This window comes from Podarcis vaucheri (genome assembly GCF_965113315.1).
Source record: "Podarcis vaucheri genome assembly, chromosome: 1".
NCBI classification, from domain to species: domain Eukaryota; kingdom Metazoa; phylum Chordata; class Lepidosauria; order Squamata; family Lacertidae; genus Podarcis; species Podarcis vaucheri.
In genome coordinates, this window is record NC_138759.1 from 20585335 (window position 1) to 20657423 (window position 72089).

The window sequence follows — 72089 nt, forward strand, 5'->3', positions numbered from 1 at the left end:
GGGATGGGGAGAAACTTGAAAAGTGAACCTACGGAATCAACACTTTCCAAAATAATACACAAACCAAAATGCAGACATCCGTTGAAATTCGCACTTCTCTGAATTTTACAAGGCAGGTTTCCAGCCAACTAATGTGTACAAAAAAAGGGAATATACTGGGGGTAAAATATGTGTACAAATGGACATATTAGTGAAAATTAAAATACAAAAATGCATTATATTGAGGGAAATTGCTTTGCAAAGATATTTGGGAAAATTGCATGCAAAACTGTATATATTAGGAGAAATTAGCACTAAAATGCTGGTGACTTCTCATGGGGATTATTAATTTTTTAATCATGAGGAAATGTAGAAAACTGAGCTTCTGATTGGAAAAATGAGAAATTAATAGAAACCAAAACTGACGTTCACACACCCCTACTTTAAAGTAAACACCATAGCCTACAAACTGGTACTTGCTCTCAATTGCTCGTGAGTGATATAATCATCGCACAGCCAAATCTATACAACTATATACTGTTGTGACATCAGCCTGCAACCTACACTAACTCTAATTGGGTAGGACTAACCAATGAAGGAAAAAGTTGCAATGGGAAACAACTAGAGAAAAGGCAACTGAAGCCAATAGAAAGAATGTTGCATAATAATATCAACACAAAATATTTGCACACTTTTGGCAGGAGGGCAACAAAATCTACCTGAAAATTAAAACACAAGTTTCTACCTGAAGATTAAAGTTAAATGTTGCTCTAATATATACTATGGTGCAGTGGAAAGAAATTAGAGCACCTACTATTCTTAGGAACTGCAATTGTCAGCTGATTAACAAATTTGAAAGTGATTAATGATTATACTTTTTACTGCATAACCAGTTAATTAATTCATTATATTTAAATAAAGGTGAATATTCCCAAACCATCAACACAGGTAGGTATCCCTTGGAGATAGCAAAATAAGCATGAAATAATTTACAATTTAATAAATCTATTTTCTTTGTTTAGTATTAGAAAGAAGAAAAGCTGCTCTTAACACTTTCATTTCATTACAAGAACCAAAATGGCCTCAGAAAGGCACCCACTAAGTATGCTCCACTGATTAAAAGTAGTCCCTAATTTAAGGAACATTGTTGTTGATCAGTGTACTTTTATTAAACTAATTAATGCTTGCAGTCCAAATAAGAGGTAAGTCCAAAATATTCAGGGGAAATGGTCCAAAAATAATTTACTTTAAAATACACCTCCCACCTTTTTATTTCATGCAAACATTTGTGTAATTGTCCTTTCTTTTGCTCTGCATATAGTCTCTCCAGTGGTCTGCATTCCACAGCCTTCCCAGGAGACCATGGTTACAGGACAGCCCAGCCAAGGACATAGTAGAGTTTTGAGGACATACTGAATGGGAAGGTTTCAGACCTTTCCAAGATAAAACTGTGCAATGGAAGAGAACAGTCACTCTCACCTCACACACCCTTTGGCCAGCTCAAAGTAAGGTACCGTAAGTGAAAAGTGTGCTAGAATTAATGTCTCGAGTGCCCTGAGAAAGAGGTGGAAGGGCAGAAACAGCTTCTTTTGCAAGGGGAGAAGATTATCTGGGAATCTGAGTTACAGGTAGGTAGCCATGTTGGTCTGCCATAGTCAAAATAAAAAAATTCCTTCCAGTAGCACCTTAAAGACCAACTAAGTTAGTTCTTGGTATGAGCTTTCGTGTGCATGCACACTATCTGAAGAAGGTATCTGAAGAAGTGCACACTATCTGAAGGTATCTGAAGAAGTGTGCATGCACACGAAAGCTCATACCAAGAACTAACTTAGTTGGTCTTTAAGGTGCTACTGGAAGGATTTTTTTTATTTTGGGAATCTGAGGACATAGTAGCTAATATACACAATGGCTTCCACCCAATGAGATGAATTAAATCCCACTGGTTGAAGGATTCCAACCCTTCAGTTGACACTTTTTAATGGTTTATCCAGAGTAGTTGATGCCAATATAAATGGACACCACTCACTGAAGTTCAAGTCATATGAACCAACTTAGGTCAGCCTCCTGTTGGCTAGGGCTGATGGGAGTTGCATCCAGAATATCCAGAAGACACCAGATTGGCTGAGGGCAGCTTCTGTCATCTGACAATTTGGCCAGGTTTATTCATCTCATCTGATGATTAAAGAATTCGTGTATCCTGTGTTCGTAAATCTTCGCCCAAACTCACTGCCCATGGGATTACAGCCTTAGTTGATCCATCATATGACTTAGTCAACTAACCAATTCAGTCACTCATTCACTCATTCTGCATAAACATATTTTGAGTAATGGAGACACATCATAGCAGCTTGGAAGAGTCACTCTCTTGCGTAAGGAACGTTGCAGTCCTCCCTGCATGATTGTTACATGAGTGCATTTTTAAAAAGTTTTAAAAAATTGCTGCCCAGTGAATTGGGGGCACATATTCTGTTGATCATTCTAACCCATTAAGAAAAAGAGCTGCAAGACTGAGCTGATGCACAGTAAATTGATCTGTTATATCCAAATATACTGCATATGCAATATCTGCAACAGGCAAATCTTGAAGGGCTTTAATGTGCATAAAATACTATTGCCATCAAACATTACTGCCTCAAATTGCTCATTTTAAAGTTTCACCTAATGCTTTCCTTTGTACATAAAAGTGCACACAGAAACAAAACATCATTTGCCACCAGCTTCCTATAAAAGGTAAAGGGACCCCTGATCCTTAGGTCCAGTAGTGGACAACTCTGGGGTTGCAGTGCTCATCTCGCTTTATTGGCCGAGAGAGCCGGTGTACAGCTTCCGGGTCATGTGGCCATCATGACTAAACCGCTTCTGGAGAACCAGAGAAGCGCACGAAAACGCCGTTTACCTTTCCGCCGGAGCGGTACCTATTTATCTACTTGCACTTTGACATGCTTTCGAACTGCTAGGTTAGCAGGAGCAGGGACCAAGCAATTGGAGCTCACCCCGTCACGGGGATTCGAACCACTGACCTTCTGATCAGCAAGCCCTAGGCTCTGTGGTTTAACCCACAGCGCCACCCTTGTTACTATAGCTTACTATAGGAGAGGCCTAAAAGGCATCCTCGTTCGGGTACACAGAAATGGAAACCGAAGCACACGATTATACCGTGTACTTGCCCCATCTCTATACTTGTCATTCAGAGACAAGTACATTCCTCGTTGCTGTGCCTGAACCACAGTACCGGCAGTCTACAGGTTAATGAACAAAGCTGCTCTCACATATGCACAGAACAGATAATTTCCTTTACCGCTCACGATAAGTTGAAGGAGCTTTTGAGTGACAGGCCAATTTGTCAATCAAATACAAAGTATGGAGGGAGCCTCCTCTGCATAATTCTACACTACAGATCAAATATAACCTCTGGTTGTACACCAGGTAGGAATGGACAGCTAAGGTTACCGAGTCCAAAAGGAGTCACAGAAATCCTCCACAACTTCTGAGTGCTATGTCTTTCTGAGGTTATCATTGCATTAAATTAATCACTGTTAAAACGGGGGCTGGGGGGGGAGAAAATGAAAGAAAAGAGGGGGAGGGAGATTGAAAAGTCCCTTTTTCTAGGAGTTTGAATACCGGCAAGGGTGTCTGTATAAATTTGTTACTGAGCCTTTACGTCTGTGTTTTTATATTATAGCCGGAATTAAGTTTTTAGGTCTCAACACTAGCCCCTTGTAGAGCAACATCCCATGTAGGCTTTTCCCCCTCTCCCCCCACTTTCTTGAAAGCTGTGTTTGAACAGCGGTTCCCTTCATTTAATATTAGCCACTTCAGTTGATTTCTTTGCTAAAACCTGAATTATGAAAATCGCTTGTCAATTACCCCGGATACCTGTGTAAAAGAATTACTGCACATTCACAGCAAACTTTATTTTCACCACTTTCCAGTAAAAGCTAATTCAGAATAACTCCATTTAACAGTTATTTTATGCTGAAATACTGAATACCTCGGGGAGTCTTTTAGGGATTTTAAAGTCTCATTATTTATAAATGATTCATGCTGCATTTTCAGAAAAACCTACAATTAGTGTGGGTAGTACATAGACTCCTTTGGGAAAGGTAGAGAATAAAAAGCACAACAAAATATACATGCATTATATACAGCCTTTTTAGCTTTATTGTTTTGCAGTGGACTATAAAAAGAAAAGAACCGGGGGAAAGTAGGGAGAGTGAGGGGAGGGTTTTTTCTCTTAACCTTTTTAATATATATCCCAGCCGACAGTCCTTGGTGAAACAGGAACCCTTGAACGATTTGTTCAACCCACAATATTCAATTTGGATACAGGTTTCCTTCTGATTTTTGCACTGCCCAGCTGTGGGGGCAAATGGACAGGGTACTGACAGCCGGAAACTTTTGATGACCGAATGGGGCAAATTTCTCCATCGCTTCCAGTCTCGCGTGTGCTTGAGGAGTCCACAATGTTTTTGTGCCACAAGAGCACTAGCAGACAGCAAGAATGGATGGATGAGTTGCGTTCTACAGGGGCCTCGCGGCTGTAGAATTATTTAATGGCCCCTCACAATTGCAGAAGAATGAAATGGAGATTGTAGGGCTGGAAAACACTCCTGATGGGGATCCTGGAGAGCCACTCAGTACAGACAGTACTGAGTAAGATGGACCAATGAGTGGACTTGGTGTAAGACCTGGGCTCTGGGCTCCATTCATGCCAAGGAACTGGGATTAGGCATATTCATTGAGGATAAGACTATCAGTGGCTAGTCAGTCACTGTGACAACAGGATACTGGCACTGTTAGTTGCCAGTTAGTTTCTGGGCCCAATTCAAAGTGCTGGGTTTGACCTATAAAGCCTGAAAGAGCTCAGGACCGCAATACCTCAAGGACCGCCTTTCCCCATACAAACCAGTCCAGATCAACTGAGGCTCTGAGATCATTTGAACTAGCCTGAAACAGCAGGAGAGGAACCAATGGCTTCAAGATACAAGAAAGGAGATTCCAACAAAACATCAGGAAGAACTTTCTGATGGTAAGAGCTGTTGAGAGTGGAAAGGTCTCCCTCAGGAGGTAGTGGATTCTTTCCTTGGAGGTTTGGAAGCAGAGGTTGTATGGATATCTGTCATGGATGCTTTAGCTGAGTGTCCTGCAGGAGTAGAATCTCCTTTCTTGTAACCTGAAACCATTTGTTCAGGTCCTACCCTCCGGAGCAGGAGAAAACAAGCTTGTCTTCTATGTGACTGCCCTTTATATCTCTGTAGGAGGCTATCATATCTCCTCTCCCCTCAACTGTTTCTCATAAGCCTTGGTTCCCACATCTTTGATCATCTTGTTCACTATCATCTGTACACATTCCAGCTTGTTAGTATCATTCTTAAATTGTGGTGCCCATAACTGGACACAGTACAGTCATACCTCAGGTTGAAGTAGCTTAGGGTTGAGAGTTTTCGGGTTGCTCTCTGCAGCGACCCGCAAGTAACGGAACGTGTTACTTCTGGGTTTCGCGACCCATGCACATGTAGACACAGGTTGTGTTTGCTTCAGGATGTGACGGAACAGATCCCATTTGCATCCAGAGGTACCACTGTACTCTAGGCGTGACCTGGCCAAGGCAAAATAGAATGGGACTATTACGTCCTTCGATTTGGAGACTATACAGTGGTACCTCAGGTTAAGTACTTAATTCGTTCCGGAGGTCCATTCTTAACCTGAAACTGTTCTTAACCTGAAGCACCACTTTAGCTAATGGGGCCTCCTGTGGCTGCTGCACCACTGGAGCACAATTTCTGTTCTCATCCTGAAGCAAAGTTCTTACCCTGAAGCAGTATTTCTGGGTTAGCGGATTCTGTAACCTGAAGCGTATGTAACCTGAAGTGTATGTAACCCAAGGTACCACTGTACTTCTGTTGATGCAGCCTAGAGTAGCATTGGATCTTTTTGCTGCTGCATCACACTGTTGACTCATGTTAGCTTGTATATCCTTTGATCCTGTAAATTTGTTTCTCTGTGTGCAGTACAAACATTGAGCCATAAGCACTCGTATACATGACCATAACGTGGGCTGAATCAGTATGTGCTAAGGTTTTCCAAATCTTTGAAATATGTGCATTCCCAAACATAACAGGGGGCATGTATCTTCACATGGGTTTGGCGATTATCATTAAATTGCCTCAAACATGATGTACCCTATTGGTGACCGTAAAATATACAAAAGAATGCACTTTGGCATTGTCCCAGTTGCCTGGATACGAATCAGCAGGAACCAAGAAGGAAGCTCTTGTATAAATGGGAACATCAGCAAGAAGAAAGGCATAGCTTAGCGGCCAGTAAAAAGAGAATTGGTAACATAGTGGTATACCCTTTGTTTTAAGGGTTTTAACTTACTTGATCAATTTGTTCTTAATTTATTGCAGAATCCTACACCCCAGCACTAGGAGGTATATACAATGTGCTGCTTGTTCAATGTGGCTTTCAGAGTAACACCAAATCTGGAGATCATGTACATTTGCAACTCACATCATATCCTCTTTATGAAGTGGCAGAAAAAAAGGAAAAAAGAAACCCATTGAAAAGCCCATTTTCTTTCTTTTGAAGCCGACAAAATGCACAAATTATGGCCTGAGCTTAATTCTATGGTTTATACCTTCGCATAATCAGATAAGTGAGCTTGAACTCTATACTTCCAGTTTATAGCAAGGTAAACTTAAACATACAGTCGGATCCAGAAATCCAGGAGGAGGAGAGAGGGGAGAAAAGACCCTGAACAGCAGAGCTCTTTTCCAGGGAGTGATGGATGCTTCACTTCCTCATTTCAAGAGAAACTGAGCACGGTTGCATCTCCGGGGGAACAAGCTGCTTCACTGCATAACCTCCTTTCTTCCATAAGCCTCCTCCAGTAGACTATCCCTACACTTAAGAGTCAAGCTTATAGCCATTTCAGCCCATGCAGAAAAACCATCACAGTATCTGAAGCAGAGATGCATGCCTGCCTGCAAACAACAAAGTAGGCGAGCAAGCAATAGACAGGAGCAAGCCATAACACTGGTCAACAACAAATTTGTTGTCTGCGTTTTTTCAGTAGATTTAGGACGAATCTGATGCGCTGAATCCAAAAATCACATTGGTTTTGCTCAATCAGGTCAAGTTTTTGAGCTATGGCCACATGACTTTTTTTACGTTTTTGTTCACATGTACGCTTGTGTGGAGCATTTTAGAAGAAGTTTGTGGAGGTAAAATGCCATGTCGAATAATTGTTTTGATTGGAAATGATTATTTTAATGACAAGAAGTATTCAGGTCCGATAGTTCTGGGTGATTATGTTGAAAAGGGATCAGTTTGAAGTCATAAAACCGAAATCTTCCATAAATTGGTGCGGCAAAGCATAAAGTTGGCGGATCAAAACTAAGTTAATGGGGCAGCTGCCCCACAAAGTGTATAGGAAACTCCATGCCGAACTGTTGGCATCCAGATTGAAGGAAAAAAACCTCCTCTCTGACAGTGCTCGCATCAGCTTCTTCCACAACAGGCATCAAGAGTACCTCCGTTTTTTCTCGGAAGAGAAGGACTTGGTGTACTGTGCAGATATTGCGCAGCTTCTGCTCAAGCTTGGAGTGCCACAGTACGAACCCAGAGATTGGAGACTGTTCATTGACAGCAGCAAGCGATCACTGAAATGTGTTCTGCTACACAATGGCAACCAGGTTGCCTCTATACCCCTGGCTCACTCGACTACACTGAAGGAGAACTATGAAGGGGTGAAGTATGTGCTGGAGAAAATTGGTAATGATCAGCATAAGTGGTTTATTTGTGTTGACCTGAAGATGGTGAACTTTTTGTTGGGACAACAGTCTGGCTTCACCAAGTACCCATGTTTTCTGTGCATGTGGGATAGTAGGGACCGTGCTCAGCATTACACAAAGAAGGACTGGCCTGTGCGGGAGGAATTGGTGCCTTGCAGAGAAAGGAACGTCATCAACGACCCTCTGGTGGACAGAGACAGAATACTCTTCCCACCGCTGCACATCAAGCTCGGCTTAATCAAGCAGTTCACCAAGGCTCTGGACAAGGATGTTGACTGCTTCACTTACTTGTGCCAGGCTTTTCCAGGATTGACCATGGAGAAGTTTGAAGCTGGCATCTTCGACGGTCCTCAGATCCGTCAGCTCATCAGAGATCCAGAGTCATGGCGTGTTATAATCAGCAAATACCAGAATAGTGATGATGAGAATACAAGACACACTCATTTATTTATTTTTAATATGCAGGGAGATTGCTTAAAGTGAGGAGATTCTTTATTTATCTTGTGGATTAAAAATAGCTAAATAGTTACCCGTCGCCCTCTCCAAGGGAACAGTTAAAAGAAAATGTGATCATAGAAACATATTTCAGTGTTATCATAGTTTACTTCAAACATGGACCTTTTTCTTTTTGAAAAGCAGCGTTGCTTCCCAGATGTTGGAGTTCATGTACCACGTGGGCTATTTCAAAAAATATGTATTTTATTCAGATATACAAAGCCACTAATTAATAACAAGAAGGCACAATGGGAGTTTTCTGGTTGAAACCACAGCAGAAAACTGAGTAGAATAGTGCATATGCTTGAGGAAAAAAATTATGCTGTTCACCGTCCTAGTGGTTCTGCTATGTCATCTAGTATCTGTCACAAGGTGCGACATAATGAATTATGACATGAAATAACCATTGCGTTGACCCACCAAGGCAAAACCAAATGCAAAATTATTCATTCTGACCAAGCATGTCAGAAATTTTGAAAAAGTCATCCTCCTCACCCATTTATTCATGAGGCACATTCTGTCATAGATCCAGTTAAAGAGTTCTAGCTAATGGGCATACAATATTATTATTATCGCCTCTCATTTCTGCAACACTCTTAGGACGTGTAATGCAGTGCACTGTAGAATTCTTATTTTATTCCACTTGAGGTCAGGGAAGGGCCATAGCTTAGAGGCAGCACATCTGCTTTGCATGCGGAAGGTCCCGGGTTCAGATTCTGACATCTCCAGGTAGGGCTGAGAACGAAGCCTGTCTGAAAATCATTCCTTCATTCAAATAATATGCCACCTTTCCTCAAAAGACCTCAAGGTGGAGCTTACAGTTCTCCCTCTTCCTATTTTATTCTCAGGACAGCCCTATGAGGTAGGTTGCCCATCTCTGCCTCTTGAGATAGGTTGCCCATCTCTGCCTCTTGCCCACCACTAGCAAGCAGACCCTAGAAAATTCCCTGGAAAGAAAGTTCATCTCCAAACCCGTCGTTCAGCCCAGATACTGAGATCCAGCTCTGGCGGCCTTCTGGCGGTTCCCTCACTGCAAGGTTACAGGGAACCAGGCAGAGGGCCTTCTCAGTAGTGGCGCCCACCCTGTGGAACACCCTCCCACCAGATGTCAAAGAGAAGAACAACTACCAGACTTTTAGAAGACATCTGAAGGAAGCCCTGTATATGGAAGTTTTTTTATGGCTGATGGTTTTCTGTGTTTTAATATTTTGTTGGAAACTGCCCAGAGTGGCAGTTTATAATAATATAATACTATTATTTATAATATACTACTACTACTACTACTACTACTACTAATAATAATAATAAAAATAATACAGTGGTGCCTCGCAAGACGGAAATAATCCGTTCTGCGAGTCTCTTCGTCTAGCGGTTTTTTTGTCTTGCGAAGCAACCCTATTAGCGGTTTAGCGGATTAGCGGCTTAGCGGCTTAGCGGATTAGCGGCTATTAAAGGTTTAGCGGCTTAGTGGCTAAAAGGCTATTAGCGGCTTAGCAGCTTAGAAAAAGGGGGGGAGTGAAAAAAATCAGAACACTTGCAAGACGTTTTCATCTTGCGAAGCAAGCCCATAGGGAAATTCGTCTTGCGAAGCAGCTCAAAAACGGAAAACCCTTTCGTCTAGCGGGTTTTCCGTCTTGCAAGGCATTCGTCTTGCGGGGCACCACTGTAATATAATTTAGAATTAAGTTGTTGTTGTTGTTGTTGTTGGAGCCTTAGGCTGAAACAGCTTCCCAACCCCTGCCATAACACTTCCTCAGTCACAGCGCAATTATAAAACAAGTACAGTGGTACCTTGGGTTACAGACGCTTCAGGTTACAGACTCCGCTAACCCGGAAGTAGTACCTCCAGTTAATAACTTTGCTTCAGGATGAGAACAGAAATCATGTGGTGGCAGTGTGGTGGCAGAGGGAGGCCCCATTAGCTATAGTGGTACCTCAGGTTAAGAACAGTTTCAGGTTAAGAACAGATCTCCAGAACAAATTAAGTTCTTAACCCGAGGTACCACTGTAACAGGTTTGGCGAAATGGGAAGAAGAAGAGGAAGAGTTTGGATTTGATATGCCGCTTTATCACTACCCGAAGGAGTCTGAAAGCGACTAACTTTCTCCTTTCCCTTCCTCCCCCACAACAAACACTCTGTGAGGTGAGTGGGGCTGAGAGACTTCAGAGAAGTGTGACTGGCCCAAGGTCACCCAGCAGCCGCATGTGGAGGAGCGGGGAAGCAAACCCGGTTCACCAGATTACGAGTCCACTGCTCTTAACCACTACACCACACTGGTTGGAGGGATAGGAAGCAGGAGAAGGAAACTGAGGAGGGTCTTTCAACCTGACCTGCTGCCTCGCCAGGAAGGGCAGCTGTGTATGGAACCAAAAGTCTCAGAACATCCTGGCATATCCCTTTTTGTTTCAGATTTGTTTCACTCCATTCACAACACTGCCAATGTGTTTTTTATGGTTTGTTTTAAGAAAGGCTTGCTGCTGCTACTTCTTTTTTAATCAATTAGGCTGCACTGTAAACTCTGTTGGAGCAAGCACACATCAAATTGTTTTGCCCCTCGCTACTTTTGGTCCCCCGACCCCGACAACCTGCACTCCCAACTCAAGCCAAAATGCACCACAATATCATCTAACAAAGGTCATGGTTGTTGCTGTGTTTTTTTTTAATGGCTGTTCTGCCCAACTTCAGATATTCCATTTCCTCTGGCAGGTACCAAAAGGCGATAGTAACATATATGAACTTGCTTTACCAGATCAGCTGCTGAGAATTACAGCACAGAAGGGCCCGCACTCATGTTCGTACGTGGGAATAGCTTAGTTAATTCAATGACTTATTCATCTCCTCTGTGGCTGAAATCCATGGTATTTGAAGATTTGCAAACTATAAGAATTTGGGTGTGGGGTGATTCCTTTATATTTAAATAAGGCCTGAAGACTTGGACATGGGGCCTGTTTGGCTCACCTATGTGCCCCCTTGGCCTGTTTGGGGCTGGGGTGTGGTGAATTCATTGTTACACGAGGGGCTAACATGACCATTCTTGATTAAAACTAAATACTCTGGACCCAGAACTATATGACCAGAGATGGAATTTTCTGAAAATCTCTCAGAGATCTTTTGCATCCATACTATGTGTTCCACCAACGCGCCCAACATTTCAGCAGCTGCTGCCAGTGGCATGGCATCGGATGAACACTACGGCTGGCTTGGCTTCCAAAGACTGTGTTGCTGGCAGAGAGGCCCATCCCATTTCACTGCCTGAGGCAAAGCGGGACAGTATTGTCTTGCACATGTGCTTTGTTGTTGTTTAGTCGTTTAGTCGTGTCCAGCTCTTCATGACCCCATGGACCAAAGCACGCCAGGCACTTCTGTCTTCCACTGCCTCCCGTAGTTTGGTCAAACTCATGCTGGTAGCTTCGAGAACACTGTCCAACCATCTTGTCCTCTGTCATCCCCTTCTCCTTGTGCCCTCCATCTTTCCCAACATCAGGGTCTTTTCCAGGGAGTCTTCTCTTCTCATGAGGTGGCCAAAGTATTGGAGCCTCAGCTTCACGATCTGTCCTTCCAGTGAGCACTCAGGGCTGATTTCCTTCAGAATGGATAGGTTTGATCTTCTTGCAGTCCATGGGACTCTCAAGAGTCTCCTCCAGCACCATAATTCAAAAGCATCAATTCTTCGGTGATCAGCCTTCCTTATGGTCCAGCTGTATGGGCTGCAGAGGTGCTATTTTTCCACCTTGTCTTTCCTACCAAACTTTCTACCTGCAGGACAGTCTGCTTTTCCCCATCCTCTGAAGCAGCACCAGGCGGAACTGAATCCTAGCTGGTAGGCAGTAGGATCCGACCCTGCAAGGGGCCGCTTCCTCTGCAGGGCAGCAACTGACCCTGACCAGGATCAAATCCTCCTGCTTACCAGCTGGTAAGTGAAATCTTAAGTCGTGTGTGGAGCCATTTTCTGTGCCTACCATGAATGGCTTCCCTGCCAGGAAGCCAACCACAACCGACCAGCACAACCTGAGGATTGAATCCAGTCAACGGCAGGATTCAATGCTTTGTGGTTCCTGCTGCAGCTCCTTCCCATGTGCAGTCCACCCCAATTGCCATCCCCGCCTCACTTACCGGAGACCTGCACACAATTTTGCAGGGCTCTAATGAGATCTTTCCAGAACCAGAAAGCCACCACAGCTGCTTTGCTTCTCCGGTGGTGGCATAGCTGTCAACGTTTCCCTTTTTTAAAGGGAAATTCCCTTATTCCAAATAGGATTCCTCACAAGAAATGGGAAATGTTGACAGCTATGGGTGGTGGTGGTGGGGCACCCATAGAGTTGCCCCTCAGATTCTACCACCTGAGGCAACTGAAGGAAGGAGAAATCATTATGGGTTGTGTTAGTGGTGTGACACATTGCCAGTGAAGTAATAATCATGCTATAGATTCGGGGTAAACCCTAGAAATTAACAAATGCCAGGGTTTTGATTATTTGGGATATGTGCAGAACTATGCCAGACTAGGGAATCCATGAAATTCCTGGGCTGGCTTATGAAAACCAGCTTGCCAGGCTTACTGAAGAATAAACCTGTTAGCATGTCAAAAGGTGTGGATGGGCCACTGGGGAGAGGAATCCTTTAGCCTGATGCCAAGGTGATGGGGTGTGATGGAGGAGACAGGAAAAAGGAGTTTTTGAGCAAGAGTTGCTGGAAGAGAGAAGGAGGAAGAAGAAGAGCTGGAATCCATCTTTGGGTGAGGCTGGCTGCAGGCAGCTTGTGCTACTGTCTCTTGAAATGACCATGCTATAAGATCTGGACTCCCTCCATGCAGACTGAAGGTGTAAGTACTTGAATAAACCATATTTATTAATGTCACAATAGTCTCTGCCATGTCTTCCATTCTCCAAAGGGACACAAAGCCTGTGTGGATGTCTGGGCTCCTGCACTGCTCAGCAGAGAGAGTGGCAGGCACCTGGCTTTTGTAACAATAAGAACAAACCTGCTTCTGAGATATACTTCCGACCACAGAACAACTCACAACCTCAGCTTCAGGGGGAAATGTCTGAGTCAGTGGTCAGAATGTCTAGGCAAGCATAAGCTCTGGGCTTTAGAAATCCAAAACATTCGAAGGGTTGTAGGCTGAGGGAGGCTGTTCAATCTGCTCCCCCAACAACGTTAATAACGTAGCAAACCTCCTTTGTGTCCCTTACTGTGGTTTTTCCCCCTCCTAAATTAAAAAGTCCCTTTTTGTACGTGGAAAATGCAGAGGCTTGAACTATTTCTGGTTAATGAGGAATAGGTCTCATTCTTACTTCCCAGTGTTTTTAAAAAAGAAATTCTGCCTTTTCCTGATCAAAATGTTTACCTTGTTTGTATTCATGTCAGGAAAAAACTTGTAAGACAGCAAACAAAATCTGATACCACCTTCGTCTTTAATCTGAAGAATGCATCACTGCATGCATGGATTGTGTGTTTCAATATATATTGTTTAAGAGATCGGTTGCCAGAAATCCTAGGTACAGGGGCTTAACAAAAGTTTTAAAATGCATAAATGCTAACTCAATAAATGCAGATCGGAACGGAATATGCAATAGATACAAACCTCAAAATTGAGGCTAAGACAGGCTTATTGATGGCAAATTTCTGTAGCACGGCATTATGGTCTTGCTCCTTTTACATATTTTTTGTTTCAAGAAAGGGACCAGGGCAGAAAAAAAGGGGGCTGGTTCACAATTTTCCAAAGCCAGTCCCAGCCCCCTGGGTGGGTGGGTGGGGATCATCAATTCTCATCTGGAATCAGCCTAGTAATAATTTCATGAGGCAAAGCATCTCTTCCTGAGCATCTTTCCCCACAAATAAGTATTCTATATGGGGAGGGGGGAGCTATGATCCCTAGGTGAGAACTCCGTACAATATCCTCCTGGATGGAATTTAAACAAAGTATCCATCTGCTAAGATTAGCTTCCTTATTAGAATGCTATAAGGATGCAGAATCCAAAATGCTGTCCAAATGCAAACTTTGATATGCTGGGGGGGTGGGGGTGTTAAGAGAAAGGGTTAGGACCGAGAGGGAAGGGAAGGAGGCAAATTGTGCCATGACATTCATGCTCGACTGATGAAAACTTTCTCGAAACCTTGCTGCCCCCTCCCAATATTTTACTTACTTGCTTATTTATTTATTTATTTATTGTAATTCCAAATCCCTAACACTCTACAACAATGTCGCATTTTAATGTAATATCGTCTCCTCCGATGCATATTCATGAAATAAAAATCTTGGCAGTGGCACAAGAAAAGGGGGATGAAGTGTGTTTGGCGGAGTGCGTCACATTTCCAGACCAGCGGATTTTTTGATTAAAGTCCCTTATCCGTTTTATCATGCATATCCACTCTCTGATTAAAGTGATCTGGAGCTGACACTCACAATGTCAGAATGCACTGAGACCCTTCACACAAAACATGGTTGGAATTTATATCCTTAAAGGAAAAAGGAGAAAAAGAAGGAGGGAGGGAGGGAGAGAGGCCAGCAAATACTTGCTAGGGTAATTTAAGCATATAGGTATATAGATAGGTATTGAAGTAAGAATTTCAACTAGTGGTAAGCCCTATATGCTCTCACTTTAATATTTGCTTTGCGGGGGAGGGGGACTTCTGAGATACAGCTGAATGAGTTACTGGAGAAGAATAAAGCCACCTCGCCAAATATTCACAATGTCAAAAATTACTGGGAGAAGGCTCACCTGGCTGAATATTTGCAATTTTACAAATTATTGGGGGAAGGGGGAAATATTCACTTCAACAAATATTCACAGATTTACAAATTACTGAAAAAAGAATCACCTCGCAGAATATTCACAATGTTATAAATTAGGGGAAAACAATTCACTTCGATGAATAGTCACAAGGTTTTAATGCTTTTGTTCTCCTGGCAGTTGCTTCCTTCCTGATCTTGAGATCCCGTGCAGACTTACTTGGGGGTAAATCTTTTAGGAATTATGCCCTGTTGAATGCAGTGAGGGATCTCCCAATGCATTAGGCTGGGAAAGGACTCTTTGAGAAGCACTAGCTAGAGACAGGATGCCGTGGAGCACACCAAGAACAAGATTTCAGGGTTGAGGAACTTTGGGCCTTTTCTAGTAGGACTCCAACTCCCATCAGCCCAACCAACACAATCAATGATGAAAGAATGATTGGAATTGTAGTTCAGCAGTATCTGGAGGGATGCAAGTTCCTCACCCATCTTCCTTGAGAGGGAGGTTCATAGGAGAATTGGAGGACCTTATGATAACCCAGTATGCACCTTAATAGAACACTACCTCCAGTCGTATCCTAGCAGAAGAGTGCCAACTTGAATAAAATAATGGGGGGCAGGTAAACCCCAACCAAAAGCTGCCACACACAAGCACCATTTGAATGGCAAGGCCCATTGACTTTGGGGGGCAACCCCCTCAAATATTGGGGAGTTGAATTGATCTCAGATTTGGTTCCTATGCCTGACAGGTAGCTTCAACCTCCCCTCCCAGTTCTAGGAACTAAGCCAGATATCCATCAGTCTCCATTACACAAAAACCTGCAGCTCCCTAACTACACAATATGAGGTCACCTTTCCAACTTTGCACAGCAGCATGTCTCGTAATTTGCCCCCCTTCAGACCAGCAATGAAAGAAACATGGAGGAACCCAGACTGTGTTTTATTGTTCGCTATTGCATATGCTTACACTTTTTGGATTTCTCCACAATAGCAAGGAAAATGATGATGGGTTTGGTGATGGACGAATAAAAGTTAAAAAGGAATGAGCAACTATATTTAACGGTGTGTGGGTACCGCAGTGCAGCAGACTTTACCAAGTCAGTTTATTGCATTGAACACATTAGTTCATCTCTCCTTAATTGTTTGTTTTGCTTTTGTTGTTACAGGTGGTCTCCATAATTGTGTACCTTATAATTTGCACCCAAATAGAGACATCTCTCCCCCCCCCCATTTATCAGCAGACTTTAATAGCAGAGATAGCATTCATGGGCCATATCACTGTTAATTAAGACTGAAAGCATTTATCAATTAATCAGTTCAATTGATCTACTAATTCATTAATTACAGCGTTTTAATTGAACCTGTCTCCTAGTAAAAAGGTGTTTGGCGCTGATGGCGGTATTATGAACAGTCTATGTAACATGCTTAAATGCATGGTCCAGATCATTCAACAAAACTGCTTTCCAGGCGTGGAGGGAGAAAGCTCTGAGAAAAAGGTTTAGCCAATTAATTTTTCTGTCTCAGAATAATGTTACAGGCACAAAGGTATGGCCAGTGTAAAGCAGATTATCCATCTTCAGGGAGTAAATGATATGGCTCTAGTTCAGGAATGAGGAATCTCAGGCCCACAGACGACAGGTATACCCTCTAGACTTTTCCTTCTGGTCCTCAAAAGTCTCCCCAGGTCACACACCTTCTCCCCTGGCCACAGCCTTCAATGGTCCTGCCTTACATCCCATGATCATGATATTATTTATCACCTTTGCTCGTCTTAAAGTGATTTAACAAAAGAAAATACAACCACATCAAACCAGTTTAAAAGCCAAATTTAAAACAACGTGCAATGTGCAAAACGCCCAAAATGCTGATCCAAAATTCCTAACAGAAATTATATGAGGAAGCTGTAGAACAGAGAGGAACACTGGTGGATCAAGGGCAAAAACTAAATCCCCAGACAAGGCTCAAAGAAATCAGGTGTATGAACAGGAAAATGGCATCCTCAGCAGCCTAATTTCTCCATGTTGAAACAGCAAGTCTCACATCTCTTGTGTAACTCCTCAGACCATGGACCTTGTCAGTGATTCTAAGGTGTGATCTTCCCATACACTACAGAATATATGTGTGTGTGTGTGTGTGTGTGTGTGTGTGTGTGTGTGTGTGTGTATTATTGGTGCAGTACCTTTCTATTGCATTTAAAGAATGCTAAAGTGGGTTTGGGGTATTTTTCAGTCACACCTTTTTAAAAATTACAATAAAATGCCAGGCCCAAATAATTACATTTGGGGTAGATATATTTGTACAATGCAATGCTGCAATCCTAAGTGCATTTGCTTGGAGGTATGTTCTCTTGAATTCCATAAGGCTTACTTCAACACAAATGCATTCAGAATTGCAGCGTAAAGGCTCTCTCTTTTGATTTCTAGCTGATTTTCAGCAGAGGGCTGATGGGGAAGGAGGGGAGCTGGGTTATAAATCCTGTTTTAGTGTTTTGCTATTTATGCAAATTTCCAAATAGAAAGGCATATGGCGTCAAAGTAGCATTAACTATCTGCTTTTCACCAGATCTCTCACTGCCGCATTAGAAGGAAAAGGGAAATGACTCAGGGGAGGGGGGTGTATAGAGAAGTGGAATGTCATATCTAAATGTCATATTGGATTTCTATTGTCTCTCTTAAGCGCCCCGGGTTCTCTTCAACTGCTGTGCTTTCAGCTGGCTGGGCCCCTGGTGAAAGCCTCTTGCACACAGAGGTCGTCGACTGCCACCATCAAATTCCCCTCCACATGCAGAAGAATTTCCCTTTCTGGAACCAAACATTTCATCCAATCCTATGCTGCAGTTATTGGAACAGGTTTTGCATTCTTACAAATGCAAAACTGGCATAGAAAGCACCCTTGCCACAAGCCAACCACCAAGGATGCCCTTCTCTAAATAAACTTTTTTAGTTTATTTAGACACATTTATGAACTGCATTATCCAAAATAATGATACAAATAATCTCTAAGCAGTGTACAAAAAAATGATACAATACAATAAAGGACAGATAAAATCAGAAATCAAGTATGCAGAACTCAGTCAGATGTCTGGGCCCAGCATAACTGAAGGAACGTCTCCACCCCCATCGTTCAGCCCAGACACTGAGGACCACCTCCGAGGGCCTTCTGGCTGCTCCCTCACTGCAAGAAGTGAGGTTGCAGGGAACCAGACAGAGGGCCTTCTTGGTAGTGGCACCCACCCTGTGGAACACCCTCCCTTCAGATGTCAAGGAAATAAACAACTATCTGACTTTTAGAAGACATCTGAAGGCAGCCCTGTTTAGGGAAGTTTTCAATCTTTGATATTTTATCAAAGAGAGCCAGTGTGGTGTAATGGTTAAGAGCGGTAGTCTCGTAATCTGGTGAACCGGGTTCGCATCTCTGCTCCTCCACATGCAGCTGCTGGGTGACCTTGGGCTAGTCACACTTCTCTGAAGTCTCTCAGCCCCACTCACCTCACAGAGTGTTTGTTGTGGGGGAGGAAGGGAAAGGAGAATGTTAGCCGCTTTGAGACTCCTTCGGGTAGTGATAAAGCGGGATATCAAATCCAAACTCTTCTTCTTTATTGTGTTTGTAATATTCTGTTGGGAACCACCCAGAATGGTTGGGGTATAAATTATTATTATTATTATTATTATTATTATTATTATTATTATTATTATTATTATTTCCAGCGGACACCTAAAACAGTATAGTGAGGATGCATGACTAATAATAATAATAATAATTTTATTTTACCCCACTCATCTGACCGGGCTGCCCCAGCCACTCTGATATCAATAGACAGAGAGTTCCAAACCATAGGTATTGCTACACTAAAATATAACATTGTATAACATGATGCATGTTGTAGAGAAAGTTGATAGAGCCTAGCTTTTCTCCTTCATCCAGCGTACAGTGGTAACTTGGGTTATAAGCGCTTCAGGTTACAAACTCCGCTAACCCAGAAGTAGTTGCTCTGGGATGTGAACTTTGCCCCAGGATGAGAACAGAAATCGTGTGCCGGCGGCATGGCAGCAGTGGGAGGCCCCATTAGCAAATGTGCCCCTCAGGTTAAGAACAGACCTACGGAATGAATTAAGTTCGTAACCCGATGTACGACTGTACTAGAATTTGGGGACATCCAGTGAAGCTGAATATTGGAAGACTCGGACAAGAGAAAGTGCTTTTTCACACAGCACATGTAGTTAAACTATGGAACTCGCTCCACTAAGCTGTATTAATGGCCATCAACTTGCATGCTTTTAAAAGAGGATTCAACAGATTCATGGAGGACAAGACTATCAATGGCTACTAGTCACGATGGCTATATTCCATGGGTAGGCAAACTAAGGCCCGGGGGCCGGATCCGGCCCAATCGCCTTCTAAATCTGACCCATGGACAGTCTGGGAATCAGTGTGTTTTTACATGAGTAGAATGTGTCCTTTTATTTAAAATGCATCTCTGGGTTATTTGTGGAAACTGCCTCGTGTTTTTACATGAATAGAATGTGTGCTTTTATTTAAAATGCATCTCTGGGCTATTTGTGGGGTATAGGAATTCGTTCATATTTTTTTCCAAAATATAGCCCAGCCCTCCACAAGGTCTGAGGGACAGTGGACCGGCCCCCTGCTGAAAAAGTTTGCTGACCCCTGCGTTCCAACTCCAATGTCTGAGGCGGCATGCCCCATAGTACCAGCTGAATCACAAGTGAAGAGAGCACTACTGTGCTCAGGTCCTGCTTGCAAACTTCCCAGGGGCTTCTGTTTGGTCACTGTGATAACAGAGTGTAGGACAAGGTGGACCATTGGCCCGGTGCAGCAATAGTTCCTATGGGATAGCTCAGTCAGTAAAGCATGAGACTCTTAATCCCAGGGTAGTGGGTTCGAGCCCCCACATTGGGCAAAAGATTCCTGCATTGCAGGGAAGATGGACTAGACGACACTGATGGTCCTTTCCAGCTCTATAATTTTATGATTCTGTGACTTCCCATACATAACACATTGTATGTATGGGGAAAAGCTGACATTATAGAGCCACTGTGTAGGTACTGGAACAGGAAGTGGTGCTATTTTTTGGTCACTTACTGTAAGGGACTGGCAAGGCTCTGATGAGTGTGTAGCAGAGCTATTCCGCCTGGCTTTGAATTTGAACTTAGCCTGATCTTTTATTCCCCCTTCCTTCCCTCTCCCTCCCCTTTTTATGAAGATAACCCGCTCTGGGATCCCACAGCTAATTCTCCCCTGGTCTCCTCGCTGACCCAAATAGGACTAATTTAGCCAGCTAGCCCTGGTGATCATCTAATGTATATTAGATGGATTTTCCCCCTAAATTGATTTTTGAATTCTGAATTTGTTATTCACGTTTTATACTGTATTTTATGCTGTTTTTGTTGCATCAATCAAGTGTTTTAAATTTGTTGTTAGCCACCCTGAACCCAGTTTTCTGAACCGGGAAGGACGGGGTATAAATAAATTATTATTATTATTATTATTATTATTATTATTATTATTATTAACAGAGGCAGGGGGCGGAGGCTGACCTAAGAAAGGGGTCAGAGATACTGAAAAACAAAACAAAAAACCTGTTTATGCAGGCTACGACCACAGCCAGGATGGAAATAAGATTTTGTACCAAACCAAGGAGAAGCAGCAGACTAAATTAATGGACTATGCTGAAATGGCAATACTTATGGGAGCAATAAGGAACCCAGAGGAAAAACAATTTATAAAATACGGGGAAAATACGTGCATTATCTAAAATGTTATTGTATACACATATAAGTTCATTAGCAGGATTAAATTAAACCTAACAGCTAAAAAAATAACTAGGGAGTAATTATTAATTGGAGTAAAGAAGGAGATGCAGTGGTATAAATTTAAAAAAATAAGAAACTGCAAAAAGAGGGGGGATTCTGTTTGTTTGTTTGTTTGTTTGTTTGTTTGTTTGTTTTCAGAGACATCCCTGATTTAGACAAGCCATCCCTGTTTCTGATTTGACCCTAGAATATCCCAATTTCCCTTAGGATGTCCCTATTTTCACTGGAGAAAGGTTGGAGGGTATGGAGTTGGAGGGTATGGAGGGTATCCGACGCCCGAGCTGTCTGAAGGCAATCCTGAATACGGAAGGTTGTTTTTTTTAAAAAAAATGTTTTATTATGCTTTTATATATGTTGGAAGCTGCCCAGAGTGGCTGGGACAACCCAGTAAGATGTGTGGGGTATAAATAGTAAAATTATCATTATGGAATGGGATGTCCCTATCTTCAGCAGAGAAATGTTGGGGGGTACGCTCTCCTTCTTTTGAAAGAACAACAGAGAGAGAGAGAGAGAGAGAGAGAGAGAGAGAGAGAGAGACGCTTTGCATTATGACAAGGGAAATGTCACTTAGTCTACAGACACTGCTCTGGAGGGCTGTAAAGTTAAGAGTGGAAGATCCACGTATGTAATAAGAATGGGCGGTAAATCAGAACAGGGGAGGGAGGGAGAAGAGTGAAAAAGAGCAAAAATGTGCTCTTGTTCCCCATCCCGCCCCCCTGAAAAGCATCCACATTGTGTGGGTTTTGGTGTATCCATTTTGCATTCTGCCCGATAATGTACCATGCCCACTGCAGTATTTGAAAGCAGCAGGGTTATTTTCCCCATTCTAATTGATGAACAGCTGTGCGGTAATAGACTACAAAGCACAGCTTCACTGATCTCTCCTCAGGCCACTCCAGGAACTGAAAGCTCCACAGGGAATCGGAGGAGAATGAAAGGCGTCCCCCGCCTTCCCCTCCATTATTATTTTATTTTTAAATAAATAAATACATTTTCAAAATGTCTCCCCATTTTCTCTCCCTCTCTCTTTCTCCCTCTCTATTTTAGCACTTCATAACAGCAATAATTAACTCCAATTTCTCCTTAGAGAGAAAGCAGCTGCTCTGGTTCGTCCCACAGCATAGCACCATCATGCTTTGCACCAGTCAGAGGATGATAGTGGGATGATTTCATTCTCTTTCTTTCTTGAAAGAGAACATCGGGCGTTTTGATTGCTAGCTGGCTGTGGCATTTATTTATCTATTTGCTTGCCTATTTGTAGGTATTTTGCTAAGTATAGGTGGCCTACCTTTGCCAAGTGCCCAGGAAAGGAAATCCAGGGGCTTGCAGATTAGCTTAAGCCTCTGACAGACAACTGCTTCCTATGCACATCACTGAAGTCACATGGGGACTGGGCGTGCCAAACTGGATCCCAAGAAACTCTTGTATGAACTGGGCCTCTGAGGATGCCTCTCTGTAAGCCCTCTTCCCACAGATCTGCCACACAAGTGTAATTTGCGCAAATGATGCCAATGAGAGCGTGCATACTCTCTAACATTATTACTCCAATGAAAATAGGAATGTCCTATTCCATCCCAGTAGTGATGTATGAAAGTGAGAGCTGGACCATAAAGAAGGCTGATCGCCAAAGAATTGATGCTTTTGAATTATGGTGCTGGAGGAGACTCTTGAGAGTCCCATGGACTGCAAGAAGATCAAACCTATCCATTCTTAAGAAAATCAGCCCTGAATGCTCACTGGAAGGACAGATCCTGAAGCGGAGGTGCCAATACTTTGGCCACCTCAGGAGAAGACTCCCTGAAAAAGACCCTGATGTTGGGAAAGATTGAGGGCACAAGGAGAAGGGGACGACGGAGGACGAGATGGTTGGACAGTGTTCTTGAAGCTATTTACATGAGTTTGACCAAACTGCTGGAGGCAGTGGGAGACAGGAGTGCCTGGCGTGCTCTGGTCCATGGAGTCACGAAGAGTCGGACATGACTAAACAACAACAAATTCCATTATTACTATTACTATTACTATTACTATTACTATTACTATTACTATAAGAAGAGGAAGAAGAGTTTGGATTTGATATCCCGCCTTTCACTCCCTTTAAGGAGTCTCAAAGCGGCTAACATTCTCCTTTCCCTTCCTCCCCCACAACAAACACTCTGTGAGGTGAGTGGGGCTGAGAGACTTCAAAGAAGTGTGACTGGCCCAAGGTCACCCAGCAGCTGTATGTGGAGGAGCGGGAAAGCGAACCCGGTTCCCCAGAGTACAAGACTACCACTCTTAACCACTACACCACACTGGCTCTCTATTACTACTACTACTACTACTACTACTACTACTATTATACCCCACCCATCTGACTGGGTTGCCCGAGTCACTCTGGGCAGCTTCCAACATATATAAAAACGTAATAAAATATTACACATTAAAACAACAACGTCCCTGTACAGGGCTGCCTTCAGTTGTCTTTTAAAGGTTGTATAGTTACTCATTTCCTTGGCTTGGGAGTCACATAGCCATACCTTCCAACATTTCTCTGAGGAAAATAGGGGCATCCTAAGGAAAAGCAGGACGTTCCAGGATAAGCTCAGAATCTGGGATGGCTTCTGTAAATCCATGATTGCCCCTGGAAATTAGGGGCACTTGGAGGGTCAGAAATTATACATGTTGCTCAGCGCACCTTTGCTTATGACCCTGCCTGCCACCAGCAGTGAGCAGGTTGGGAACCTCGTCTCCTCCCTTGTTATTCACCTCATGGGTCATCACAAGCAGGGAGATGGGAGTGAACACACAATGGAAGGGAATTGTGGCTTCACAAGTCCTCAGCCTGTGTTTTGCTCGTAGCTTTGCCACTGAAGCAGGGTGAAAGCATCTCTGACACTTAATGTCCTGCAACTGCCATAAGCCCTGCAATTCTGGCACCATGAAACTGTCAGCAGAGAGGGTCACATAAAGCCCTCAGACACCCTGAAAGAAGACATGAGGGATCACACAGCCTTGCCCGACCTTCACCATAAGAAGAGCCTGCTGAATCAAGCTACTGGCCCATCTTATCATAGAATCATAGAATCATAGAGTTGGAAGAGACCACAAGGGCCATCGAGTCCAACCCCCTGCCAAGCAGGAAACACCATCAGAGCACTCCTGACATATGGTTGTCAAGCCTCTGCTTAAAGACCTCCAAAGTAGGAGACTCCACCACACTCCTTGGCAGCAAATTCCACTGCCGAACAGCTCTTACTGTCAGGAAGTTCTTCCTAATGTTTAGGTGGAATCTTCTTTCTTGTAGCTTGGATCCATTGCTCCGTGTCCGCTTCTCTGGAGCAGCAGAAAACAACCTTTCTCCCTCCTCTATGTGACATCCTTTTATATATCCTTTTATATATCCAGCATCCCATTCTCACAGTGACCAACCAGATGGCTGTAGGAAGGCCCACAGACAGGATCTGAGCTCAACACCCTTCCTGCAGTTCCCAGTAACTGGTATTCAGAAACATTAGCGCCTCCAGCTATGGAGGCAGATCATACCCATCAGGTTTAGTAGCCACTGATAGCCTCCATGAATTTGTCTCTTTTAAAGCCATCCAGGTTTTTGTGGCCATCACTGCCTCCTTTGGGAGCCGGTTCCATAGTTTAACTATGCGCTGTGTGAATAAGTACTTTATTTTGCCTGCCCTGACTGTGCCCCATTTGTACACACTCCACCGCAGCCACACGCAGTGGAAACGCTTCCCAGCTGACCGCATGCTCAGATGAAATGTGGATGAGCTCTACACACCTAGAGCTATTTCGCATGAAGAGGGACCCTGGTTGGGCCACATGCATAGAGTTCTTTCCCATGCCAGCTGAATGAAGGGGTGATAAGGAAGCATTTCAATGGTGCACTGCAGTTGGCACAGTTGTGGCACATGGTACCAACACGAAATAGATGTCCGCGTAGCAAATAGATTTCTTTTTGGAAAGGGAATTCTGGACATCCATTTATAAAATAAAGCAAAATCCAACACCGTCAAAAGAAAGCACATTGAATTAATAAATAAACATCTCAAACATCCCACACAGTGATGATAATCACTGTTCTTCCATGTTCATCCCAAGTACATAGATGATTCAAATCATGCTGCATTTTTTCCCCAGCTGGGGAATAACTATGAACAACACACCCCAAAAATATCTTCCTAGGGTCTTGGTTTTTCATGAATGGTCTGCAACCAGATGAATATGAGTATGAACCCTAACTTACTGACTGAAGGAACTATATATTACACTCATTGGAGAGGTTACCATTGACTTCATTAGGCTGTGGGTGTCAACCCAGGCCACTTTTTCTTTCTTTAGCCTATCCTTATCATGATTTATTTAACGCAAGCTTGGGAAGGAGTTGTGAGAACCTGAAAGCTGCGGCCCAGCCTTGCTCTGCTAACCAGAGAGGCTTGCTAAAGCCTACATCAGCCATGACAGGGCCCTATAATAGAGTCCTGTTCGAAATGGAGTGTCTGGATGAAACCTGTCTCTAGGACTCAGAATTCAGAGCAAGATAAGAACCTAGTCAGCTAGGTCAAGCACAGATAAGGGTCTGGAGTAGAGCTGACGGTGACAGATTGGTACCGATTTGGCCAAGTGATAGAAGTGATGAGACCAGAGCTGGCAGCTGTGAGGAAGAGATTAACAGAGAAGGTCACAGAGGGATATAGTTCTCAAGCTGCGGTTACTTCTGCTTTAATGCAAAAGACTGGAAACAGTGGTGAAAGGATCTTCCAAAATGGCACACCATGAGGAGGAGAATTCTGATCTGACAGGCTACACTATCTCATGGTATTTGATTCTCAGGCTGAGTGGAAATTTCATTCCCTCAAATGTCTTTCTCCAAAAGGGAGCCAGGGTCCTAGATTCCCAAAGGCCAGAAGACAACGATGTGATAGGTGCCCCAAGATGGTACTCTGCACGTAAACGAATCAAGAAACCATTACACCTACAATGTCCAAGTGACCCCTAATGATAAGTAGTTGTGGGCTGTGAAGAATAGTCTGGAGAGAGTCGGGTGCTAGGAACTAGGAGTCCTAGGGCAAAGCAGGAAGTAGAACAGGACAACAAGCCAGGAGGCAGGACCAACACCCAAGCCTAGACACACAAGAGCTCAGGTAGGCCTTGTTGCTCAAGCAAAGCACCAATGGGACACGAAGCTCTCTTACAGGCCCCATTTCCCCCCATGCATTTAAACCACAATGCTACCACTTTAAACAGCCATGACTTTCCACAAAGAATCCTGGGAACTGCAATTTGTTAAAGATGATGAGAGTTGTTAGAAGAACCCTATTCCCCTCATACTCAAACTCAGGATGCAAGGGAGAAACATGCTAAGAGGAAGACACACTTGGCAAATCCACACCATGATCAACTCCCACCCAGAAATCAATGTCCCCACAGTGGAAGGACGTGTGGATCCAGAATTGGCCTCCACAGTCACTTACGGACTCATTGTTAAAACCGTGTTTATGGAAGACAATCTTACTCGGCTATGAGTGATTGCCAAAGAAGAAGAAGATGACCACATTGCACTCATAACGTGAGGGGCCTGGTCAGAAGATTCCCCTCACAGAACTACAATTCCCAGAGTGCTTTAACAAACAGTCCCTTTTCCCAAGGAACTCTGGGAATTGCAGTGAGGGGAAGAGGGGAACAGGGGAACAGGCAGATCGCTGCACCAGCATGGAAATGGCACAGTAGCTGGGCCGAGATCAGGTTCAGTGCTGTCACGCGATGGCAGTGGGGCTGGTTCGGGGTCAAATGAATCCTGGACCAGCTCAGCTATATGTCCCACCCTCCCCCTGGAAAGCTCCACCCAAGGCATCCGCTGGCATGCTTGGCGACTAGAAATTGGCACCCCATGCCTACAATGGAGGCCAGCAAGGCTGATTGGAAGGATACTTATGTGCAGTCCAACTCTTCCTTCCCTAGTCTGGTACAAAGGGAGGTTGGATTATTCTATGGGGCAAAATCCTTCCTAAGAGAATCAAGCAGCCTCTCCCCACTTTTAACTCCATTCAAGGAACACTTAAATACTTTTTTTATTCCCTTATCCAGGATTCTGTTCACAAGTTTTATGAAGTGTTTACATTGCCGGTTTCAACTGCTTTCTGCAATGCATTTCAGTGTTCTTTAAAAATATGTTAATGTAATTTTATTACTGTAAGCTGCCTTGGGCTCCCTTTGATGAGGAAGGGTGGGTTGTAAATTTGGAATAATAAATAATAATACAAAAATTTGATCATTTGGGAAAATGTGTACTACAATATGTCTGAATTTCCTGCAGACTTCCTTACTTAAAAACAACAACAACCCACCCACAAACTGATGCAGAAATGGAGCAAACTGAACTTAATATTTGAAAAATGAGAAATAGAGATCATTGCCACACCATAAATTTAAAGCAATTTATAAAATGTATTTTTCACATGCAATATACATAATTTAAAATATAGTAAACAACAGTAGCAGCTAGTCTGTCATTTCTTGGGGAGTCTTTAAGCTGCTGCTATGCATCTTAAAGGGACACGGGTGGTGCTGTGGGTTAAACCACAGAGCCTAGGACTTGCCAATCAGAAGGCTGGCGGTTTGAATCCCCGCGACGGGGTGAGCTCCTGTTGCTCAGTCCCTGCTCCTGCCAACCTAGCAATTCGAAAGCACGTCAAAGTGCAAGTAGATAAATAGGTACCGCTCCGGTGGGAAGGTAAAGGGCCTTTCCGTGCACTGCTCTGGTTCGCCAAAAGTGGCTTAGTCATGCTGGCCACATGACCCAGAAGTTGTACGCCGGCTCCCTCAGCCAATAAAGTGAGATGAGCGCTGCAACCCCAGAGTTGGCCACAACTGGAGCCAAATGGTCAGGGGTCCCTTTTATGCATCTTAAAGCAAATTTAAAATGCTTGACTTACCCCCAGAAAATCCTAGGATCTGTAGTCTTCACCTCATAGAATTACAATTCCCACCACCTTTAACAAACTACAGTTCCTGGGATGTCTTGGGGGGAGACATGTGCTTTAAAAGTGCATTAAATGTGTTTTCAGTGTACGCCGTGGATGTGATCTGAATGAAACCAAAACTGTCAGCTGCAACAAAGGCGATCTCTAATTCCAGTGTAGATTAGTCAGAAAGAGAACATTTCCTTGGCCTCTTCCCTTCCCTTGAAGCTCACCACACAAGCCAGTGGCATATCCAGGGTGAAGCCAAGTCAGAAGGAGACCACAAGAGAGAAGAGAGACGTTTCCCAGGAACACCATGCTGTCATGTTCCTTCCTTGCTATGCCCAATATTTTGACAGCAGCAAAGTCATTAAACTTGGTAGAGCCCCAGGCTCATCCTGGTATCACTGCATTTCTGCTGTGACCACTATGAGACACTCTTTTGTAAACGGGAAAGAATGGATTCTAAGTGGGGAAATTACGGGGACTGGTGAGAAGCTTTAAAGGCAACCTTTATATCCTGCAATTTCGCACATTAAAACATTTTTTTTTAAAAAAAGCAACTACAGTGCTTATTGTATAAGGCTAAGCTTTCCACTCTTCAAACTATTAATAAGGGCTTCCCATTGAGAAGACAAATACATGCTTGATGCATTTTTAATCCTGTGCCAATACATTTGACTAAAGCTGTTTGCTGTTTCAATGACAGGATTTAACTTGCCCTTCTCTATTCAGTGTTTCTGATTATTAATGGCATGTTGAAAACAGTGAAAGGGGCCATGAAGTTGTACACTGGTCATTTCCTTCCACTTCAGCCACAAAGAATGGCAACCATATTTATTTTATTAGCAAGAATAATCCTAAAGGCAGACCCTCCTTTATGGACTAGAAAAACTGAGTGGTAGAGACAGCAGCAAAGATTAGCTCAGTTTTAAATACAATCGGCACAATCCATATAATAATACTATCAGCACCATTAATGATTGGCATATTGTTGCACATCAACCCATATTGTTGCAAGATCCCAGGCGTTCACAAAGGATTCATGTTTCCTTTTGCAATGAGGTATTAGCACCCCAAGATGTCCTTGCTTCCCCCATAGATGCAGCCTTGGATTCAAACATTGCTCTGACTCCCTCTCTCCAGCTTGCTGCTTTTGCTCACATTACTGCAAAACTCTCCCCTCTGGCTCTTCCCTTCTAACTATCCATAAGTTGAGGGAGGGCCATCTCGCACAGAGCCCCTTTCCTTTGTTCCCCTTAATGGCCCATCACCTAGGCCAGTGGTGGCAAACCTATGGCATGTGTGCCAGAGACGGCACTCAGAGCCCTCTCTGTGGGCACGCACGCTGTTGCCCCAGCAGGACTGTAGCTTCCGTGCTGGGGGCGGGCGGGTGGGGAGGGGAGGAGGAGGAGAAGAAGAAGAAGAGTTTGGATTTGATATCCCGCCTTGCACTCCCTTTAAGGAGTCTCAAAGCGGCTAACATTCTCCTTTCCCTTCCTCCCCCACAACAAACACTCTGTGAGGTGAGTGGGGCTGAGAGACTTCAAAGAAGTGTGACTGGCCCAAGGTCACCCAGCAGCTGCATGTGGAGGAGCGGAGACGCGAACCCGGTTTCCCAGATTACGAGACTACCGCTCTTAACCACTACACCACACTGGCTCGTGCGAGCGTCCAAAGTCTGCAGCCCTGGTGCCGTAGCTTCCATGCCAGGGGTAGAGGAGGAGTGAGGAGGAGAGGAGGGCTGGGTCAGGGTTAGGGTAAGGGTTAGAATTAGGGTTAGACTCAGGGTCAGTGTTGTGTTATGTTTTCTTGTGGTTTTAATTCATTTGCGGTTGGTTTGCTTTTTTCAGTTTGTTGTGTTGCTGCTTTTTCACGAATTGCAAGTTTGTTGGCTTGGTGGTTTTCTGGGAAGTTTCAGTTTTTATTTTGAATGCAGCCCAGCGAGCAGGCAAGGAATGTCGCTGCCGCAGCCCCCCCCCCCCAGCCTGTTCCACTTCTGAGATATCCCCACCTCCACTCCTGCTTGCAGGCAAGTAGGAGCAGGATTGGGCAGCTCAGCTGAGAAGCGCCTGGCTGCCTTCAGGTAGTGCAGGGGCTCTCAGATGCTGCTTCCGGGCTGCCTCCATCTTCCCCAACGCCAGCAACTATTCAACCTGGCTGGCTTCATGGGGTTGCAGGGGATCTGATGCGAAAGTGGGGGCTCCTTTAAACTTCTCCCTTGAGGGGAGTGCAGCCACGAACCCCTCAATGAAAAGTGTGATGGAGCCTGCACCTCCCCAGCTGAGCCGCCCCGATCAGCTCCTGTTGCCGTGCAAGCAGCAACGCTGCCTAGCGGAGAAGCTCCAAGCAGGTGTAGACTGGCCCAGCCTCCCCTCACTCAGCGCCAGGGCCGCCAGAGCTGGAGGAGGGGGTGGTTGCTGTTGTGGTAGCGGCGGAGGGACCCAGCCTGCTCGCTTGCCACCCAGCCTGCCTTCCCTCACACTAGGAAAACAGATGTGTGGCACCCAAAATGGAAGTTATACTCAGAACAGAGCACGTTTGGCTTCTGAAAAAAGTTCCAAAACCGGAAAACTCATTTCCGGGTTTGAAGTGTTCAGGTTCCAAGTAGTTCGAGAACTAAGCTGTTTGAAAACTGAAGTACCACTGTATTTATTTTTCCTGATTTGAACTGTATTTATTTTCCCCCGGTGATGATTTTCTTGAGTCAAAATGAGACTACCCCTAAACATTTTTTAGGAAAAATAGCACTGAGTTATATCATAAAATTATATATCAACGGAAAGATAATTTAATGAAGAATGCAATGCAATAACTTTTATGAAGGATTATTTATTACAACAGCAGTCATAAAGAAGAAACGTGAAACACACAGAGAAAAAAAAATGAGATATACAGGTTAAATTTCCATGTTGGCACTTTGTTATAAATAAGTGGGTTTGGGGTTGCAGCTTGGGTTGGAGTCTCTAAAAGGTTTGCCATCACTGACCTAGGCAATCGTCTCACCAGGAAGCTATCCTGGCTTTTGTTTTAACACTTGCTGGACTAGAAGGGTCTCAGTATATGGCCTACTCTCCGTCCCCTGCCCCGTCGCTGCTGTCAAACTCATAACAAAGCTTTGCCCAGTCCAATTGGTAATGGGCTCACTTAAAATGAACTATTTTAAAATAATTGCAATAATCTTCTAAAACAGGGGTAGGGAACATTTTTGGGTCCAAGGACCGCAGCTCCTTCTAGGCAGCCTTCTCAGGGTGCCATGCTGGGGGGGCGGGCTGGCTGGCGGGTCTAGAGAAATAAACGCCAACCAGATAAGCAAGAAGCATTATCAGGGCTAGGGTTTGTTTGCCACCTTTGCTCATGCACAATAGGGAACACGTCAGTCAAAATAAAGGACAGGTCAGGTGGCTGGGGATTGGGGGGCACACACATTCTTATGACACCAAATCCTCCGCACTCTTTTGTTAAGGAGCGTTCCCCACATTGAGCTTCCCACCTCTCTCACCACCCCAGCCCTTCCCTTCAACACACATAGATGGCCAGGGGCCAGGGGTAGACAGCCAACTTTCAAGAGTGACTTGAGCCACAGTTCCAGCCTCTCGCCCATCCTGATGGCAGAAGAGTGCGGAGGAAGATGGAGGAGGGAGGAGAGGTCAGGTTGGGGTGGTGTACCCACACCATGCTAGACCAGTGGGTAGTGACTGAGGAGGAGCACCAGCGAGAAGGAAGGAAGGAGGGGCAAGGGAGGGAGAGGAAGTCATTCCTTCCCCCTACTCTCTATTGTCGCTCGTGGTGGGCTCCGCTTCAGCTGCGTCAACAGTGGAACAGCCATCATCTTCTGCTGGCTGAGCTCGAATATGGGAAAAAGCCATCCCACTTGAAGTCCGAATGGGACAGGGAACACTTTTGTCCAAAAACAGGAAACCACATTTTTCTAGGGATGGGTGGCAACCCTGATCAGGGTTCAAAGACACACCCCAGGCAGGCAAAAATCATTTGGGGACATAAAGCAAGGTCAGTGAGGGGTGGGGCCTGGGGAAACTTCTTCGGGCAGCTAGGCCTGGTGGGCCACATTCAGCACCAAGGCCTAAGATTCATGGCTCCTATTCCAAAACAATTCGCCACGATTCATCTCGCATTTGGAATAAGGCTCCGTTGCGCTGGACCAAATTAGCTAGAGACTTCATCAGCAGCAAAATCAACAACAGCATCAGCAGTGTTCTATGCATATTATACACCTGCATGCTCCAGGTTTTCCTCAGGTAACCAGCACATTAACAGATACACCCAACAGCATAAAAATCATAGAATCGTAGAGATCATTGGGAAGGGTCCCAAGGCTCATCTAGTTCAACCTCCTGCAAGGCATGAATGGCAGATGTTTAGGTGTTAAGTGCTCACTGGAAGGACAGATCGTGAAGCTGAGGCTCCAGTACTTTGGCCACCTCATGAGAAGAGAAGGCTCCCTGGAAAAGACCCTGATGTTGGGAAAGATGGAGGGCACAAGGAGAAGGAGATGACAGAGGACAAGATGGTTGGACAGTGTTCTCGAAGCTACCAGCATGAGTTTGACCAAACTGCAGGAGGCAGTGGAAGACAGGAGTGCCTGGTGTGCTCTGGTCCATGGGGTCACAAAGGGTGGGACACGACTAAACGACTAAACAACAACAACAACTTGTTGCAGAAATGCAGCACGGGATGTGACTCCTTTATATGCATTATATGTATAAGGTATGTATTATTTTCCATGTGGTTTTGCATATAATTAGTTAGGGGGCGGAGAATTTCGCAAACAGCTCCAAGCCGGGAGCCCCATCAGATACCACGCCTAAATCCATTTAAGATTGTTTCCTCCTCCATCCCTAGCAAATGTTACCCTTCCGCATTGGAAATGAGAAACGCAGATGAGAGATATGGGCACTCCCTCTAGGAAGCAAAAAAAAAAGGGGGGGGAGAAAAAGAAAGAGGCGGGGGGGGGAGAGAGAGGGAGAGAGCCACAAAGGAATTACATTGAGTTAAGTTTTAACACAAAAGGAGAGCAGAGAAAACCTTTCCTCCCCCTCCTAGCCTGATTTATTATTTTGCTATTTAAGTGATAATATGAACCTAAGGTTAAGGAGAAATTACATGTGCTGATAATCTCCTAGTGGCCTCCATTGTAATGTTCCATTATAGTGTATGTTAATCACAGCATTAAGTAAAATGCGTGTACTTGTGCTACTGTCAAACACCAATGGAAATCAAAAGACACAGGAGGTGCCTCCCGATTGTTTTAACCATTAATGGCTCTTAAGGAACACAATATGACAGCTGGCGGGAGGGAGGAGAAAGAAAAAGTGCAAAGTTTTAAAAATATATAGGTATAGATATAGATATCGAAAGGTATGCAAAGCAGCACAGATCAATGTTGTTTGGTGGAACCTCCCTAAGGCATTTCTTTAAAATGCAGTTTAATAGTGATGCTTTTGAAAGGAAAATCTGCAGTTGCAGATTACATGGCCCCATTACCAAATTTAAGTTAATTTTACACTTTGCGATCTTAAAGGAGACATTCTCTTTGGTTAAAAGGAGTACACTCGCATTGCTTCCCCCTACCTGCCAGATTCAGCCCCCGCATGAGTGGTTTTTTTTTAAAGTTTTGGCAAACCATATCACTGTTCCCCAGCCCCCCAGCCCTGGCAACGAGGGGAGGGAAAAAAGAAGTGGCGAGATTTTAATAGCTAATAATAGGAGGCAACATAAAAGCACAAATCCAATTTAAGTGAAAGGGTTCCTGTGTAAGCATTACTTGTCAGTCTTTGGTCGTACTGTATAGGGACCAGCTAGAGAGCAGTGGCAGAAAAGAAATATAAAGTCCAGATTTAATTCTGATACAGAGAAATACAATTTCAAAACTGGACGTCTTATCATAGGCATGTCCCATTGGAGAACTCATTTCCCTAGCAAAAGCCTGTCACTGCCATTATGTTGTACAAGGAACCAATTTACTACTACAGCTAAACAGGGTTACCAGTGCTGTTGGAACTTAAGCATTTGAAGTTATCGCTAGGAGAGAGAGAGAGAAAATAGCATTTCAAATGTCAGTGAAATGGGAAGGTATAATTGAAAAGTATCAATCAGAGAAGCAAGAGGGTTTAGAAGGCAACTGCTGCAGTTTTAGAAGGGGTTTCTGATGCCCCATCCCCCATCTTTCTTCTCTCTTTCTCTTCTTCCTTCCCTCCATCCCTCCTCTTTCTCTCGTCGCCATTCCCCCCTTGTTTTGGAAGTTGGGAGATTTAGCTTAGTAAAACAAAAGATTTCTGCCCATTCCTTGTTCGAGTGTCAAGCCATGAAATACATTTTTGATAGTTTCCTCTACACACTCCAGTGCTTCTAATTTCACTACACAAACTTGCTCACCCCACCCAAATCCAAAGCTGTCAATCTATAGTGTTTCTAAAAGAAACAAACAAAAGCAGATTTAGGGCTTTTCCTCTCCACTCTCTGCCTCCCAACCCCACCCCAACCCCACAATGACTCATATTAATCTAGCCATTGATTTGAAGAGCTGTCATTTTGACGGGCTGCCACTCCATCTTGCTTGCCACCCCCACCCCACAGTCTCCCAAATCCTTGGCAGATACTGCATTGAATAAAATTATAAGCCCAAGGTAACCTTGCACTATAGGATGGGGAGAGTGCGACAGCGGAAAGGGGATAGAAAGAATTTGCAGTCGGAACGGGTGTTTTCACAAGCAGTATTAAGAAGGTGCTTTATTCTGGAATGGGTCACTTGCTAAGGTTCCTGCAGATGCAGAACTGGAACTGCAAGAGAGACTTTTAGAAATAAAATCCACATTTCCTAATTAATATAGATTTTGGATTCAGAAGATGGATATGGAAAGTGCACAGCGAAACAGTGCAATGAACTGCATTCATTAAAGCTGAAGAAGTGTTATTCATACAAGTATTATTCAAATAAAACAAAGTCATGTAGCTATACCCACCAGCATAAGTAATACTAAGGGCTGTTTCACACTTTACACAGCAACAAGCCCAACTGATGTGTCAGCAAACACACATTATCTGAAAGATTAGGTTACCTGAAAGACCATGATCTCCCATTTAAGCTGCCTGGGTGTGAAGATTTTCAGAAGACTTTATTCCTTTTGGCCTACCAACTTCTGATGTTCATTTAGCAGAAACTCAAGAGTGAGTCTTACCATTTCCCGCTGATTAATAAGGGGGGGAAATCCATTAAAAAATTATGAAAGGGAAGAGAAATATTCAGTGAAATGTTTGTGAGTGGGATATGGAGGGGTTATTGCATGTATCATTCTTTCAAGCAGTGTTTGTGAGCCTTCCCTCTTTCATTCTGCAAATTATCTCTCTAGTGGTATGCATTCTGCAACCTCCTTGGGTGATCCCACTTACAGAAAAGCCTATGAGGTCCTCAACTGTGCTTTTCGTGTAAGAGGTTGTTGATTGTGGCAGCTATTGTTTGTTATTATGTTGCTTTTAAAGAAATCATTGCAGAAAGATTTATGTAAAAGTTTACAGGGGTCAGCAAACTTTTTCAGCAGGGGGCCGGTCCACTGTCCCTCAGACCTTGCGGGGGGCCGGACTATATTTTGAAAGAAAAAATGAACAAATTTCTATGTTCCACAAATAACCCAGAGATGCATTTTAAATAAAAGGACACATTCTACTCACACTGATTCCTGGACCATTCGTGGGCTGGATTTAGAAGGTGATTGGGCCGGGCCATAGTTTGCCTACCCATGGGTTAAAGGAAGGGCTTAGGCACTCAGTAGCCAGCTGCTCTGGCTCCCTAAGTTTCTGCTTCCTAAGTGCAGACGATGATGTTATGAGGTAAATCCTCCCATAGGGCTTTTGTAGCTTAAGAGATATGGGCAGCCAGGGAGGCTGCAGAGTGCTGCAGAAACATTTAATGGAAAGAATACATTACCTTTGACCATTTCAGAATAATAAGCTCAACCATGCTTATGAAGCCGTTCTGAAGCACCATGAGAAAGAGGCAGATTGGAAGACAGGTTTCAGCACACCCTTAGTCTTCTCCCAAAGTCTGGAGCACCTTGTCAAGACAGGCCCAACAAAGCCCTCCTCTGATTACCATCTTCCAAGAGGCAAACACATTTGGATTCAGACAGGCCTTTGGCCTCATTAGCTGAATTGTCATAGTCACTGTGAATGTTGCAATTTGTTCAACTGGCTGCTAAAACCTGCCAGTTTATGATCGAAGTTAAGGCTATATTATGTGCCTGAGGCCAGCAAAGATGTTCCTAGGAAACTCTGGGAATTGTAGCTCTGTGAGGGGAACAGGGGGCTCCTAACAGCTCTCAGAACCCTTAACAAACTACAGAATTAGTTAGGAGAAGCCATGACTGTTTAAAGTGGTATCATAGTGGTGTGAATGTGGCAATTGTTGTGGCTGTGCTGCTTAGGTCAATCTCCAGAAGGATCCGTTGATTAATGTTGCAGCCAGTCGTGCCATCTTCCCCAACAAACTTTGTATTGGTGAAAACCACTCTCAGAAATCATTTCACAGGGCTGAAGGGTGTGCACCATTTTCAGCTTTGTTTTTGGAGAGACACACAACAATACAAAGCTGGAAAAATGGAGTATGTGCTTTTACATCAACTGGGCAACAGAACTGGTCTGTTGTGTTACAAAGCTTTTATGAACTTTTTTTTTATAAAAAAAAAGATTTTGTAAAAGTTCCACAATTTTCTTCTGCGATGGAGCACGTGTCCTTTCAAATTTTCTTTGCTGCTGAGGTAATTTTACCTCACACACAAGCACACGTATCCGTTATCTTGCATTAGTGTGTAGATATATTCCTCCTCCACTACGACCTGGGTGATGGATTTCAAATATTCTAAAAGCCTGCAATTGTCTCTTATGCTAATACCGATACAGAATCCCTCTGGAAATTTAAGGAAGTAGCAAAGCCGATATCACTCTTGGTCTATGAATCTGAACACATCCTGCTAGCCATGGACTGGGCTGTGTTCAGTCTGAAGAAGGAAGGCATTGCCAAAAGTTCCGTAAGGCCACATCTGCATCTTATATTTCACTATTATACCTCTTTTCAGTCTTGTCTTCCCCAAAAGAATCCCGAGTACTGTTTTTGAAGGATGCTGAGAGCTGCTAGGAAACTTCTATTGCCCTCACAGAGTGGCTTTAACAATCAATCCCTCTTCCTAAAGAACTCTGAGAACTGTAGCTCTCTGAGGTGAATGCTTGCACAATTGTGCTGAATAGAATTTTTTTCTGAAAAACGAATGCCTGAGCATGATGTATACACTGCACATGCGTGGTTTATATCTATTTCTATTGCTGTACTGAATGTTCTGATTGTTCCTAATGGGAAATTATAATAAAGTCTCAGAAGACTTCATCAGTTTTCTATTGTTTTATTTAAAGAATCCTAATTATGAAGCAAAATAAATGCACACTACCTTTAAGATGCTACAGCATTAAATGAAGAAAATGTATTCATGATGTTAAAAGTTTTTGCGATGTTTTTCACAAAACAAATGACTGAAAATTTCCTTGCATTTCTTGATTCCAAAATATGATAAGCAAGTCACAGATGGTGAATCAGTCTACAGATACCCACACATACATTTTTTTAAAAAACCATTATTCTAGCCCCTATGATGCTATACACCACTAACTCTAAATCCTCCGGTATGACTGTGATTTTTGAACAACAGAAGAATGCCAATAATGCCTCTAAAGGTAGTTCATAACCAGTCATGTATTTTACAAAGGGAGACAATGATTTCCGAAATGGTACAGTTGTGGGGCGTTACCAATAAATATGGCACAATTTACTCCAGTATAGCCACATCTCCAGCATAAAGCCCTACCCATCCATTCTCCCCTCATGTGATTACCATTCTGTGAGGGAAAGAGGACTGCCATGTTCACTGGGTCCACCTCCCACATCCACATGTTGGGAGCGGGGAAGACGTTTGAAATGGGGAACCTGTTTTACACATGTAGGTAAAGGTAAAGGGACCCCTGACCATTAGGCCCAGTCGTGGCCGACTCTGGGGTTGTGGCGCTCATCTTGCTTTATTGGCCGAGGGAGCCAGTGTACAGCTTCCGGGTCATGTGGCCAGCATGACTAAGCTGCTTCTGGCAAACCAGAGCAGCACACGGAAATGCCGTTCACCTTCCCGCTGGCATGGTACCTATTTATCTACTTGCACTTTGACCTGCTTTCGAACTGTTAAGTTGGCAGGAGCTGGGACCGAGCAACAGGAGCTCACCCCGTCGTGGGGATTCGAACCGCCGACCTTCTGATCGACAAGTCCTAGGCTCTGTGGTTTAATCCACAGCACCACCCGCGTCCTTACACATGTAGGTGCTCCACACAATTTAGAAGCATGTGTGAGCAGGCAGCAAGCAGGTCCCCTACCTCAGACTTTCTCTTCTAATAGCTGAAGGGAGACGGGGGGTGGGGATCTGATGGAGAAGCCAGAGCATATGGTGCCACTCTTCCCCTCATGCCATTGCATGTAATCAAAGAGGAAACTGCAACATTTGGCTTATACGCTGCATGGGTTTGGTTCAGCCTAGATATAGTAAAATGCCATCATTACGGTTTGTCTTCAGGCTCACAAAAGATGTCATTTGGAAAATATTTTAAATATTGCTATAAGCAATGAAGCACCTTGGGCTCTAGATATTTGCCAGAATGCCTCTCTCCAAGTTAACTGGACCAAGTCGTGGGATCAGCAGATGGGACCCTGCTGATTGCCCCACCAGTAGTAATAGTAATAATAATTTATTATTTATTGAATTAGAATACAAAAAGGGAGGTGTGAGGAAGTCAAGGGAACAAGTAAATGAAAGATAAAGATATGAAAATACTGGATGTTAGTGTTTTTAAATGTTTTTGTTTTTTCACTCTTATTGCTTTGTTGTATTGTTTTTGGGGTTTTTTTTCTTTTCTCTTTTTTTCTTAGTATTGTACTTTTCTTTTCTTTTTGAAGTATTGTAATCTTTTTTCTTCTTTTATCACTGCCTGCTTTTCTTTTCTTTTGTAATTGTTAAACTTTAATAAATATATATTTTTTAAAAAAATAATTATTATTTATACCCCTCCCATCTGGCTGGGTTTCCCCAGCCACTCTGGGCAGCTTCCAACAAAATATTAAAATACAATAACCTATTAAACATTAAAAGCTTCCCCAAACAGGGCTGCCTTCAGATGTCTTCTAAAAGTTCTCTTTGACATCTGGTGGGAGGGTGTTCGACAGGGTGGGTGCCACTACCGAGAAGGCCCTCTGCCTGGCTCCCTGTAACTTGGCTTCTCGCACCAAGGGAACTGCCAGAAGGCCCTCAGCACTGGACCTCAGTGTCTGGGCAGAACGATGGGGGTGGAGAGGCTCCTTCAGATATATTCTAATGTAGGTGTGGCCCATTGTGCGGCAACATGGAGTAGGGCTTTTTTGTGGTGACGCCTCATTTTGTGGAACTCCCTGCTCTTGGAGGCGCAGATGGCTACAACACTAACAAGTGTTATGTTTTCTCAAGGTTTCCAGAAGCTGTGTCAAATTAATTCAGCTGCTAGGCCACTTTTCATTTTATACGAATTGCCATTGTTTTCATGCCTTCCTTAGCTCAACGAAATAATTTTTCCAGTCCTACATAGTTCAGCCTTATTTCCCTTTTCCTTCTTATACTGAATGGTAAAAGACTGTGGCCAAACTGATTCTAAATCTTTCACTAAACTAGATACAATATCATTGTATATCTGTTAGCAACTAATTTACAGCAAAACCAAGTGCATTATTCAAAGAGATAGGTGGAAGTGTCCTAAGCTACATGGTAATAATATAAGGCAACAAATTCAAGGAAGAATTTGTTACCTTATATAAAACATTGGCAGCTACCTAGGGATGGTTCCCCATCCCCCCAGAAAAGTTATTTTTTCTTTGTTTATTATTAGTTTCTGTCATTTAGCTAATAATTGAGCTGACACCTACATTTGTCACTTCTGGAATTTAATCATTTTTTGAATTTGACAATTGATGATAGATCAAATATGAACAATAACATCAACAAAAAAGACTCCCTCTATTATTTCTGAATAATGGGTAATAAACCTTTCTTCTCCTTGCTCCAAACCTCTTCTTTCCCCACCACATCTTGCAACATATCCCATTTAAACATTTTCTCAATTCTAAGATTACAGTTAATCTGGAATAGCTGAACATTGTTAATGCAGCATGCAACGCTAAAATGGTGCACTTCATATCACATGCACATTCTAGTCAGTGTAGGATAAGAAGGTTATTGTTGTTTTTCCTTTGAAATCCAAATGTTGAGGGGAAAAAGCAGAACTGTGTTGCATTCAATCCTTTCCCTTTGTAGCAACTTCCCCATGTACCGTTATCAATCTTCATTCATCTGTTTAGTTGCAGAAGCGGCTAGCCAGGGGTGGAGTAGTTTTCCAGCAGATGGGTCACTGTTGTTTACCGGGAAGGAGAGGGGTGAGGTGGCAGGGAATGCACCACTGGAAACAATCTAGAAGTCTTGTCTGTGAGTTTTCACTACACTGACCTCCCTGTGACTTACCCTTCCTCTATCCCATAAGCAACACCTGCCCACCTGGCAGGAAGCTAGCATAACAGCTATAGCCTACCCAGCAAGCCACTTTTGCTTAGTCGCATGCTGCTTTTCCACAAGATGGTGCACAAAGTGGCCCAGAACATCAGATGAACTAGATATATAGAGATCTATAGATATACAAATTCAAAAAGGTTATAGGAACATTTGAGGAGACAAAGGATCCATAAACGAATGTCTTGGGGTTTTTTTTTAAAAAAATCCATACAATACAATATTATATTATATATTATATCCATACAATATTATATAAAACCTAGTTTAACAACTGAAACAGGAGAGGGAACACTGAAACAGGAGAGAGAACACTGCCCAACATGAACAATAATTAAAAAAACTGCATACATGATCTTTGAAAACGCCTGCATTCCACAAAGGTTAACTTGCATACATTGGGCAACACCCAACTAATCTGTCCTGCCAATTCAAGGATTTACACTTGTGCAACATAACTTTCCAACCTGCTGCCCCCATGTGCACCCTGCACCCTCCTCAAATCTGCTCCAGAGGGTCAAGGGCACCCCTAGAACAGATCTGGGGGATGCAAAGGGAGGAGTCAGTTGCATGAACATAAATTATTGTATTCATTGGATACCACTCTTTGGGTGGAAGCCAACCTTCTCATTTCTGGCCACCTGCCTTCACCAGCATCTCTTCTCACCATTCATCCCCCATTTTTGCCAAGAAGGTTAAGTTTGTTACCTCCTACAAGCCCCACATCCAGCTCGGTTCTGATATTGCTCCTTCTCTCCATTCTCTCCAAGATGGCGGTGGTGAGGTGACACTCGTCCCCAGCCGATTTCATTGGCTGCTACTAATGGTGTTGGGAAATTCACAGTGTCACCATATAGGGGCAGTTGTCCTTGACATTACAGAAGGGGAGATGGAGGCTTCGTACGTGGCTCCCGTTTTCGGTGGCAGCTCTGTGTTGCTTGTATTGCATTGTTCCAGGCTTAGCTGACCTTCATAAATGGTTGTATTTTCTTACTGTGGAAATCATTTGCAAGGAGTCCAAAGGCTGCAATATGTTCACATAAACCATTTGCATAACAAACAACCACAAATGTTCGGTTGCTTTGCAGACATTCATGCGCGCACACACACACAAAAGGGAAGAAAGGGGGGAGCTACTTGGACAACCGGCTCATTAGAAGTAAATGATGGTATAAACCAAGCTGATCTTGCCTAAATAAAACGGCTCGAAAATAGATTCCACCCCCTCCCAAAGCAGGAGTAGGGAACTGAATTCTTCCAGTAGGCCAGTCCCCTCAGTCTTCTGCCACCACACCCCATGGGCCAAATTTGACAGGTGCACAGAATTGCCCACCTCTCTGTCCCCTGGCATTGTAATGGCATCAGATGATTGACACCTGCCAAAGTTGAAAAGGGGTCACTATAACTGCTGATCTTAGAGAGAAGGCTTATTACTGGAAATTAGTACTATCATTATTTGAAATTTAGTTCAAAAGGAACCATTAATTTAAAAGGAAGGACATGCTGTTATATTACTTAAACAACTCAAACTCTCTAGTCTGCTTTTACTGTTCTGTGTTTTTTTTAAAAAAAACAACTTGAAAGTTTATTATTGATTAAGAATTTACTGAATATTCTCTAATTTAGATATTTGCTTCAAAACAGTATATTCAACACAGCTTGATAAATGTCAGTAAATACATCACTGAACATTTCATTAATTTTAAGAGTATTTTATGTCATTTTATTTCCCAGATTTATCTAAATTATCCTTTGGGCATCCGTGAAATCGACAAGTCAGCTGCAGTATCATGATGTCACTGATTTAAAAAAATTACATGGCTTAGCATAGCCAATAGGTTTAAACAGCAGTGTGGGCAAATTTAGCTAAGGGAAGTGAAGGCTATGGGGAAGGGGGGGAAATGGTGCTGAAAAGATTTCATTGGGTCCTCTCTGCAACTGAATTCAAATATATTTGCAACAAATACCAAAAAGAGAAGGCACTTTCAACTCTCATGAAAAACACAAAACAGGTTAAGTATTTTATTCATCATCATATAACCTGGGGCCCTCCAGATGTTTTGGATCCCAGCTCCCATCTTCTCCAGCTAGCATCTCCAATGGTCAGGGATGCCTCTGGTAGCCTCAGTGGCTATCAGTACCTTTTTCCAGCTGGTGTGCCAACTGAGTCCCCTAAGACCCCTAGATCCTTTTCACATGTACTATTGGCAAGCCAAGTGCCCCCCCCCATCTTATATTTGTGCAGTTGATTCTTCCTTCCTAAATGCAGGACCTGACATTTGTCCCTATGTGTGCAGGTGTGACCCAGGAGTGTGTTCAGTCCCTAAAACCCATGTAAAGCTGGAACTAAAAATTTTATAGAAATATGGAAAACAAAGCCACTTGAGCCTGCCAAGTCTCCTTTTCACAACTTTAGGATCCTGGCAGAGACAAACGAATTTCATACTATCAGCCATTGCCTAGCGTAAGGGGACAACAACTGCCTGAGAAGAGCTTGTCAACTTTCTTAAGGCCAAGGGATTCAATTCGGTCTCACGACGCTGTGTTGGTGGCACAGCGGGGTTCATCAGGAAGGCCTATTTTTTCCTCGCGATGAGGCGACTTCCCTGGCAGTAACTGCCAGCAACAGACTGTAGGGATGCTGCCAACATTCAAAAGCTCTGATGATGTGAGCCAACCTTAGACTAATAATTTTATATCTCAATATAAAGTGGAAGAAATTACATAAAAATAGACAATTTTAACAGTATGGTATTCTGTTATGAGAGAAGGCTAAATAACACTGGTGCCATATGAACATCTTTCTCCTATCTACAGTACCTAACTTTAGCACAGTCCATATGTCTATTTGTCTGATAGCTGAACTTAACCGAGAGAACATTTAATGGAGAGGGAGCGCTTAACACGCGGTGCCTTGGCGGGGAGGGTTGGAGGGAGAGAAAAGAAACCATTTTAAGGTGAAACACCTACCAGTGCTCTAACCTTTAGGGGGAACAGATGAGAATCAAATTAGCAGTTGCACTGGAACTGTCATTCCCCCTCCTCCCTGCCCCCCCAAATAAATAAATCCTGGGATGTCCAAACTAGGATAAAACACATTCATACAAAAGCACTGGAAATCAACTGTGGCGGTGGCTGCTTCAATTCTTTCAGAGCTGCAGGTGATTTGAAACAGCAAACTCTGCAACAGCGGGCACACTCTAGAAAACAGCTTTAGTAGGTTTCTGTGTTGTTTCTAAAACCTGCACAACCTGTTTGGCCTGAGCAAAAAGTGTGTGTGTGCTATGTAACACGATGCCTCTTGTAAGATGCATCCATGTTGTTGCCACAAGGGCAATGGGGTTTGTTTAGCAAAGTTGACGCTGAACATGCTCCAGAGTTCAGCCTGCTTTCCAAGACAGGCCGAAGCCTGTTTGAAGAGAGAACCTCAAAACAACCTGTTACTGTTTCACCTTATTGGCATAGCCTTTCTCTCACAAGTTGGTGAGGCTTTGAGACTTTGAGGACCACTCAGCCATGATAACCTTGCTGCTACTGCTGTGGCAGTTTCTGCAGAGGCACCCAGAACAGCGTCTAGTCTGGTTGTATGGGGTCAGGCTTAATTACAGTGACCCAAGGATGTAGACTACCTGTGCTCTCAAACCTTGCCCACCCTGCTCAAGTGCACAATGTAATTTCACCTCAGGGCCCTCTTGGATAAAACAGAACAGGGAAATGCTATAGCTTGGTCAGAAAGCCTCTGCGTTGTGTGCACATAGTCCCTGGTTCAATCTTGGACATCTCCAAGTGTTGGGGTAGCAGAGAGTCCTGACAGAAAACCTGGAGAGCACTGGTGGTCAGTGTAGACAATACTGAGCAAGATAGACCAATGTTCTGACTCGATATAACGCAGCATTCCATGTGCCTGTTGGAAAATGCCTTAGAGTACCCCTGCAGCCCCCTTGCTCCGGGCGTCCTCCAGTACTCGCAGCTCTGGAAAAGGCATTTCCCTTCTTCTCCAGTGTGCTTCAGCGACATATATCAAATGATATATGCACACTAATCTTCTAGCATAACACAGCAAGAAGCATGAGACACCGTATTTTTCACTCTGTAGAACGCACTTTTTCCCCTCCAAAAATTAAGGGGAAATGTGTGTGCGTCCTATGGAGCGAATGCTGGCTCCTTGGCTTCAGCGATAGCACTGCAAAGCCTCCAAAGCACAGAGGGAGCGCTCCCTCCGTGTTCCGGAGGCTACGCATTGCTTTCACAGAAGCCTGGAGAGCAAGAGGGGTCGATGCGCACCGAGCCCTCTTGCTCTCCAGGCTTCAGGGATAGCCACCTGAAGCCTTTGGAGCGCAGTGGGACCTCGTGCTGTGCTCCAAAGGCTTCGGGTTCCTTTTGCTGAAGCCGGGAGAGCAAGACTCTCCTGGCTTCAGCAGAGAGGGAGAGCTGCGCAGCGCCCCTTCAGCGAAGCGGGAGGAGAAATGGAAGGGGCTCCGTTTCTCCTGCCACTTCGCTGAAGGGGCGCTGAGCAGAGAGGGGGAGAATTTTTTTTTCTTGTTCTCCCCCTCTAAAACAAGATGCATCCTATGGTCAGGTGCGTCCTATAGAGCGAAAAATATGGTGCATATTTATTTACACACTATGTACAGCAGGGCCTTCTTAAGCATATCCGGCACTGTGGTGCAAAACTCCCTCCGGCACCACCCTCCATTTCCCAGCGTTGTCCACCATTTTTTATATAGGATGGCGCTGCCGGCAGGGCTGGAGGAGGTGGGCAGCGACTGGAGGGAGGCTCCTCCAGTGGGGAAGAGGTGGAGGCTGGGCACGGCGCTTCCCGGCTCAGCTGGACACTTCGTGCCACAGTGGCCAGGGCAGAAGGAGGCTCTGGGCGCGGTGCTGCTTTGGCGTGGCGTGGCATGGCGGAGGCGGGCGAGGGTGGCGAGCTGATGCCAGGAGGCGCCACGTCCAGCCTCTGCCTCTTCCCTGGTGCCCTCCAGAATTTGGCACCCTGGCACCCCGGGCCACTAGCCTCTATGGGTAAGACGTCCCTGATGTACAGACAAAGGAATCATGGCGTCCTCTCCCCCCAGCTCCGAGAGAAGAACAGGAACAAGTAAAAGCAAAAGTAGAGTACAATAGTACATACAGCAGAAGAGATAAGACTGTCTTCCATTCCAACACTCTTCCCAGGCAGGCATGTGATTTACACCAATCTCATCTGCAGCATCGGAGGTGTGAAATACTAACAGTGCCTATGTTCCTGTGGATTATACAGACGAATTTCAACAAAATTCTCCTCCCTCCCTAGTCAGAAGCAGTTCAACAGGTGGGTTCCTTACAGAGAGTGGGAGGGGTAAAGCAGTAGGCAAGGAGACTCCCCTAGTTATGGAATACCCTCCTCCAGAAAGCGTCTTTGTTCCATTGATTCAATATTTTCAGTGCCAAGCAAAAGCATTTTGATTCACACAGGAATTTTAACTCTACAGATTAGCTTCGATTAAATATTTTTCTGCCTTGTTTTGCTATTGCTTATTTTCTGTTGGCTGTGCACTGCCCTGAAATCCAAGTAGGAGGAAGGGCAGTAAGCCTGTACCGAGAGAAGGCATCTAATAAATTTAATAAATAATAATCATAATAATAAATGCTTTAGATAACGGGATTTGAACAGCATCTGAAAGGCATGATAGGAATGCTCTCCCCAGAGGGGTTATCCTGGCATCTATGGATACCATTCTCTTGCCAGGCAAAGACAATGTGGTCTAGTGGTTAGATTGCCAGCTAGGACTAAAGACAACCAGGTTTGTATCCCTGAGCCAGTTAGCTGCTTTGAGACTCCTGAAGAGGAGTGAAAGGCGGGATATCAAATCCAAACTCTTCTTCTCGTCTTCTCATCCATGAATCTCACATTGGACCAGTCACCCTCTCTTGACCTAACCAGCTGTTCTTGAGGTTATTGGGGAACAGGAAGGATATCAGTGTAGTCGTAAACCTCTCAAGCCACTTTCAGTTCTCTTAAAAAACTATCATTAGTCTCCAGCTATCTTTTTGACATATGCAACCTGGTCTGTATGTGATTTCAAATAATATACAGTGGTACCTTGGGTTAAGAACTTAATTCGTTCTGGAGGTCCATTCTTAACCTGAAACTGTTCTTAACCTGAGGTACCATATTAGCTAATGGGGCCTCCCACTGCCACCGCGCAGCCACCACAAGATTTCTGTTCTTATTCTGAAGCAAAGTTCTTAACCCGAGGTACTATTTCTGGCTTAGCGGAGTCTGTAACCTGAAGCGTCTGTAACCTGAAGCGTCTGTAACCCGAGGTACCACTGTACACATTTTTGAAAGCTATTTCCCCAAATGTAATACACATTTGTATGTTGTTTTCACTAATATATGCATTTTTGCACACACTTCCCCTACAATAAGCTTATTTGTACATATTATTTGGTTGGACAACTGCATCACAAAATTCAGAGAAGTGCAAATTTTGATGAATAGCCATGTTTCAGTTTGCATATTGTTTCAGGAAGCACAAATTAGATCAGTTCCGATTAAAATGTAAACCAAACCAAATTTTGCCCCATCCCATTACACACACACACACACAGAGAGAGAGAGAGAGAGAGAGAGAGAGAGAGAGAGAGAGAGAGAGAGAGATCTTCAGGCCATGGAAGAATGACAACTGTGGTCCAGGGCTAAAGTCTCCGCAAAAGTTGCACCAAAATTAGTCATCTGCCAAGGCTGATTGATGGGGACTTGGCAGCAAATATATAGCTAAATTGCTTTCTGTCCAGAGATGAAGAAAAGGAAGAGAGTGGGCAGAATCGCATACGACAATGTTGTCTATAACTGCACCTCTTTAGCCTTGCATGTTGGAGAGTTCTTATGAGCTTTGCAAGTGCAAGTATCTCTCACACATCTTCATTGCTGGCAAAAAGAGCTGAAATATTGGCTTAAAATTCCTTAACAGATTCCACTCTATCATCCTTTTTAATTAAATGTAAAAAAAAAACCCAGCAAAAAAAACCCTCTGCACCAACCATTATGCTAATGCAACATTAATGTTAAGACTTTTCATTGGATAGGTGTCAATAAATTCAAGAGCTATTGTTCCCACAGCAACCATATTTTACCAATCTGCCACCCGTGAGTACCAGGCTCGGCTGTGGAGCAAGCAGCCCACCCCCATCCCTGAGAGGATGCTCTAGAAGCAGCCAACTTTCCCTGCATCCAGGTGCCATTCTTTTAAGGATAAGACAGAGGGAGCACATGTACCCCATTTTTAATTATTGATTGGACCATGTGCAAATAAGCACATGGATTGCCTGTTTATATCTTATATGCTGGTTCAATACACACCTAAACCGCATATCATATGAGAAATCTATGACTGGAACTCCCAACTTCAAGGCAGCTGCCAAGAACTCCAGTTTTTCTCTTCCCCAGTCCCAAATGCTACTATTCCAAACAAAAATCAGAGCTCTGGATCACCCCATCCCTGTCTGAAGGTTCATTTTTCCTTATCATCACACTGGAGCTTGGAGTCACCCCACTGCATCAACCTTTGGGAGAGGGTGCAGTTTGTATCAGGAAAATACCATGAGGTATGATTAAATACCTCCTTTCCCTCTCCACCCCTTCACATATCACTGTTCCAATCTGTGTCAAAGCCCTCACCTGCCATTTTACAGATCTTCAACAGATCGGATATGGCTTGTTGCATTGATCACTGAAGTTCTGAAATGGTGGTGGCACCTAAGGTAGCAAACATCAAGTGCTTCTTCAAAGAAGTAAATCCCACTAAACCAGGCATAGGCAATCTCGGCCCTCTTCATGTTTTGGGACTACAACTCCCATGATCCCTAGCTAACAGGACCAGTGGTCAGGGATGGTGGGAATTGTAGTCCCAAATCATCTGGAGGGCCGAGGTTGCCTATGCCTGCACTAAACTGAGTGGGGCATAACTTCAGAGTGAACATGGGTAGGGTCTACAATATGGGTCATTTATTTATTTCCAATAGCTTTTCCAGATGGATTAATATGTCTCTTCCTTGGATATTGACTTAGTATTGTTTTTAAATTTATCTGATGTAATTTTGGGTGTTTTAAACTGCTGTTTAGCTTTTTTATATAAAATTCTGTACATTGCCTTGAGACTTGTGTATGAAAGACTACTACTACTACTACCAATAATAATAATAATAATAATAATAATAATAATAATAATAATGTCCTAAATGGACTAAGATCCAGCAATCTGAAAAAACATCTTTCTGTGTGTCTCTTTTGTCCTTCTATGATTTGCTTGGTACTTTATCTGTGATTCCTAATAAAGAAGGAATCACAGAGAATGTAGCAATCACTTTCTCTCATTCAAAGGAAACTAACAGATTCCTGTATGGGTTTACACACTTTCACTGCGATCTACAGGTAAGATATTTTATGGGCAACACATGTAACCCATATGATTTGCTGGTCTGGTCTCCTTTCTTCCATTGTACAATACAGTGGTGCCCCACAAGACGAATGCCTCACAAGACGAAAAACTTGCTAGACGAAAGGGTTTTGCGGTTTTTGAGCTGCTTCGCAAGACGAATTTCCCTATGGGCTTGCTTTGCAAGACGAAAATGTCTTGCGTTTTTTGCAATTTTGTTTCGTTTTTCTTAACACCGTTAATACAGTTGCGACTTGACTTCGAGGAGCAACTCATAGAACGCGGTGTGGTAGCCTTTTTTGAGGTTTTTGGTGATTTTTGAAGCTTTTCCAAAGCTTTCCCGACACCGTGCTTCGCAAGACGAAAAATTCGCTAGACGAAAAAACTCGTGGAACGAATTAATTTCGTCTTGCGAGGCACCACTGTATATATAAATTACCAAAAGGATTATTAAATAATTATTAGCAGCGTTGGCAATAAACCATACTGCCTCTTTAGGAAATGGCAGACTATCTGGGGCACACATTGTTACACCTAGTGGATTAGATTGTGCATCTTATACTAGACAAAAGGTATTGGGTGTGCTAAATATGTTTGCAGAATTGCCAGTGTGTAGAATGAGGGGCATCAGGATACCCCTTTCAGTGTTCCTCGAAATAATTTTTTGCAGCATATTCTTGTCTTAAATAGAAATTAATGGCATAACTATCATATCACACACAAGCAGGAACACAAAGTTGGGTATATAGCAAAGGTTGTATTTATTGCACAAGTGGGGTGGGGGGACCAGAGTCAACATACCCTCGTTCTCCCATTAAAAGGAGCCTCGGTGAGGAGTCCATTGACAAACTTTCATATCCACACAAAAAAGGCAGTACAGTGGTACCTCTACTTGCATTCACCTCCAGTTACATATCCTTTGGGATACATACGCGGCAAACCTGGAAGTATTTTTCCAGGTTTTGCCGTGCATGCATGCACAGAAGCACTTTATGTGCTGCATGTATGCGCAGAAGTGCTAAACCACGTTGCGCACATGTACAGAAGTAGCTCCTCCAGTTGCGAATTCCTCGGGATACGACCGGAGCTCCGGAACGGATCCCATTCGCAATGGGATGTACCACTGTATCTCTGCAACGAGTGAGTCTTTGGCTTCATTTTGTTCTCAGACTCTGGACAGGCCTGGATTCATTCAAACATCCCTCTCTCTCCCCCACCCCCATTTCCCCCAAATTTCTCTTTTATCAGTTTTAATTAAAACAGAGAGAGAAGAAATCAAGTTGTATGGGCACTTGCAATATAGCTTTTTATCAAACTGCCAAGAGAAGGGTCATCTTTTAGTGCTACTGGGTCTATCTCCAAGCTGTGCTCTGGTCTGAAGCCCAAATGTAAGGCATCCAGGGAGTTGACAGATGTCACATGTTGAGAGAGCTTGGTTGTCACTACTCTCAGTGTTTTTTGGCAAGGAACAGGAGGATGGAGAGGCTCTCTCTGTCAAGTGTTGGCATCCTGTGGATCAGTCAGATTATAACGGCGGCTGGCAGGGAGGGTGCTTGTCCTCCCTGTTCGGGGGGGGGAGCAACATACAATGGCCACAGTTGCTGAAAAAAACTGTACTGCTGAGAGTTCTGGGCCCTTGGATCGTCCACGATCCTTCAGGAGCAACTTGTTGTAGCCCTATCTGTGTGGCTGTGGATTTTGGATTCAAAGCTTCAAGCCAGCTGCCCCATTACCACACTGCCTGTGTTAACAAGCAAAAACGCACTTACGTGCACGTGTAAAACAAACAAAATAAGGCAATAAATGAACATTACTTGTCCTTCACTATCTTCTTCCATGGTGCAGCCATTTTCTGCAACCTATACCTTGAGTCCTGGGAGACAGGCCACCTCCTGGGTCCTAGCTGGTCTTGGGAGTCACCATGGTATATTGTGATTCCAGGAGAAGGTGGGGCCTCTTCTCTTTTTTCACACCCACCCACCCACCAGCTTTAGGCCTATTGCTGAGAATGAGGGTTTTGCACCCCCCTCAGAGAGGGTTACCATTGTTAGGTGTCTTTGGACAGGGAAATGGCATCTAGTGGGATTGTTAACATAATAGCAGGGGGCTGCTCTTTGTCGGCATCAGGGGGCCGAAAGGCTAGGACCCAGCTGGATCATCTCCCTCTCAGCCATCATACTGCAGAGATTCATCAACCGCTGGCTCCGGGGTAAATCAGTGACTCAAGCTTGCTGCCTTGAGCACACTATACGTAGCAGAGTAAACTGCACAACAGAAGAGGCTGCGGCTGTGGATACATACTAATACTACGGATTCATTTTACATAAATCAGAAGAAATAAACATGTCGTCTCTCCTTGCCATCTTCTCGGAGAGAGTCTAAAACAAAAGCAATACACAGAGTGGAAGTTCCGCTCATGGGACCCAGCAGTCTGTGCTGGAATGTAAACAGACATGTGACACGCAACAATCCCATGTCTGCAACAAAAGGTGGCATGGAATCTCCAACACTCTTAAGCGTTGGTGGGCAGCAGACAAAGCTTGATTTATTAATTGTTATGCTACCTTTCCTCAAATCAGTGTGCATTTATTACCTTCTTATTTTATCCTCACAACAGCACTGAAAGGAAGGCTGAAAGAGAGTGACCAGACCAAGATCCCTCAGTGAGCTTCAAGGTGGAATTGTTGGCAGGCCCCTATTCCCTTCACAGAACTACAATTCCCAGAGTTCCCCATGAAGAGGGATTGGCTGTTAAACCACTCTAAGACTTATAGCTCTGTGAGGGGAATAGAGATCCCCCAACAACTGTCGACAACTTTAACAAACAACGGCTTCCAGGATTCTCTGAAAGAAGCCACGACTCTTTAAAGTGGTGTCATAGTACCTTTTAAAAAATATGGTGTGAATGTGGCCTTCATTTTCTTAAGTACATTTTATGCTTCAGCACAGCAGCTTGTAAAATTTTAAATACTGGGGAGTCAGGGGATATCAAGGATCATATGGATAACAGAAACAAATGTGAAGTATAATTATTTCATTGTGGAACATATTGAACTAGAATATGGGTTTAGGCTCAGTTTTGGTATGGAAACTACCTTGGCTACCATGTACAGTATGAGTGTCCCTATTGATTCTCCATGATCTGTCAGTGGCTTTCAGTACCGTTGACCATGATATTCTGCCGGAGCAGCTATCCAAGTTGAGGATGGGCGGAAGGGCTTTGCAGTGGTTCCAGCCCTACTTGGATGGTCATTTTCAGAGGGTGGAAGTTGAGGGGGAGGTTGTTTTGCCCTGTAGAACTTCCAGTATGACATCCTAGGGGTCAGTTTTATCCCCTCGGTTTATTCAACATCAACACAAGACTGCTGAATGGGGCCATCAGGAGTTTTGGAGTGTGCTGTCAGCAATCTGCTGGTGACACACAGCTCTACTTCTCCTTTACCTCTGCAGCAAAGGAACTGGAAAGACTTCTGGCAGTTTCCCCACCTCCTGCAAATAGATGTAAGGATATCAGCCAGGGTTAAAGAGTTCCTGAGCCATTTGGTTAAGGACAAGCGTGCACTGTTGATCATTGATTTTGTATTATATTGCTGTTCTCATTCTTGTAAGCCACTATGAGCATAATTCTTTGCAGAAAGGTGGAATGCAAATCAAGTGGTGGTGATGCTGACAATGATGATGACTAAAATAATGTTCCTATTCTCCAGCAAGCTTGCATTCAAGAATATAAGAATGATTGTGTCTGCCTTCCACAGAGTTCCTCAAAAATGGTAGGCAAAGACTATATTAGAAAGCTTCTTGGGTAACATCACCTGTAATACTTTGTATTCACCAACGGGACCACCATCTGCAGGACTCAGGAAACCCTAGTATCATTCTAGCCAGGACCATCTTTGTAGCCCTGCACTGCTGAGTGGCATAATTCAAGAAGGATGTTGACAAACTGCAAAGACGTTGGAGGCTTCTCAGACAATTTGAGAAGGATGTTGAAGCTGCAAACAAATCAAAAGGAAAAGCCAAAAGGAGGCTGATGAAAGGGATAGAAGACACAAGTTGTAAATGGGGAGGCCCAGAGTACAGAGCATGTGTGTCTTCGAGGCAACAAGATTGAGGCATATTAATCCCAAATGCACACGTCCCATTCATTTTGACAGAAATATATTGCACAGAATGATGCTGTTGAACACATCCCAATCTTCAAGCACTAGAATAATAGAATTGAAGAGTTGGAAGGGACCTCAGGGGTCATCCAGTCCAACCCTGTGAATTTCAGGAATCTCAACTATAGCATCCATGATAGATGGCCATCCAACATCTGCTTAAAGCTTCCAATGAAGAAGACTCCACCACCTTCTGAAGGAGCAAGCTCCATTGAACAGCTCTTACCATCAGAAAGTTACCATCAGAATCTCCTTTCTTGCAACTTGAAGCCATTGGTTCAAGTCCTACCCTCCAGAGCAGGAGAAAACAAGCTTGCTCCATCTTCCATGTGAAAGCCCTTTAGATACTGGAAGATGGCTATCATATCTGATAGGATATCTAATGACTAGAGACTCCAAGGGCTCCAGCATTTACTTTTCTTTATAACATTTTCATCCCACCTTGGCTCAAGGGAGCACGATATGGTGTCCATATTCCAAGTGGTCTCCCAGCCACTGGTCTCTCAACCAGACCAGCCTACACCATGTGCCTTCAGACCATACATATATCCTTTGCCAGCTTTATGCCTTGCTGGCACCTCTTTTAGCTGCCCTGGCAAAAGTGGCACCCATTCAGGCAAGTAGATATTTCATGGGTGTTTGGGGAACAGCCTGAACTAGGCAGGTGCTGAAACGTGACATCCTCCGGCCCCCTGCAGAACTCATCCCTAACCAATTTCCCCTGCATAGCAATGTACTCTGGCCTTTATTTGCCCAATTTCAAGGTTATACTGAAATGCTCGTCAAAAGATAAAAGCTTTAAATAATGTACGTTCTCCTCATTGTCCTTTTCACCGAGATCACAGGTGCATGACCTTGTCCCCCGGCACAAAAAAAGCAGTTGCCATGGAAACTCCTTGGGATGCCGACTTGACAACAAGTGACATTCAAACCAGGAGAGACACTTCTCCATCTCTTCCTGCCTGCCCCAAGAGCAGTCTTGACCAAAGGCCAGCATTCAAAACGGAGTTTGTGGCATTTTACGGACTGGGACGGCACTTGAGAGTGGAATGTATGTATGCAGGCAGGCAGGAGAAACCAACTGGGACTGAGAAACTGCAGCCGACATCAGAGAAAGAACAGAGCCATGCTGATATGAATGTTGCTGCAGCTTAATTGTGGACTAAGAACCAATGGTGTGAGAGAAAATAGGAGAAGCAGCATATTCCACCAGCAACAACAGCAACAACAAGATTGCCATAGGTGGCCACACAATCAGTCTGATTTGTAAGGAATGGCTTTTCCTGTCCCATTTATTTAGTATTCAGATGTCTAACTTGATCCAGCCTAAAGACTTAGGCCAGGCTGGGAGACCTCAAAACTAGGGGGTGAATGAGGCCTTCCAGTTCTGACTGCCAAGGCTTGAGATACTCTCCAGACCATGCTAAGTATAATTGGTTTAATTGACACTGAAATGGGAATTGCTATGTGTATTAATGATGGCTTGTACATGGAGATTTTCAATGGGGCTATACTGACGCCAAGTAGAGCACTCTGAGCTCTTGCTGAGTTGATAATTAACTAATTTTTTTTTTCTGCTAGCTAACATGTGAGCATTTTGTAACCTTTGATCAGGTTACAAAGGTATTGAGTTGCAAATTCGCCATCTTGAAAGGGTAGTGGCTGCTACTTTTTTGGCCGAAGTTGTTGAGCTTTTTTGGAAAATTTGCAGGGGGGAAATGATGTTTTGGATCTATTTCTAAGGGAAAACGTCAAAAACAGTATTCTGGCTATGTCCGGAAAATTCCAGACATATGACAACCCTATGTGATAATGGCTTTCAAAGAGTTGCATAGCCTTGGGCAGACCAAGGCAGACTGGAATGCAGGAGAGAGACACTGTTTGGATTTTGAGAATTATCTTTTATTTCTAAGATACTGAGCCTGTGCTGGACAGCAAAAGACACTGTATGGATGTTTGGATATACCATCTGATGTATTTTGTCCTGCTTTTGAAGAGTTCTTGAATAATATTTTTTATAGGTCTGGACAACGCTTCATTTCCAAAAGGACTCTGTTTTTATGCATCCAGTCATTTCAAATATTAATATCTGCAATAGGCCATGCCTCCTTCTCAGCCACCACTTTCCTCCTCAAGATGCGCCCCTCACTAGCAGTGCTCCAAGGCTTTTCAGCTGTTTCTGTCTCTCTGGGATGTGAAGTTATGACTCTTGCTTGCTCAGATATCAGTGTGGCAAACTCTTGAGTTTTGCATAGTTGGAAGGGCCGTAGTGTACTAGGCTAAGAGTTGCTCCACCCACCTTTGCTTCTAACCCCACCCAGATGTAATCGGTACCTTTTGAAAGTCAGCCAGTTTCTGCACAAAGTCTCACACCCTTCTCTATTTTCCATCCAGGTAAATAAGAGGCATTATCCAGCCAGTCAAAAAACTTGGGATGCAAAAAAAGGACCTGTGAGATATGTGGTTTGGGGAGAGAGAGTTCTGAGGGCCAGACAGGGAAGGCTGGAGCTGTGCATTTGGCCTTGGGTCTGAATTTACCCACCCGACCTAGAGCATGGTCTGGTGAAGAAGGCCTAGGTCTGCTCAGGAGTACAGTGGTACATCAGGTTAAGAACGTAATTCGTTCCAGAGGTCTGTTCTTAACCTGAAACTGTTCTTAACCAGAGGTACCACTTTAGCTAATGGGGCCTCCTGCTGCCGCCGCCACACGATTTCTGTTCTCATCCTGAAGCAAAGTTCTTAACCCGAGGTACTATTTCTGGCTTAGCAGAGTCTGTAACCTGAAGCGTCTGTAACCTGAAGCGTCTGTAACCCGAGGTACCACTGTAGTGGGAGAGGATGGTCTCATTCAGGCACCAAGCAAAGCCAGGAGCAGCCAGTGGCCTCCTAGTGGTGGAGTCACTGCCACTTACCAGGAGAGAGAGAGGTGAGAGTGGTGCTGTGCAGGCACATCAACGAAGCCAATCCACTTGCTCCTGCCAATATGCCGACACAACACCAGGCTTGTATGTACGCCACCTTGAGTTCCATCCTGGGAAGGAAAAAAGGATATAAATAAGAGAATTGTCCAGTCATGAGGCTCCGAGGCTCCCCCGCCCCAAGACATTTGACTAGCCCGCACAAAATGTCATTATTCAAATCCACAACAGGACCTTCTTCCTCCTCCCTCCCTTTCTTAATGTATCGATAAGAGGCATTGGGGAAGAGGAAAATAAAATACATGGAATGGCATTTGCTTTTGTGTGGGGCCTGTGTGTATTTTCTTGTTGGAATGCTGTCTTGTGATCTCTACATAACCTTTCAAACACAAGTGCATATTTCACCCTTCCAGACTAGCGTTACCCTTTTTTTTTTTTTTGTCATTCCAATTTCATTTCCAGTGCTGTGTGGACTGCGGGCTCAGCAGTCACTGGAGTCTGAAGTGACTCTTGGGACCTCCTCACTGTTCTATATGCAAATGGACCTGCACCTGGGCAGCCGAGCGGGCCTGCCGACAGTTTAGTTATGCAAATCTGATTGATCGAGAGCATATTGCAGAAGAACACACGCCGGCCTGAGACACTGGCAGCTATATTTCACTGGCTAAATTCCCGAAGAAGGGGAAAGAGAGAGAGGGAGAGGGAGAGAGGGGGAGAGAAGAGGTGGGGAGGGGGAATTAAATGCCAAGCGATTTGATGCATATTCCTTTCAACCCCTGAAGTGCAATAGGGTTGATTTCAGTCTGTTTTTTCAACACTTTGCTTAAATGTTGCTAATGCCGTTTTGTTGCATTTGTTTGCCGAGTTAACGGAAGGGCTGGTTTCCTTCTGCTTCGAAGAAAGAGGGCGAGAGAAAGGAAGAGGGAAAATATCCCAAACTTAAGAGCCGCTGTGATGTCACAGCACAATAGGCCTGTCAGTTTATTTGAAATAATTCTCCAGGCAAATGGAGTCAATGCAGTGTTAAAATATAATTAGGGTTCAATGGTATAGAGGAGCGCAGGGATAAACTGATGGAGTAGCACAAGTTGCTCAGAATTTATTCTTTTGTGTAACAAAAGGTAAAAATAAACTGTGGAGATGCAGATTACATAGCGCCGCTGCATACTGGAAGTGAGTTTTTCGTGCTGGGAAATATATCCTGCTTTCTTTTTTCTTTTCTTTTTTGCCATTCTTCACCAATTTATGAGAAAAGGAATTGCATTCAAAAATTATGAATGGAAAGAGAAAAATTAAGAGTGGGGCTCAGGGTTTTTACTGGGCTGAACTCACTTTCAAGGTGTTCAGGGGGGGGGTTATAAGTACCCTTTATTTCATTCTTCAAATCATGTCTCCAGTGGGGTAGACTTCCCTTAAAAACAAAATTAGTGATGGCACCCATCTCACTTATTTCATCACCAGCCTGACTGACTTTCCTCCACCAAATAAAGCTCAGGGAGAAATGTCTTGAGTAGGGAGGGGGGAGAAATTTGATTCAATTTGCACCAAACAGCAAATCTACCAAATCTACATTTTCTGAAACAGTTTGTGCAGCCTAACACAGCCATCTTTTCAAATTCACAGTTCCTTGAATTTTGCACTGTTGTTCTCCAGTCAAGTATTCTGTACAAAAATGTGTGCACTGGGGTAAAGTGTGCATGAAAAATGGATACATTGGTGAAAATAGCCTATCAAAAAATGCCTTTTATTAGGAAAAAAATGTTTTGCAAAAATGTGTGCATTGGGCAAAATTGCATACAAAAATGTGATTATTTTGCACTGAAATGCTGGCTCAGTTTCATAAGTTCCCAAACTGATATGAGAATGTAGCAAACTGAACTTAATATTGGAGAAAACGAGAAACCAAAAAGAATCTGCAATTGAGAGATCTGCCATTCCCTGGTCATGAGGTCACTTCCCCCTAAGGGAGCTTTTCAGCTGAGGAAGTGCAGTTCCCTAGGAAAGCTGCAGAGGGATGAAGAAATGTTGTATGGAAACAAAAGTACGCAGATACCAGGTAGCCACCTCAAAAGGAGCAGATAACCCCAAACCTACCTGCACTGCAATTCTAAATGCATTCTCAAGTGCCCTGAGAAAGAGGCAGAAACATGGAAGTCTCTTTCGCAATGGTGGGGGGAAGTTTTTGAAAAATTGAAGGACAGCACCAATACACACACACACTACTTAAAGATCTAAAAATCTCTAAGCAGTGTACAATGTAAGAACAATAAACCACAAGCCATTAAAAAGCATAAAAATGGGGTCAGGGAAAGCCTGGGCAAAGAGTTACACCTTCATGAGCTGAATGAAGCAACTGGAGGTTGTTGCTTGGAATATAGCAGGAGGAAGGGTATTCCATAGCCGATCAACAATAGCAAAAAATGACTGTTTTGGGATCACCATGATACAGTGGTACCACAGGTTACATACGCTTCAGGTTACAGACTCCGCTAACCCAGAAATAGTCTCATGACTCTATACAGTACAGCGGTACCTCGGGTTACATATGCTTCAGGTTACAGACTCCACTAACCCAGAAATAGTACCTCGGGTTAAGAACTTTGCTTCAGGATGAGAACAGAAATTGTGCTCTGGCGGCGCAGCGGCAGCTGGAGGCCCCATTAGCTAAAGTGGTGCTTCAGGTTAAGAACAGTTTCAGGTTAAGAACAGACCTTCGGAACAAATTAAGTACTTAACCCGAGGTACCACTGTATTCTGTAGGGCAGGGGAGAACAACCTTTGACCATTTAGTTGCTGCTGAACTCCAACTCCCATCAGCCCCAGCAAGCATGGCCAGGGCTGACGTCAGCGGCATTTGAAGAGTCAAAGGTTGTCCACCCCTGGTGTATGTTGTGTTATCATGGGACTTGACAGCAGGGGGGAAGGATAATTGAGAGTGCAATCTGATGCTCATGTCTTAGTGGCTCAGGGCCTGTAGGATCTGGTGGAAGCCATCCTATAGGTCCATGACCACTTTGCTCAAATTGCTACAATAGGACATAGTGTAATATTCAACCATATATAAACCTCACACAGAGGTGGCCCAGGAATGCCTTACAGGCATTCAGGAGACATTATTCAGAGTTCAAGGACACATTCCAGCCAAGGAAAAATATATGGAGAGTTCTGAGGGCCAGACAGATGAAGCTTTCTTCATACTTGCATTTCCATACCAGAAAACGCTTGCCCTAAATTGCGATGTATGGCCACACAGGTGTTAAGGGCACAAGGCTCGCTTTGGTCCTGTACTCTCCAGTGGAAGCTGCTCCAGTTGGAAGAGAGCAAATCTCTTCAGCTTGAAGGCGCCAGGAAATGCCTCGCGCTCCTTCCTTCTGATTGCTTAGAAACAATAGCCAAGTGACTAAGCATCCTTAGCAACAGCCATGCCTCCGTATCTACCTCTTCATGCAGTGCATAGGTAAACTATGGAGCTTTCTTCCACAGGAGGCGCTGATGGCCACCAACTTGGATGGCTTTAAAAAAGAATTATACAAATTTATGGGGGGGATGCAATCAGTGGCTACTACCTCCACTGCCAGAGGCAGCATGCCTCTGTTTCAGGGGCTGAACTGAGGAGGAATGGTGGGGGTCAGCCCGCCCCTCATTCTCTTGAATCTTCCTAAGAAGAGGAGGACAGTATAGATTTAGAACAGTGGTTTGCAGAAGGTCATAGTTCAGAGGCTGCAGAGGGGAGAAGCTGGGAAATATTGAAAGAGGAGCAGCAGGAAGAAGAAACACCAGGGGAGAGACAGCTGACAGGCTCAGTGTCTTTGGAAAGCATTCCTGATCCCCCCTCTCCCAGGATCAGGTGTGCATTGAGAGTAGTAGAACAGAGCTCAGAGGCAGAAAGCTCAGATTAGCCAACGCAGGGGCAACGTAGAATAGGAAAGACGTAGGGGGGTGGGACTTTACTTGGAGCAACGCCATTATTTAGGGGAGACTGCATTCCTTCATCTCTCGCTGTGAATATTGAATAAATCAATTGGTCAGAACTTTTATTGTCTATCTGCTTCTTGGCTACCACCGTGGGAGGGATCAGATATTCCCTGAAGCCTGAAACTCAGCATGCCAGTTGCTGGGAAGCACAGATGGGCAGAGTGCTGTTGTACTTATGTCCTGTTTACAGACATCTCACCAGCATCTGATTGTTTACTGTGAGACCAGGATGATGGACTAGATGAGCCATTGGCCTCATCCAGCAAGCTCTTCCTTTCTTAGATACCCGTAAAGATATAACCAGCACATTAATTTGTCTATATTTGGGGGGCTTTGGTCATGGCCCCTGTACTTACGGAGGCCACATCGCCTTCCCTTCGAGTAATCTCATGGGTCCAGCAACATTAGGAATGGGTTTTAAGTTTTAAGTTTTAAATTTCTAAGGTTTATTTAATTATAGAAAGATAGGATTAAAATAGTCTAGGGTAATGTAATGATAGAATTTTATGAAACATGGGAAGGAAAGGATTTGCTGGGATAATTAACAACTAGGATACAAAGGAAGGGAGGAGGTCTAAGAAAGAAGGTAATGACTGTTAAGGGTCTGAAAATAATGAACTTGTTTTTAAATGTTTTTTTTTCTTTTTTAAAGTTTGGGATTTTTGCAATTTTGTCACCTTTTTGTTTTTTTATTTGGAATTTTCTTCTTTCTTTTTTTTACATGGTGGGAAGGGGATTCTTTGTATTTTCTTTCGTTGCTATTTTCTCTGTTTTCTCTCTTTGTAATATTTTGAAAATTTTAATAAATATTTTATTTTTTTTAAAAAAGGAATGGGTGAAACACACTACTTGTTTGGAGAACATGACCTTCTTTCTGATTCCTGACTCAGCCTATGAGGCTTTCCTGAGAGCCAAGATGAGACGAGATGGAATCTGTTAAATGCTCTGCCATTATTGAAATGGCAAAGGCCACTGTGCAATTCATATGGGGACCATGACATTGAGGGAGCAGAGACTGGCATTTGTCTGGCATCCGTCTGTGTCAGGAGACAATGGAGGAGTGTGCCGTCAAACTGTTGGAAGGTTGCAGCACCTGCTGTGGCTGGAGAGACCAATGCAGGAGAGATATGTTTTGTTGCAGGTGGGCAGGTGACAAGTCTGAACTGTTTTCAAAGAGAGTTAAAGAATACTGAAGAATCTGAACTGGAACTAAAGCCACATTTGAAACCATCTGCATTCGCTTGAAGGACAACCCCTAACCCCCGATAGTGTTTGTACTGTTACCTTCATGAACATTGCATATCTAGATAAAATATCACAAAGTAGTAAGCAAGTTTTCAGCTTCTCCAGAACTCTTCTTCAGGCTGGCTGAAGAACAGCTATGCAGAACTCACAAGCTTGCTCACTACTTTGGAACATTTCAGTTGATTCTAAGATATTGCTCAGCTATGGCTTTCCTCCCTACATGGTTACCTACAATTTGTGAGTGTGTTTTAAAATAAGCAAAATGTTTCATCTCTGCTATGTCATCTACCCTAGCCTGTTCTAGTAAACGCATGCAGCACAGCTTGCTAAATAAGGAACTCCGTTCCCATGTACATTTAAAATTGTATTGCCCTTTGCCCATTATTATTTGTTTTTTTCCCCCAAATGTAATTTGCCTTAAAATGCATACAGTACTGAGCAGAAAAGTAATAAAGCAAACAGACGTTTTACAGCTGACAGAGAGCTGATACTGAAGCTTGTCTGTTCCATTTAAAAGCAAAGGAGTAGTTTTTTTAAAAGGCAAAGATTTCTTTTCTCTTTTTAAAGAGAGAATGAGAGAGCTTTTGTCTTCCCCTAACCTATGCTTCTGCCTCCCCCCCCCCTTAAAAAATGGACATCTGACAAGCAAAGCCTAGCCAGAGGGTCAAAAATGGAGATCCTGGGAAAGGTCAAGATTAATCTCTACCCACGATGCCCTCGCGCATCCCTCACAACAGCTGACTAACAAAAGGGGCTCAGCACTGTGACTGACAGAATTCTTAATTGTATCCACTCATTCATGACAATTTGATTAAAATATTACGCCAAAGTCTCACCCCCTGTTTGCTTCGATCCTCCAAATCTAATTTTGAATTTTCAGAAAGGAGATTACCTCCACAAGCATGACTGGGATGCTATTAACTTCTACTTAATCTTTATTACTGATGTGAATTTAACATATGTACGGCTTCGTCTCGCCTCTGTTGTTTTCCTCTCTAAAGTAACGTCTAGGCAATATACAAGTGGCGGACATTAATTTTCACTTTGATATCCTGTCATTCCAGAGCTCATACTTCCACATGAAAACTTAAAAAGATGCACTGTCTTAATACTACGGCCCAATTAGAAAGCCTGCCGTACAAACGCAAACTGTTGAACAGTCTCCGGGCTTCGTAGTGTCAGAACTTCTGCTCACATTGTGTCTGGCTGCACACTGCTCACCCTGTCATATTTCCTAGTTTGAGGACATGCAAACAAGTGTCTTAAGAAGCACCATTTGATCCAGATCATCCCCAAATTGACAAAGGTGGTGTCTGAGTTTGGTCGCTTGTTATCCTCTTGTTTTGCAACAGAAAACATTAACGATAAATGTCAAAGTGACGAGATATCCCGAGTCCCTCCAAGCATCATGCACATAGAGCATGGGCATGCAAACTAAGGCTCGGAGGCTGGATCCAGCCCAATTGCCTTCTAAATCAGGCCAGCGGATGGTCCGGGAATCAGCGTGTTTTTACATGAGTAGAATGTGTCCTTTTATTTAAAATGCATCTCTGGGTTATTTGTGGGGCATAGGAATTCATTCATTTCCCTTCCCCCAAAAAATATAGTCCGGTCCCACACAAGGTGTGAGGGACAACTGCTGAAAAAGTTTGCTGACCCCTGACATAAAGCATCCATAGGAACATAAGGAGAGCCTAGTGGATCAGGCCAATGGCACATCTGGTCCAGGATCCTGTTCTCACAGTGACCGATCAGATGAAACCAGCAAGCAGGATTCAAGCACAAGCGCACTCTTCCCTCCTGTGGTTTCCAGCAGCTGGTATTCAGAAAAGTTGTCTCCTTCAACTGCCTCCAACCAACCCAGCAGTTGGTTGGGTTCCTATCATTCCATGCAACCTACTGGTAGATTCATCAGTAGGTCACATGGAATGGTAGGAAGCTGCCTTATATTGAGTCAGACCACTGGTCCAGCTGGCTTGGTGTTTTATGCATGGGGTTTGGGGCACAGGACATTCCCATCCCTATCTGGAGATGCAGAGAATTTAACCTGGGACTTTTTTGGAAGCAATGTTGATGCTGTGTTGAGTTATGGCCCTTGATGTAGTTGCTAGCAGATGTCATGGTGGGGTGCTGCTGGGTGACCTGATTGGTCACATTGCTTATGTTTACTATGAGGTAGAGGAAAAGAAGTGAGGTAGCACTGAGGTTGGCACAGAGCCTATCTCCAATGCTAGCCTGCTAGGAGTAGGATCAAATCCTGCACTGGCTTTCTTCCCAGCAGGGAATGGGAGACACAGCCAAAGCATCAGGATTTAACACACCCCCCCACTTGTCACTTGATGGACAGGGCTGAGCAGCCAAACTGGGCAGGATTTAAGGTCCCCGCCCCATTCAATGAGTGGGTTAGAACCTGCTTGGATTGTATGCGAGCCCCTTCCTGGTTGAGAAAGAGGTTTACATTGGGACCCCCTGCTAAAACCGGACACTGAGGTCCAGTACCGAGGGCCTTCTGGCGGTTCCCTCACTGCGAGAAGCCAAGTTACAGGGAACCAGGCAGAGGGCCTTCTTGGTAGTGGCACCCGCCCTGTGGAACGCCCTCCCACCAGATGTCAAAGAGAACAACAACTACAAGACTTTTAGAAGACATCTGAAGGCAGGCCTGTTTAGGGAGGCTTTTAATGTTTAATAGATTGTTGTATTTTAATATTCTGTTGGAAGCCGCCCAGAGTGGCTAGGGAAACTCAGCCAGATGGGCGGGGTATAAATAAATTATTATTATTATTATTATTATTATTATTATTATTATTATTATTATTAATTATTATTATTATTATTATTATTATAAAACAAAGGGCAAAATCTTTTGTCTAGCAGTGCATTGTAAGGTGCTTTGAAAAAACCGAAGTTGGGACTTCAAGGCACCTTACACATGATGTTGTGGTGACAACAGCTGATTGAGAGTTGAGCGGCCTTGCACACCTATCAGCCTTGGCCCATGAGGTCAGTTTTGATAATTGGGTCAAAAAGCTTCACCGCCCCTGCTATAATGTGATCTCACATACAGCTTGGCTCATTCTGAAGTGGGCAGGCTGAGAGAGGCTGGCTCAACTGTTGCCCATGCTCTCCATGCTATCGAGATCTAAGGAGAAGGCAGTGCAAGATGGAAGCTTCCGAACAGTGGCGTAGCGTGGGGGGTGCCAGGGGTGCTGGCCGCACCGGGCGCAACATTTGGGGGGGCGCATTTGGCCGGCCCCCCTCGAGGAAGCGGGAACCTCTCCAAGGCGGGAGAGACCTCCTCCCGCCGCCAGCCTTCGGAAGGCTGCTCCGAAGCCTGGCGGTGGGGCGGAGAGACCGCCTCCCGCCGCCAGCCTTCGGAAGGCTGCTCCGAAGCCTGGCGGTGGGGCGGAAAGACCTTCTCCCCGCGCCAGCCTTCGGATGGCTGTCCTGAAGACTTGTGGTGGGAGCAGTGGCGTAGCGTGGGGGTGCAGGGGGGGCTGCCGCACCTGGCGCAACATCTGGGGGGGCGCGGAAGAGACTCGAGTGCTAAAATCCACGGGTTAGGGGGCGCAAATTACTTGCCTTGCCCCGGGTGCTGAGAACCCACGCTACGCCACTGCTTCCGAATGTTTATCCTTGGCGGGTTGGATCCATCTCTGCAGTAATGTATGAATATGGAAGCCTTTCACTGCCTGGATTCAGCTTCTTCATTTTAGTACGGAAGTTGCCTTCTTGATCCAAAGCCTGGAGCCAGGGTAGCGTTATCCAAGCAAGGAAACAGAAGGCGCTTCCCCCACCCTCCATTTCTTCCACTTAATTATGCCTGCAGGGTAGAAATGGATTAGTAGTTATACTATTGCAGATTCTTGTTAGTAGTTAAATAAAGTGTGACCCTTTAATCTCAACTGTTGTCTGGTTTTCGTTTTTATTTTAGGGGGGTGGAGGGAGAGAGTGGTTTCTTCCATCACTGCTCTGCAAGGAGAGGAGAAACTGTACCTGCCACAATTCTCCCATGCATCCGTCCAAGGAAGGACACCTTAAATCTCTGCCCTTGGGTCTAATCAGTCAAGCCAGGCTTCCTCATTTAGCCTGCTACTCCATTCCCCCCCCCCCCTTCTCCATCACCTGATGCCATAGGACTTCGGGCACTAGTGGCCAGTAAAGACACAGCCCCAAATTCAAAAAGACAAACAGGAGCACACTCTATGTGTGCTTCCTTTCCATATGTTGCTTGAATTCAGTGCTTTTTTGAATTTTTGGCACCTTTCCCTCTCATCTTTCATGGCAACAGGAAAAACTGCCAATTTTGAAAAGTGCTGAATTCAAGCTGCAACGGCAAAGGAGGAATCGGGAGCACATACAGAGTAGGCCCCTGAGTCTTCCTTTGCCACTGCAGCCTGAATTCTTTTTTAAAAAGTAAAACTGAATTAAGTCACAGCTGCAAAGGAAGAAACTCTAAGTGCACTCCTAATTCTTCCTTTACATCCACAACTTGAAGTTCAAATCACCTGATATCAGGGGATGGTCAAAGTGGCCTGTGGACAGTTGGCCACGTCTGAGGACTCAGCTACATAAATGACATTTTGAATGCATTATAAACATGCAACATCAGATGGTGCTGGAGAGGATATATATATATATATATATATGCTTTCGTAGATTTTCACGGGTACAGGAATGCAGGTTTTGGTGTCTTCGGGTGTCTTCCCGTGTAAGAGTCGGGGTGTCTGTGCGACGTTTCGACGAGGTCTCACTCGTCATCTTCAGGCTGGTGCTTTCGGCTTCTTGTTACTGGAACAAGTTACTGTTACCAGTATATATGCAGGTTTTGGTGTCTTCGGGTGTCTTCCCGTGTAAGAGTCGGGGTGTCTGTGCGACGTTTCGACGAGGTCTCACTCGTCATCTTCAGGCTGGTGCTTTCGGCTTCTTGTTACTGGAACAAGTTACTGTTACCAGTAACAAGAACTGTTACCAGTAACAAGAACTGTTACCAGTAACAAGAAGCCGAAAGCACCAGCCTGAAGATGACGAGTGAGACCTCGTCGAAACGTCGCACAGACACCCCGACTCTTACACGGGAAGACACCCGAAGACACCAAAACCTGCATTCCTGTACCCGTGAAAATCTACGAAAGCATATATATATATATATGCAGGTTTTGGTGTCTTCGGGTGTCTTCCCGTGTAAGAGTCGGGGTGTCTGGGCGACGTTTCGACGAGGTCTCACTCGTCATCTTCAGGCTGGTGCTTTCGGCTTCTTGTTACTGGAACAAGTTACTGTTACCAGTATATATGCAGGTTTTGGTGTCTTCGGGTGTCTTCCCGTGTAAGAGTCGGGGTGTCTGTGCGACGTTTCGACGAGGTCTCACTCGTCATCTTCAGGCTGGTGCTTTCGGCTTCTTGTTACTGGAACAAGTTACTGTTACCAGTAACAAGAACTGTTACCAGTAACAAGAACTGTTACCAGTAACAAGAAGCCGAAAGCACCAGCCTGAAGATGACGAGTGAGACCTCGTCGAAACGTCGCACAGACACCCCGACTCTTACACGGGAAGACACCCGAAGACACCAAAACCTGCATTCCTGTACCCGTGAAAATCTACGAAAGCATATATATATATATATATATATATATATATATATATATATATATATATATATATATGCAGGTTTTGGTGTCTTCGGGTGTCTTCCCGTGTAAGAGTCGGGGTGTCTGGGCGACGTTTCGACGAGGTCTCACTCGTCATCTTCAGGCTGGTGCTTTCGGCTTCTTGTTACTGGAACAGAGCAGAATCTGGTGTTTGAGTTCCTATAAATACTGTTGAGGGGTGTGGTGTATAGCCTCCAACGTTCTGGGCAGAGAGGAAGTTCCTAGATTAGTGTGCCTTTTCTTCTTTTGTTCCTTAATTACTTGAGGGATATCTTGAGTGATTTCATGAGTGATATTCTGAATACCACTGGGTGGGTCATTAAGTGTAGATTAGTTGCTAAAGCTTTCGTGTCTTGACCTCTTGAGCTTGTGAAGAGTTTTTCTGAGAAGATGGCTGTGCTGCATTTAGTTGTGCTCTGGCTTGGCTTCGTGTATAGGGGCGAGCTGTGATTTCGCCCCTATACACGAAGCCAAGCCAGAGCACAACTAAATGCAGCACAGCCATCTTCTCAGAAAAACTCTTCACAAGCTCAAGAGGTCAAGACACGAAAGCTTTAGCAACTAATCTACACTTAATGACCCACCCAGTGGTATTCAGAATATCACTCATGAAATCACTCAAGATATCCCTCAAGTAATTAAGGAACAAAAGAAGAAAAGGCACACTAATCTAGGAACTTCCTCTCTGCCCAGAACGTTGGAGGCTATACACCACACCCCTCAACAGTATTTATAGGAACTCAAACACCAGATTCTGCTCTGTTCCAGTAACAAGAAGCCGAAAGCACCAGCCTGAAGATGACGAGTGAGACCTCGTCGAAACGTCGCCCAGACACCCCGACTCTTACACGGGAAGACACCCGAAGACACCAAAACCTGCATTCCTGTACCCGTGAAAATCTACGAAAGCATATATATATATATATATATATATATATATATATATATATATATGCAATTTTTACATAGCTTTTTTTTTCTTTTGCTATACAATGGTACCTCTAGTTACGGACTCATAGAATCATAGAGTTGGAAGAGACCACAAGGGCCATCGAGTCCAACCCCCTGCCAAGCAGGAAACACCATCAGAGCACTCCTGACATATGGTTGTCAAGCCTCTGCTTAAAGACCTCCAAAGGAGGAGACTCCACCACACTCCTTGGCAGCAAATTCCACTGTCAAACAGCTCTTACTGTCAGGAAGTTCTTCCTAATGTTTAGGTGGAATCTTCTTTCTTGTAGTTTGGATCCATTGCTCCGTGTCCGCTTCTCTGGAGCAGCAGAAAACAACCTTTCTCCCTCCTCTATATGACATCCTTTTATATATTTGAACATGGCTATCATATCACCCCTTAACCTCCTCTTCTCCAGGCTAAACATGCCCAGCTCCCTTAGCCGTTCCTCATAAGGCATCGTTTCCAGGCCTTTGACCATTTTGGTTGCCCTCCTCTGGACACGTTCCAGTTTGTCAGTGTCCTTCTTGAACTGTGGTGCCCAGAACTGGACACAGTACTCCAGGTGAGGTCTGACCAGAGCAGAATACAGTGACACTATTACTTCCCTTGATCTAGATGCTATACTCCTATTGATGGAGCCCAGAATTGCATTGGCTTTTTTAGCTGCCGCGTCACACTGTTGGCTCATGTCAAGTTTGTGGTCAACCAAGACTCCTAGGTCCTTTTCACATGTACTGCTCTCAAGCCAGGTATCACCCATCTTGTATTTGTGCCTCTCATTATTTTTGTCCAAGTGCAATACTTTACATTTCTCCCTGTTAAGTTCATCTTGTTTGTTTTGGCCCAGTTCTCTAATCTGACTCAATCCATTCCAGGGTGCTATTCGCACCCAGAAAAGTGTGCAAATAGAGCACTGCTTCTGCGCACGCACGCGGCGGGATAGAACGCTTCTGTGCAATCCTGAGGTGCACAGAGCGCTTTTGCGCATGCGTGCGCGGTGAAACCCGGAAGTATACACTTCCGGATTTGCAGTGTTCGTATCCTGAAATAACGCAACCAGAGACTGTCGTAACAAGAGGTACGACTGTAACAATTTTATTTCTGACTTATTTATAGCGCCTTTTCCCCCTGTGTGTAGATCCGCCCTGGGTCTGGCCCTCTGGTTGGATTGAGTTCTCCACCTTAAGCCTTTTCATACATTAGTCATAGACTCGTAGAATTGTGCAGTGGGAAATGTCATCTATTTCAACCCCCTGCAGTGCAGGAGCCAAGCTGCACTGCTGGTCCCATCCTGCTATTACCTGTTGAGCTTTGGCATCTGTAAAGGAACCCCTAAGCAGCTGTTTGTCCATAGGTATCTCAATGCAATCCATGCGATCATGTGGTGGCAGCTAACTGTAGGAGGTGGAGTCTGATGAAGCTCATTTCCCAACAGAGCCAATGGAATAGACCTGCTTCCCGTCACTCCCTCTCCAGGGGTGGCCAACTCCCAAGAGACTGCGATCTACTCACAGAGTTAAAAACTGGTAGTGATCTACCCCATTTGGGGGGGGGGTTCAGGTCACAGTTGTTGAGATTTTTTTAAGGGAGCCAAAGTTGTTGAGCTTCTTTGGGGGGAGCCAGTGGTCTTCCAGTGATCTACTGCCGACATCCAGTGATTTACTAGTAGATCACGATCTGCCTGTTTGACGTGCCTGGACTAGTGGAATGTAAGAGGTATTAGCCCCAATGTAGCTGGATTCTCAACAGACAGGGCCAATGGAATGGCTCTGCTTCCCACTTTCCCCTTAGCTCAGGCATAGGCAACCTCAGCCCTCCAGATATTTTTGGGACTACAACTCCCATCATCCCTGATCACTGTTCCTGTTAGCTAGGGATCATGGGAGTTGTAGTCCCAAAACATCTGGAGGGCCGAGGTTGCCTATGTCTGCCTTAGCTGTTGACTTTTTTTCTGCTTCCGATTTCTGCTTTCTGGTTCTACATTTTATTGATCGTGCCATACTTCTGCATTTTTTAAATTTTGCTTTTAATTAGCATAAGCCACTTGATGGGATTCATCTGGGCAGCATATTTAGAGAAACACTTCAAGAAAAAAATATCAGGGTAACACTACCTGCTCTCCAGGAGGTCAGAGCAGCAAGCCTTATCTATGGCTGCCCATAGTGAGCTTCATGTCCAAGTAGGATGCAGGTGGCGCTGTGGTCTAAACAACTGAGCCTCTTGGGCTTGCTGATAGGAAAGTCGGCGGTTCGGGTGAGCTCCCGTTGTTCTGTCCCAGCTCCTGCCAACCTAGCTGCTCGAAAGCACACCAGTACAAGTAGATAAATGGGTACTACTGCAGCAGGAAGGTAAATAGCATTTCCATGCACTCTGGCTTCCGTCATGGTGTCTCGTTGCACCAGAAGCAGTTTAGTCATGCTGGTCACATGACCCAGAAAGCTGTCTGCGGACAAATGCCAGCTCCCTCGGCCTGAAAGCAGAGATGAGCACCACACCCCATACTCAAATTCGACTGGACTTAACTGTCCAGGGGTCCTTTAGCTTTACCTTACCTTTACCTTCATGGCCAAGCAAGGACTCACACCCACGCCCCCCCACGCCCCAGTCCAAGCCCAGTCCTCTCTCTGTAACGCCACGCTTCCCACTTGCAAGTTCTCACGGGAACTCTGATTCATTCAAAGCCATAAGCTTTCAGTTCAGGAGTCTAATCTGAATGCACTCATTTACCCATCTGGTTTTCTAACTCCCCTGATACCCAAATGTGCAATCAAATGGGCGAGGCAGCTCAAATCCACTTCCCTTGATCGGCATCCCCCCTACCTGCCAATGACATAACCCTAAATAACAAAAGATTTTATTTTTTTTACTCTCAAAACCAACGAGATAATTATCTGATATGTTTCAGTGCTACATACAGAGAAATGAAACTAATTTTTGTCTTAAAAGGAACCTGGCAGCTGTTTAGCTATGCAGCCAACGTTTGAATAAAACAACCCCACTTTGTGCTTGATGTCTGCCAAATGGCTTGCTGTTATTTTCAGCAGTGTGTGTGTGTGTGTGTGTGTGTGTGTGTGTGTATGCCAGTTCACAACCACCACCATCTATTGTCGATGCAATGAATAGCCAACAACAATTTAAAGTAGCAGGCTGCTATCAGCATTGTTCTCCTGTTCAGAAGCACCGGGAACAACGGTGTGTTTTCTGAATACTGTAAGGAAATGCAATTCTCTTCTCGGGATCCTATCAGCAACTTTCATCCTAACCTGAACCCCGCAGACAATGAATGACAGTTTGAGCTGTCCATGCTGCACCAGAGAAGTTGTATCTACGGGTCAAGGCTGCAAGCTCAGATTTCCTGCCCCAAAGAATATTATTTGAGGACTTCCAATATTCTTAACCCTTTCATTTACATACACAAAATGCAAAAATGGCTGGCTTACACAAGTTACAGTCTTCCTGGGGGTTGTTTGGTGGGTTTAAATATTTTGGCATCTTTTCTAGGCAGGGTAGAATTTCTTTCCAATGATGTCATGGCGCTCAGTTTTTGCTGTAGAGCCTTTTCCTGGGAATGGAAGCCAAACCTAACAATGAACATGTAGCAATCACAGGTCTGATTCCCACTGCTTGCATGGCACTCTTGTGTTTGCTGCAGTCAAGCTGATCCTCGATCATTGATTGCTGCAGGAAATGCAGAAAGCGCAACATGGAGATGAATTGAATTGAATTGAATTGAATTTATTAATACGGTCACAGACCAGCGTCAACACACACACTATCACAGATCATAAAAATATCAGAAATACAAAGGACAATATGAGTATAACAAGGATTTAAATATAAAAATTAAAATTAATTATTAGCGTGCTCCCTGTAGTTAACATTTGGGGGTTTCGTCATTATGGGATACCACTTGCTTCCTGCGATTGATTGCAGACACACAGAATTTGGCTACATTTAATGTAGTCTTGGGATTCTTATCCTCTAGCAGTAGTTTTAAACTATGGAGTTCCGATTCTTTCCTGGACTTTTGCAAAACAGGTGTAATAAAAGTCAAACGTATATCCTCATAAAGACGACAACGTAATAGTACATGTAGAGCAGTTTCAACTTCCAATGAGCCACAAGGGCAGACCCGTGCTGTATATGGTTTACCCTCAAATCTGCCCTGAAGTAAGGCAGAAGGGAGAACGTTGAATCTGGCGAGAGTAAAAGACCGTCTGTATTTGGGTACCTGAAGACCTGACAGATAGTTAGCTGGAGAGAAACCTCTCCCATGGTCCCTTATTGCTGGGTGTTTGATCATTTCGCTCATGTGGCATTGCAATTCTACGTCCCAGATACGCTGGCG